This window comes from Apteryx rowi, unplaced genomic scaffold, assembly GCF_003343035.1.
Source record: "Apteryx rowi isolate R43461 unplaced genomic scaffold, aptRow1 scaffold_10, whole genome shotgun sequence".
NCBI classification, from domain to species: domain Eukaryota; kingdom Metazoa; phylum Chordata; class Aves; order Apterygiformes; family Apterygidae; genus Apteryx; species Apteryx rowi.
The window spans coordinates 5,558,155-5,630,243 of NW_020447197.1; the positions used below are offsets into that span (position 1 = coordinate 5,558,155).

The window sequence follows — 72,089 nt, forward strand, 5'->3', positions numbered from 1 at the left end:
TTCTTCATGACCCAAATATAGGTCCTGGGTGGCTGATTTAAAAAAAAGGAAAAAGAAAAGTTTGAATATCTCTGGAGATATTCAAAACCTGCCTGGATGCGATCCTGTGCAACGTGCTCTAGGTGACCCTGCTTGAGCAGGGGGGCTGGACTAGATGATCTCCAGAGGTCCCTTCCAACCTCAACCATTCTGTGAATCTGTGATTCTGTAATACTGGACCAGAGAGATGAAACTACTGTGTTTAGTGGGATTTTGAAAAAAAGACCCTTGTTATAACCCTGAATTGCATGGGGATGGGAATGCTAAATATACAGCATCCTTCTGATATGAGAAAGAAAAGAATCCAGCATGCAGTTTCCGGACTCCATATGTCTTTGCTATTCAAGACAACTTATCCACACGGGAACTCACCAGTGAATTTGCATGCAGATGAGCTTGAGCTGTCTGAGACTGTTGATACTTTGAAGCACTATTACTACTGAAAATTCCTTTTTAATGAAAGGAAAGGAGTCTTAAAAATGTGTTATCAGTTCTTCTTTAAAATTTTCCCTTTAAAACTTAAATATGTGGAAGAAAAAGATGTGGTCCTTTCATGAATAGCACCCCTTAACCAACACCTGTGAAATGGTCTTTGAAAGAGAAAGTATTGGATCCCTGAGGAAGCAATTCATACACTGGCTGTCCTGAAGTCACAGGCCTGAGAAGTTTTGAGGCCTGGGCAAACATGGTCATGGAGAAAGGCAGATGAACAGGCAGAAATCTGGAGGACTTCCATCTGTCTGTATGGCATTTTGATTTAAGCAGAACTTTGCAGAACTTTTTGAGAAAATCAGTACATTCTGATAAGAATAGTTATCAGAATTTTTTTCTAAATAGCTGTACTCTAAGTGCTACACAGAGATTAGCCTACATGCAGTCATTGCACAGAATAACGTTTCTACATGGACAGTTTTAAATCTGTATGTATCTGCTGCATTTTATGTGGGTCTTTGAGATTCCACAAGGTTTGAAGGCAGGTTCCCTGGATCTCTTTTGTAGTCTGTGATGATTTGATGGGGAGACAGTTCCCTGCAACCTTTCTTCCTGAGACATTTCTCTTCAGTATTTTCTCACAGGAAGGGATTTTCTGGCCTATAAACTGGTTAAGGAGGAAAAGTGTATCTTGCAGTTATTATTCTGCATCCATTTTATACAGAAGTGTTCAATTTCAAGAGAAGTCATTCTGGCACTTTTCATAAACACTGCATTTATTTTTAAAGAGGGATTTTCATTAGGAAAAAGTACAGTGTTTTAAATTCTGTTTAATACTAGAGGCAAACTGAAATTGCTGTTGGCAACAGCAGGAAGTCATAAAAAGGTCAGACCACAAAGGAATTGGCTCCTAAAGCAAAATAAAAAGTCCATAATAACAGTAAACTTTTCCAAAATATGTTTGGCTCATTTGTGATTGGTAGTTCAAGCTACGTGAGTTGCCAGCAACTAATAGGTAAAAGAAGATACAAATAAGGAACAAACTCTAAAAACATCTAACATAATGATGAAACTGTATACCAAAGACTATTTCTTTCAAGCAGCCTAAAGCAATATTGTGTTCTGTTCAGTTCTCTAGCTCAGGTTCATTTCTGCTTTTAGCAATCGGGAAACACTATTTATAAAAAACTAAGACAAACCGCCACAATGAGTTTGGGATATTTACTCTTTTTGGCAAAACACTGTGCTCTATGAGACTCCTGACTGTTCACTTTGCTCTATTACATTGAGCATTGGACTTTTGCCTCTATTTACGCATGGCAATAACAGTAACCAACAGAAACAGGCTTTTGCACGCTTTATTGTAATATGACGGAGTCTGGAAGATGTTCAGGCTAGATAAATGTTCTGCCAGGTTGGAAAATTTTAACTGTTTCTGCTTTGTAGTTTGGGTTTTTTTGTACTTTATAAAGAACAGCTCTAGACTTCCAATGCTATTGTGAGACAGTAACTTTGGTTATTTGTGAAAAATGGAAAGGAAGAATGAGAGCAAAGTTTCTCTGAGAACGCAGGCTGCTTATCCCTTCTGAATGAGCGGTACTAACATTAGGAACGAATGACTGCTATTTTTGCATACAGGGCCCTTACCGATAGACAAATTCCTCCATGAAATATGGCAGCAACATGCTCAACACGTAAAACAAAAACCCACAAAACCAAGGAAATGATAATATTTGTACATTCAACCAGTAACACACAGTAATTTAACATCAGAAAGTTTGCTTTTTCAGTAACAACCTTACATCTGCTAAATATAACAAGTTATACACCGGAGACAATACTCTCCTCTCCTCTCCTCTCCTCTCCTCTCCTCTCCTCTCCTCTCNTCCTCTCCTCTCCTCTCCTCTCCTCTCCTCTCCTCTCCTCTCCTCCCTTCTGTTCTCATCTGTCCCAATGACCCCAGACTGATAACCGTAAATCTTTGTTGTAGGTGTTGCTTGCCCAGGAAGAGTGAAGGAAAGGCTGACATTCATAGAGGGACAGAAGTAACCCAATTATTTTCCTAGTCTTTTGTGCTTATTTTCTACGTTTCTTTTCTATTTACCTGAAGGAAGAGTATAGAAATGTACCCTCAACAGACAATATTCTAGCTATCAACATCTGCATGATTTTTGTGTCAATGGCCGTGCATTCATCCTTTTCTGTATGATAAAGAAGGGCTGAAATTAAGCTTTTGACAAGGAAACACGTTGACATACTTCTGGATGCTCTACCACCTAGGTTCAGTGGTCACTTTTGGGCTCATAGTGGCCACACTTTCAGTTAAAAGTCAAAAATATTAGCTTAATTTCAAGTGTTGTCTTATGGAGAAATTACCTGCTGCAAGCTTAGTCTATGTAATGCTTTTTTGAAAAGGACTGGTCAACACTGAACATAAAAACTGCTGCGGACAAACTTCTACTAGATATCCAGACCAAAGGCAATTCTACTAAAAAGAAAAAAAAAACAGGAATCAAAACAAAAATGTCAGGAAAAAATGAAATAATTAAAAAAGCTAAAACTGTGAAAAATTCTGGCTGGTAAGCCAGCTTCATAAAGAGAAAATTAGATTTTTTTTCTATTTTAAACCCTCTGAATGCACAGAATCCTTTGAATTTGCTACTGCATGTGATGATAATAAATCACTAGTACACAGGAAAAAAATTCATCAAGGTAAACTTACAGATACCATACTGCAAGGGTGCTGAAAATCTTATACAAAATACACACCTTACAGCTGAAAGCTATGTAGCTTGACTATAATACATATTATATGTTTAGAAGTTCTTGCTCAAATAAATAATAAGGGAGGTAAGGTCAGTTTAACTGGTAAAGAAAATAGAATTTTTAATGTTCTGTGATGTTACATTTCACTGTGATGGTTTCATAGTGATGGTTACCATTAAGTCAGCTTTCCTTTCCTTTGAACATTTAGGTTTCATATCTTTTTGGGAAGGCTGAAAATACCCAATAGATCACAAAGGGGAAGAGATATGGAATAACTGCATGAAGATAAAAAGACAGAATTTTGTTAATCATTATTAGACAAATGCTGTTTTTATGTATTGAGTGTTAAAATGAATTTTGAATTTCAGAATAAGAATTCTATTTCTTTAGCAGCTTGTTTTTCGTCCATGCAATAACTGTCTGCTTGTTCATCTTAACATAGCTAACAAGAAGATGTGTTTGAAATCTGTATTGAATTGAACTGAACAGTGATTCAATATATAAATCTTTCTTTTCTCAGCTGTCTGAAATTGAAAGAACAGGTCTGATCTTATTCCTCTGCTGCTATATGAATTTTCCAACAATGAGATCTTCACTTGTATTTACTTGGAGGATTAATGTTTTAGTCTGTCTGTAACTCTGGCATGCCAAGAGAGATGATTATTGCTTTTGGGACAAAAAAGGACTCCACTGGAGCTCTTCTACAGTGAAGTTTTTTCTTTTTTTCTTTTTTTTGTTAATACCACAGCTGTTTTGTGCTTGTTTACTTGATGATTTTTTGAGAGACAACTTGAATCATTTTCTTCTTAATTTGTAATATTGTCAGCAATTTCCTGATAGAGATTCTGTCTTTTATCAGTAATGATCCAATAATTAGACAACAAAATTTATACTATAAAGGCATCTATGTTTGTAGCCAAATATCTGTGATAATTGCCTGGTATAAAATACTAGTGGAGCCTAGACCAAGGTTGTTATTTTTACATAGATATGGCTAGCAGTCAGCCCTATGTATTGACCTTATGTAGCTATAATGAGACAGTAAGTACCTGTTTGTTGGCTCTATTAAGATTTTAATCTGAGAAACAACACATTTGTAGGGCATCAGCCTTTACAGTGATTATGTTCTATTATCATTGTATTCTGTAAATAGTTTTCTGTGAAAAGCAACAGAACTGAGAAACCAGTCCAGTGAAGGCCTTTGTCATATAAAGCAGCATCTAGGTACAACGGAGACACCTAAGTTCAAAATAACAATTTTAAAAAACTCTGAAAAGGAATCGTTGACCTTGATACTAAAGTCCTGTAAACATTATAGTTTAACTTCTGCTCAGAGGTGACCCAGTCTGATTAGCTTCCTGTTCATATTCAGGCTAACATAACTGGGATCCCAAAACTATCTATTTCTTATTGAAGTTCATGGAAGAATTTAATCTATTATTCATTATCAAAGCAAGCACAGGTAGAAAAACTTAAAGGTGGTCACCTAAAAAGAGGTAAACAATGACAGTTCAATACAAAGTACAGAAACAGAGCCTGAAGCAGACAGGGAAAAACCCACTCGGCAAAAGGAGAGTGCAGGCTTTTTCTATCCAAATTGGTCCTTGGGAGATGAGAAATGTTGAGACCTCTTTGGCTCTCTAGTCTTTCTGAATTTAGAAAGCCTGCTGCGAACAGTTTATTGCAGAATTGGAAGAGTTGCAAGGCTCTTTTATAACGGAATGTTTCCCAGCAACTTAAACATAGGACTCAGGCCAGCCCTGCCTTTAACGTAACAAAGACTTTGAGAATGCACAAATCAGTTACCCAATGCAAAGATTTTGCTCCATCACCTTGTCTGACTCGTCTAGCATCAGCAGCAAGGCCAGTGACTCCGGTAACATTTGTCAGTTGATCATGGTGCTTTCTGTACAGCTTGTTAAAAGTTATTCAGCAAGTTGGAAATGAGAACAATACAACCTAAGATACATATGTTTCTAAGAGCCCATGTTCCTGCAAGCCCAGAAAAACAAGATCTGAATTTTCCATCTTTCCATCTCAGTATGTCATTGCAGTGGTTTAGCAATGAAAGGTTTTTAATATAGGCAGACCAAACCATCCTTATCGGCATTTTGCACACTCTACTAAACACAAAGGAGCTGTAATAAGTGAATAGTAAGAGTCTTAGCAAAAGTTTGCAAGACTACATTTTCCTACTGATTATATTGAAAACCTTCTTTCCTAGAGAAGCATCTCTCACTTTCTCCTACAGACCTGCTAAATAAGCAATATTTTCTCATAGTTGTAAGCGCTTCCAGTGAAAGCTCTTTAAAAAATATGTTGGAGTTTTGGCCATAAAAGCCTACCGTGAATTTTTTGTGTCTTATTCTTTTGCTTCTTTTATATGTATGAAATAGTTGAACAATTTCTACTAGGACTAAGGGAAATGATTTGGTACTGCTATTAGGGCTAATCATTATTCACATATGAACTGCCCATTTACTGTTTCTCTTCTCCAATTTTTGAAGAAAATATTGATGAAGACATAGAAATACCTCGGCAAAGCTTTGAAGAGGCGCTACAAAGCTACTTTAGAAATAACTTGCAAAATACAATGGTGCATTCACAGTGCCAAGTGAATGTCAGAATAGTTGAAGTTCAGTTGAAGATGTCTTAGTTTGAATCCTTCTAGGAAGTTAGTGCATGTTACTGTAACAACTTGGATCTACAGAAATCATCTGAGACAAGCTATCTCCTGATATCTGTTTTTCCTCATTCCACAGCTGGGAAAAACTGAGATACAGCAGTCATAAAATTTGAAGGAAAAGGTTATTAACCACTTCAGAGATCAGAATAGCTCAATTCAGTTTAGGTAAACACTGCCCTAAAAAAACACTGCCTTTAATGGAGCACAAAAACCTCTCTTTACAATAGCTTCTGAGGCCCTCTGCTAAAATTGCGTTGGTATCAGGCTATGGAAATTTGGTTTGGAGAGTGGGCTATGACACTGCCTTCAACTTGTGATGTGGACCTACATTAAAGACAAGCCATGGAGAAGCAACAGCAGTCTTATAAATGGCTATGAGAAAAGCAGTGGTCAGAGTCTGGGGATATTAGGTAAGATTAGGTGCTGTGAGTCTGAGGAGAAGGGGGATGGATGCAAGGGGAGTTTGGGCTCACATCTGGGTAACCTTGGGCATTTAAAAATGTGTATTCATAAATCAATAAATGGGATAAAAAGATGGGGGAAGGAGAGAACCAACTTCACCCTGTCCTTCCTTCAAAACCCAACTGCCAGTTTCCTTCTCTGGTGAGAAAACTGTTCCCACCTGTTCGAACAGACTTCTGAAATGGTAATCGTCAGGCTTGACGACTACATCTCATGATACACACACCTACAAAATGCTATTATTGATACTAAACATGATAGCAAAACCTGCTTAACAACTTTTATCACTGAGCTTATCTTGACATCCTGCTTTTCACATGGATTTTCCACTGAAAAGCCTCAAGGAAACACCTTTCATATCCAAGCTCCTCTGAAGTTTGGGTCTAAGAGATCATTTTCCTTTGTGAGTGTGAAGTTTTCAAGCAAAAGGGAAGGGCTGTGATCCTACGCAGATGGAGAAATTTCAGGGACCTAAAATATGGAATGCCTTCAAGGTAGCAAATGCCAACTGGCCTCACTGTGTGTTCAGCAATAACTCTATCCTCCCACTATAATATCTGCATGCACACAAAAAGTTATGTTTCCTCTCCCCTAAAATTTGGAAGAAAATTGCTATTTTTATTTTTAATACTTGAATACTCCTGAATATTTTAATACTGTTATATGAAAAGTGAAGATTTGTCTAAACGCCCAGATAAGTAAGTGATTAGACAGACAAAGGAAAATGGTTGTTGTTTCCTTTGGCTATGAAACAGCAACTAAATGGTTAAATCCCTATAATTTCTTAAGCCATTTTAGTGCATCTATAACTTAATTTGCCTTGTAAAGAAATTAGCAAGGCTACTGTTCTCTTTCTTCTGATCTTGTATTTTCTTTTATTTTCTTAGGGCTTTGCCATGAAAGCTACTTTGTAGATAAATCTTTGTGGCTAAATCTTCAGGTCTGCGGATTTTTTTTTCTCTTAATATTTCAGCTATCTTGAGTCCTTCCATTTCATCACGTTTAAATATTTCAGGCAATTCAAAGCAGTAATTATAAATGGATATGATTAAGATTAGGCCCTAATAAGTGCTAATCTTTCCTTCCAACCAAGGAGATAAAGCCTGTCTTAAATGTGACTGGCTTAAAACAAGTTCCTTTTTTTTTAATCCTTACAAAGTGAACAAATAAAACACTACCCAGCAGCTGTATTCACAGGATGCACTGAAGATAATCACTTCCATTTGTTACTGCAAAGCGCCTTTCTTTGTAGGTATCGGCCTGCTTTACTTTGAGGTGTGTAGGCCACAGATTATAGAGTTGCCTGAAACTTGGTAATGAAACCCGAAACTCACCTGGTCTCACAACAGACCTGAAACTTGGCTCCATTTTTTGATGCTTTTGATTGAATTTTAGGTGAACCAGGGCCAATTATAGTACTAGAGTTCTTTCTTCAAGGCACTTTCAAGCACGAACTAATTAGCCAGTCTCTGCAACACTCCTCAAGGTGAATGATATCTTTCTCTTTGTCAGGTAAACTGTGATACTTTGATGTTCATACCCCTGTGCAGTTCTTTATTTCTGCATGTGTTTAGCTGAGCCCAAGGTTGAGCCCAAGGTTTTTAATCAAACAAATAGCTCTTGTTGAGCAAAGAAGTCCTAATTTATGAAGAATGCTAAAAAACTACTGAACGTGACAACGTAGCCCTAGAGTTCACAGAAGCCTGAAAGACAAGTTTTGATAGAAAACCAAACCTGTAATAGAGACTTTGATCTCAGGGTTTTTATTTCATGAGTGATGAGCTGAAATGCTGGAATGATTATTTTATGGTATGGAATATGAGCTTCAGCACACTGGCCCCAAGAGACATGTAAGCTCCCTGGACAACTGACATGTTTTCCCTAACTTTTCTGAATGCACACCCTGCTAGGGTTTGTCTTCCTAGCAGTCTTAACCAGCCCTCTCCTATCAAGGAAAGGGGATTATGCTGTTTTGGGGTTGCCCTACATTTAAATAGCTTTAATACTTCAGACTATCTTAAATGGGATCTGATGTGACTAGAAATGTAACATGCTTCATAGCTGATTGATTGGTAGCTGTCATTGCATATGCATGTGCTGCAGTCAAAAATGTTGGAGGAGGGGGGAAATAAGGTTCTTGTGCAGCAAAGTGGAGCAAGTAATTCACAACTAATAACTTAGTCTCCTCTTGACGATTGCTAATAATACTCTGYTTTGTTATTGAAGTTGTATTAGCAGTGTGTGGTCAGGTAAGTAAAATGGTATTATTTCCACTTTTTGGCTGATCATAAGCATGAGCTTTTCCAGAGCAAATTTAAAGTTCATTTCCTGCAAATACTGGTATATGAGATTTTAAAACTGGCTTTGGGTGAATGTTCACCAAGTGAAGCAAAGTCCACCAAAAGTGGAATTTTAACTCCCTGGATGTTTGCAGAAAGTGAACAAAGGGAGCTTGAGAAAAAACAAAATGATATTTTCTGTTCTGCCTCCTTCATTTTCAGTATTAACCTAATTCATAGCTCTCAATCCCCAGAAACTATGAAATCTTGGGTCTGGAACCTTTCCTTCACAGGCAGCAGTGTTTCCCTATCGTTGTATCAATTTCTGTTGTAGGCACACTTGTGCTACAGCCCACCACAGAAACAGGAAGGATGGGGAGAGTGACTTTTCCTAAGAGGCGCCACCTCTCCTCCTCTTAGCAGCTTTTCCCACAGTCCAGCTCTCAGTAACCCATCTTCTCTGGGAAAGGCAGGAGCTCGAAGGAAATAAAACTGGCCAAATCAAGCCTGAGGGCCACAGACCGGATGATGCTCCTCTATCTCTAGGGCTGAGTTTGGTTGAGTCACAGTTTGGTTATGTGATCAGAGAAGGCGAAGCAGCGAGTTGGCTAAGGCCCCAAAAAACTGATCTTCACAAATTTGTGAAGTGCCCAGTTCTGAACTGGACAGACTTTCTTGCTTTCCCATGCATCTTTCAGCTCTTCCTGTCTCTTCAACAAGGAGGTTAAGACCTATGTACCTCACCTAAAGCTACAGAGGGAATCCATTTAAAAAGTCCAAACCACTTAAGTTGGTACAAAACCTTACAAGACAGTCCTGCTAAGGTGTAGACTACACTAGGTGTAAAACTACAGTTCTAAGAATAGTTTTAAAATAGAATTTCCAAAACACCTTTTCAAAATATTTTAATACAGACTGAAAAGACAAAACCAGAAAGTTAACAAATCTGATTTCACTTGTCACAAATAGTATAGGAACAAAAGTAGATAACGGCAACAGGAAGAGCCTTAAGAGGCACAGAAGGTTTATAACTTATAGCACAACTCCACCAGATGGATTTTAGTTGAATTTCAGTTGTTTCTTTTCCTTCTAAACTTTACATTTACTTTCAAGAGAAGTGACTCCAGGAGAAATTAGGTATTTGCTTATTTATTTAATGTCTTCTACATTTGTGGAAGTTGACTGCAAAAATATGAAATGATGTTTGCTTATGAAAACCAGATTTAAATAAATGAAAAAAAAATAGAACTGAACACCAGAGAAGATACACAAAATGACTGAAACTTAAATAATATCAGTACAGATACGGTGACATGTAGAATGCCAGCGTCAAATTCCACATTACTTCATCTCCCATCTATGTAAATCTAATTGTCCCAAACTTGTACCACATAGGCTTTTGGTACTCTTCCAGCTAGAGAACTTGATCTAAGCCCACAAAGTCAGTATGAATCATTTAAGTGCTGGCAGATGAATGCTAATTTTTCTGCAGAAAACTGTCTTACATACAAACTGAAAGTTCTGCATTTTTCCTAGTGGAAGCTTTGTAATAAAAAGTAGTCTTGAGCACAGCACCAATGACTGGGACATAATTCATCATCAATAACACACTACTGTACTTTTATATTCATTAAAGATAACAGATAAGTTTCCCATATACATGTTGCTGAAAGGCATTATCATAGAACACATGATATGAAGAATTTTATTTATGTGGTTCTCCTATTTCGTATGGGAAAGAACATGCATATATGCTATAAAATGATGCTGTTGGCCTGAAGGCACATTGGCTGTATCACCAACGGCACAGTTCACACAGAATATTCTCCTCAGTCATAACAAAAACAGGACAAAAAGTGTGGGCACCAGGTGTTTAGGAGAATAGAGCTTCCTCTGTATTCAGATATTGGTTGTTTTTAAAGGTGAGTTTTGGTTAAATATCTCCTCAAAAGAATATTTTTTCTGATGCTCAGGTCGCTTATTAGCCTGAAGTATTCATTTATTCCTAAGTAATTGAGCCTAAACTGGTTACTGTTTGCATGGTCATTGGAATTATTTTGTTAAAGTAGATAATTTGTTTATGCTTTTTCACCAAAACATCTCGTTGAACAGAAAACAACTCCAAATTTGTTTAGAAAGAGAGAGTATTAGGACGTATTTTTAAATTCATACACATTATGCAAACTACAGTTCCTTCTAAAGATCAAAAAAATCCATATGTGTTTCCATCAACTCTCAACACAAATTGTCTGTCAGGGTAAAATTTTGAAAGCTGTACTGTAACCAGAATGATGAAGGAAAATTACTGCCAGACAGATTATATAGTCAAGAAAAAACTGTGTAACTTATTTTGTGCCTCCTAGCTTGAATACATATGGGACAAATGCAAATTTTCCAAATGAAGTACAGCTCACAGTGCATAAATTTCAAACAGATAGTAATTTGCACATATTAAAGCTTGGCTTGGATCATAAACAGAGAACTTTTTCCTGAAATGCCAGCTTTTCTGTAAAGCTTTTTTTTTTCCTAAAGGAACATCAATTATAAGTAATGGTCTAGCCAACAAAATTGGAAGAGCTAAACTTGAGGCAAATAAACTGAAAAATATGATTGATTAAAAAATGATTATCCTGCCATGCATTGTAGGTATCATTTGAGGGAATGGTTTGGGGCTTATTGGCAGTTATATAAATTCCAATCTGAAATTTTCAAGAAGTAATGTTGGCACAACTGGATTTCTGTGTGCACCCACAGGGTGCGCAGATAGAGCTTTTCAGAAAAGTTAAATGTCACAAGCGAGTCCTTTAGCTCTCTGGGTCCTGAGGCCCTTATAAGGTTAATGTTAGCAGTGGGTAACGGGATAACTTGTACGAAAAGCTATTAAAGCCTCCTTGCAGTCTGCTAAGTTGATTTAGATTTAGCTGCTTAAAGCATAGAACTAAATCAGGAGTATATTGGTTCCTCCAGAGATTATAAGTTCCAAATAAATACTAACTTAGAATGAAAACATTGAAAAGCTCAAATACGAAGAGACATGTTTTGCTGCGGTTCAGAAAATAAAGGCTGAAATGAGGTGGGACGACTTGCAGCAGAAACAGCATGCATATTGGGGACCGGGTAACAGCTACCTTTCAGGGCACAGCTATGTACCGACTCGGTGTATTTACTGAGACGACAGATCCAAGCTAACAGCAATCCAGCCGTTACCCACCGGGTGCGCCTCAGCTACAGGAGCACTGTTCTTGACCAAGGGAAAAACTCCATTAATTTGAGACAACTCCGCTGCTGTCAGGATTTTCAGGGCATCCCCTACCCCTTCCACTTGGCGTAGGGCACTTAATACAAGGATAGCGTTGCCAATACTATTTTGGGATTTTGCCACCAACTGTATGATTCTTATCTGTATTTAGATAGATAACAGATATGCCGCATGCAACAGCATAAAGACACTACCCACAGATTTTTGTTTCCACTGAATAAAAGCTTTTGCGCTTACTGTGGGGAGCCCTGCGAAGGAAGCCCCAGGAGGCGTCAGAGGATCAGTCAAAATGGCGCTTCACCACCTGGAGGCCGCCCGCACGCGGCAGCCGCGGAGAAGGGGCGGGACGGCGGCCGCCAGGGCCCGCAAAGCTCCGTCAAGCGGCAGCGACAGATACAGCGGCTCTTGGTTCCGGCGGGCGGGTGAGCGGGCAGGGGGGGACACGCCGCCCCCCGCGGGGCGGAATAGACTCTCTCCTCCCCCCTCCTCCGCGGCGTCAAATGGACTCGCCTGCTCCCCACATGCTCCTTCCCGCCGCCCGCACCGCGTGCGCGTGACGCAGCGCGGCGCCGCCGTTGCCATGGGAACAGGGAGCTGCGGCGGCGGCTGAGGAGCGCGGCCCGGGTCGCGTCGAGTCGCGTCGCGTCCAGGGGGGCCGCGGCGGCGGCGGTGAGGGCAGGCGAGGGGGTGTCGGGCCCGGTGGGGCCGCGGGAGCGGGGGAGGCCCAGGGCTGGGGGGCGCCGCCGCGGCCCCCCCCGGGGCGAAGGCTCGCGCTTAGGCCGGCGGTTGCCTCGGGGGAGGCGGGAGGCGCAAGCGGCCTGGGGGCGCCTGGCCGGGTGCCCGCACGGTTTGCGTTTGTGGTCTCCCTCTATGCTTTTTTTTTTTTCTTCTTTTTTTTTTTTTTCTTTCTGATTTTAGGCTGTTTTCTTCCTTCCCTGGCCTTCCTATACCTTTCATGAGCCTTTTTGAAAAGCAGAGCCACCTGTAACTTAAAAAAAGAGGGGGAGAAAAAGAAAAAGGGGGGGGGGAAAGGAGGCGTCCACTACACCGATAGTAGTTTTTCCTCTTTTTAATACATCCTTTGTCTTCCCTTACGGTCTTGTGCCTTTCTAGAGCTGTCTTTTGGGCTGATTAGAGTCTGTAAGCCTGGCTTAGCTGAGACCGGAGTTTGATACAAGCACTGACGGCAAGTAGTGACTTTGTTCCTTTCCCCCATCCCCTTCTTCAGCTGCAGCGCTCCTTTCTGCGGGAGTTTGCGGGGGGAACGCTGCAGCTGCGTAATGCTCGTGCTGAGGCACCTGCCTCGCGCCACCTGCTTGGGAACTTGTGATTTTTTGAGTAGACTGCACGGAGAGAAAGACCATTCTGTCTTTGTTGTTTGAAGTTACTTCTTGAAACACGGCTGAAATCATAGGGTTTGGTTAAACAATTAATGTACGCAGCTGATGGAAATCCGTGCTGGCTTGTCAGAATCAGTGACAACATGTCCTTCTAACGTGCGACAAAATTGCTGCCTATGGGGAAATAACTTAGGAAAAATATCATTTAGATGTTTTAGTACATATTTTCATGATCTTATTTTGCATATGTTTTACAGTGTCAGACAGTTAAAGTGATAACTTGTATTCCCCCAAAAAAGTGAAAGTTGAAGCAAGTGGCATCATTGATATTAAGGCATGGGGAATATGAGCTGGTCCTGAACGACTAAGATTATGTTGCTATACCTGTCTGTTGGATTTATGAGATAATCAAATTTTGTTTTGTTTTTTAACTTCACTTAAAAAAACAAAAAACTAATTAGTGAAGTGGTAAAAAGCATTATGGGAGAACCAAAAGTCTCAGTTGATACAGTTATAATTAACAGCAAAAGGCTGGTTTGAGGAGCAATGTTATGCACATTCTTTCTTAATTACACTAAGAATTCTTCTTCAAAGTAAATGAAGAGTAGTTTGGTTTGAAGTAATGCTAAGTGGCTAGGGACTCAGTTTAGCGTAAAATCTATGTTCATGGTTATGATAATTGAATGCAAGTTATTATATATACTGTTGTTTCCCTTTGGATTTTATGGGTTTGTTGATGTGAGAAAGCGTAGGAATTTGGTCTGCTTTTAGTTAAATTACTGTAGTTTGAAATAAACTACAGCCATCTCTAGCTGTCCTTATGTTATAAGGCTGTCTTTAAATTGACTAGGAATAAATGTGAGCTAACCTGAGATAGATGGTAGATGAGATTTGTGGTCATTTAACTATGCTGATTTAAAATTTAAATTGACTTACATTTCAATTAACAGAAACGCTGCTGCTTGTTCACTTGCCCTATATATCCACCAGCAGCACAGTGGAATCCACTAGAATGGTCAAGTTTGACTTCATCAAGTTGGGCACAAAACAGCAGGTGGAAATGATGTGGATAATTAATGCTTGATTTTATTTATTTATTTAATGTTGATGAAGCTGTTCTGCTCTTTGCCTCACTGGAAAAGCATCATATATAATAGAAAAGAAATTTGATCCATAGATAAACAACAAGTGCAGAGAAAAAGAGAACTCTCATCTGTATTTATGTAACAACCCTGCTTACAGGTAGTGAATTTGTTTTGGGGAAATCAGAAGCTGGCTTTGCCACACTAGTACTTACTTTTGGCAGGCTTTTTCAGCAGTCTTGACAATCTCTCTCATGATTGCTCAAGGCCTGCGTACAAGCTTTGCAAGCCCAGGGTGTGTATTTCCCCAAATTGTGTACACTTACCTTTGAATATTACAGTCTCATTGTTGGTTTACTTAACAGCTGTTCTAATAAAAATCAGGATTATGCTTGCTATTACAATCAACTATAATGTTTGGTTCTTAATAAATGAATTCATATATTTTCTCAGAACAATTTAGACTTTTGATCACCTGCTACCTATTTAAATAACTTAATGTTTCTCACCATGTACCAAACAGCCATACAACATAGTCTGATGAAGGCCTGCTGTTGTCTTGTCTAAAACTCGCTTCCTAAAGTTAAAGAAAATAGTTTGGAAAGTCTGTGTAAATTATCTGTGGAAATGGTCCCATTGCACTGCAAAGAATTATGTTTTTGCCTTGCATAATTGAGTGGGGATAAAAAGATCTATGTACATACAGTAATGAGTAATTTGTTAGTAGCATTCATAAAAGAAAATAATAAAAGTAGTATGATTCACATATATAATCTCTTTCTTTCTAATATAAGAAAATGGTTGATAATGTATGGCTTGATTAAAAAATCTAATTGAGAACAAACTTTCCTAATTGCATTTAATGAAGTGATAACAGATTTTGAATAAAATCCTGTATTGATTAAATGCTCTGTAACATAACAGTTATGAAACTGAAACAGGTCTATGTGAGAAAAGGGAAAAATATGCACTTATCTTCTATTTACGCAGAAAAAACAAATTTTAGTGTCTTAAATGTATTCATTTGATTCAGTCTGTAAATTTAATTTGCATAGGAGGCTTAGTTTAAAAACAAATTTGAATTCATGTACTAATAAAGGATTTTCTTACCCAGCGTTATATTTTTCTTCCACTTTGTGGGTGGTTTTATCTCAGTTTATACAACCTTCTAAAACTAACATTTTAAATTACTTCTTTAAATGTTTGCTTACAATGGCACATGTTAAAGTTTTAACTCATTTTGATTTAAAAAAAAAAAAAAGCCATTTATATAAGTTATGTATTTTTTTTTCCCCTCCTTGAGCTTGGTAAGTTGGCCTTATTTGTGTCAGTTTCTACTTTTCACCAGTCTTCAGGTTGAATCAAAACCAGAGTGTTATCTTTCTCTGCCTAGATGCTCTAGTCCTGCTAGCACAAACACATTCCCCAACAGAAGAATCTTTGTCTATTCTGAGTTAATAGAATCTTGTTTCATCTTAGAATATGATAAAGAAATAATTGTTTTGAGATAAGGAATGGATTGTTTATTTTTTCCAGCCACAGTAAGAAACATGTTTGTGTATGTATGAGAAATTTCTGTGGGCACTGAAATGTCATTGCTTTTAGGTTCTGCTACGGTAGAAGTTATAAATGAGTTTGTAATATGTTATTGACACACGTTTTGTTTCATGGATAAAGATATTATTTAGATATGTTTTAACTGTACTAATTGTAATTTTCAAGTATATGTGTGACTAGGCAATTCAGCTTTTGCTGTTGAGCTCGGTTATGTGTGTTGAAAATACTAAGCTTGTCCACATCATTTCAGTTAGGGACTGCTCTCAGCTGGAATCTGGTAACTAAGAGTTGAAGAACCATTTCCAAACAGCCCGTCAGCTGTAAGTCTCTGGAATATAATGTTTTTTCTCTTTCGGAAATGCATCTGTACAGCACAAATGAAAGCTCAGCTTTGGCACTGTGCTTGAAATTGAGTGTTGGCATGTTTCTTCCAGCAGTCTGCTGACTCTGTGCTAGTTGTACTGCAAGCATTCTAGCGCAGCGTATGGATAATAAGCTTCAGTTTGAACTCTGTGCTGTATTAACTTGGTTGTTGGAAAAGTATTTTACAACTGGAATGTGAAAAATTGTCTCTAAAATATTTAGATATCTCTAAAATTGTCTCCGAATTTTTGAAAGTGTGGGATAAGCCTGTCTGCTATGAGTTACTGTGTTATATGAATTTGTATATGATGCATGATATTTATCTTCCCAAACCATTCACAATGGTTTTGCTTTGATTTTATAGCATTTGTTATTGAGTATTATTTTATTCTCTGTGCTTTTCCTGGGTCTGGTTCAAGAAAGATACATTTTATTAATATTAAGCAAGTTTCCTTGAACTTGAGGAAATTGCCTAAGTGAAACAGACAGCTAAATCTTTCCCTTGGCATCATAAATGTAATAAAAAGTTTCTTTTCCAGTTGTATTCAATTTAAATTTGCTTTAGCATTTTATTGCTACTTCCTATAAACAATTTCTGCTTTCTGTTTCTCTTTCCACATATTAATATTTTTTTAGCTTTGTAATAAGTTTTTACTGTTTTAATTTCAATCAAATTCCCATTTGAACAGGTTGCTAACTGTAGATTATTCTAATTTTCTTTTTTAGAAGAGATTACTGTAGGAATCATGAACACAAATGACTTTGTAGTACTCCCAGGTTCAAAAACAGGAACCTCAGTAAGATTAAAAGCAAAGTAAGTGCATTTTCTTTGACTATGATAGAGATGTTGTTTCAACATTTTTAATAAGTTTTAATGCAACATTAAGTAGAAGAACTTACTTGCATAAGAGCAAGAGGAGCCATAATGCATTTCTTTTCTAGTATTTTCTCTAAGCTTTTATCCTTAAACCTTTCTTCTTTCTTAGGCTTTGATCTACTTTCTGAGGTAAGTTATAGGCTTTATGACTCTGTATATCTAATTATACTTCGTAAAACAAACTACTAAGGCATTCAGTAGTTTATTTTGATGTAGTTAACCAACAAATCTTTGAGTACTGACACAGTTGCATCAGTTTTCCTTTGGCTGCTCTAAAGCTTCTATTGGAATAGCCATAGCACTGTCCAAAAAACCACCCAAACAAACCATAAATCCAACATACCAGCCTGTGTTTTGCCATACGATCTTTTTGTCCTTAGGGCTGTGTCAGGAGGGTATGCAAGTTGGCAGGCAGCTTAGGCTGCCTGTTAATAGCATGTCCATGTGCTGCTGAGCTGCAGAGGTCCCAGTCAGAACAGGAGCACATCCTTTTTTTTCACCAGAGCCTGTCTTGTTGAAGGGCCTTTTGTCTTTCTCCAGCGGGTGGCCTTCCTCAGGCCTCATATTTTTTATGTTTACTGGGAAGGCTGGAGCAGAGTCTCCAAATCCTCTGAGTACTTATTGGTTCAGCAAACCACTCTGTGAGGTATTCTTGGGTGCGTGGAGGCACCTGACCTGCCTTCCATTTTTTCAGAGCTGTGTTTTCAGCCCTGCTGAGAGATAGAAGGGTGACCAACCTTTAATGACAAATTTCTCAACATTTTTTGTCTTGCTGCTTTAAACCTTTTCAGGTACCTTATTTTCTTTCATGTAATTTCTAATCCGTATTTTACTCCAGAAATGTCAGAGAACTGCGGTTGGAGAAAGTACAGTTAGAACTAGAAAACAAGGAGATGGAGAAGAAATTACAGCAACTACAATCAAACATGAATAGAGAAAAAGAAGAGAGAAAGTATGTGAAACTTCTATTTAAAAAAGTAATTCCATGAGACATGGTGTTCCCCCTTCCCTCCCCCTCAACCCCCCCAAAGTTTAGAATTCAAAGTTATGTTTAGTTTCCTCTCTCCATCTTTCTTCCCTCAGCCTGCTCGATGATAAACTTGCTATTCTGTGGCTTTCTTTTTCTCTTGCACTGTTCCAGTCTAATTTCTGTTTTTGAAGAGGATGCTCATCTTGATAGTGCTTTAATCCTGTTTTGCATGCATCTGTGTAGCTTTTCAGAAAGACTGTTTTCTGCATGATGGGAAAAATGGCTCAGAAAGAAAGTAAGTATAATGTAGTGAAGCAAGTGCTAGGCTGAAAGTTTAGATCTCAGCTCTGCTGCTGGCTTGATCTGTTTATTAGCAAATATCTGCAGTCTCTGCTTCCATTTCTTTATATTTCTGCCTGACATACTTTGTCACTGGAGATAAGTGCTGTTGCATGGTGCCTTGGGTACCTTAGTGCCTTAGCCTTGGTAATGGTAAAGGCCTACCATTTGCAGCTCTGTAATCTTTCACTTGAGCCTCCCCTGCTCCCTGTTTTCCCCCCACCCCCTGCTTTTGGGGGTGTGTGTGTCTCTCTCTTTAAATCCAAAGTAGCTTTCATTGTTAGAGTTAATGGATGGCATGAGCTACGGAGCCTGCTAATCTCCATGCAAGTGTGCTAAGGCTATAACTGACTCTAATCTTTGCTTAGTCTGAAATTCTTCCCTGCTATCTTCCATGTCAATCATAGTAGTCACTATCAAATCTGTTGCTCACTGAAATCTGCACTGTAGGTTTATATGCACCTAGCATGGTAAAAGATAGAAACTGGAGGAAAACCTCCATGCTTTTCCCACTCATGCCTGCAGAAGACATGATTAGTAATATATTTCTTGGTGTTGGTTCACAGGAAATCAAGGGCTTATCACTGGAGATATGGACAGGCAGGACCAATGACCATCCAAGCCAGAATTTTGTCACAAAACCAAAAAAACAATAATAAGGTAAGAAACTATCAGTATATTTGCAGATAAAGCTATTTAAAAACAAGATTTAGAAGACTTGTACTACTGAATATGCCAAACTTAAATACTGTAAAAATAAAAGTATAAGCAAATTCTGAATAAAATTTAAAAGATTGCTTATTTTTTCATGCCAAGCTTATGTTTCCCTTTGAGCTGGAGGAACATCAAGTTCCGATTGGTGATCTGTTGTTTTCTACTTGCAATAGGTAAAAGCAAACTCTTATTGCTTCTGTAAGGTTAGTATGGTAAGTCTAATTTGGTACTGGTTGAAGTCATCAGGAGTCTCTTTCAAATTAATATGACCTTGTCTAATGCCCACTATGGATCTCTATTACCAGGCTTCTTCTGTAGTTTTGAGTACAAGTTTACCATCTTCATAGCTATAACCTATATGAAACACACACCGCATTGAAAAATACTAGACTTCAAATTCCTTCTCTAACTCATCGATGCTTTAACTCAGTCATTGCACGATGGTGTCTGTCTTCACAGTAAAACTCCCATCTCCCTCTGTGGTTTATTCTCTGGCATATGCAGGTTTCTCTTCAGCATTGTGTTTTTCTGCTTCTGCATGTCCAATAATCTTAACTCCTGCTGCTTCTGCATTTCTTTACTCTCAGTAAGAACAGAAGGAGGCTGAGAGCACAAGCACAGTCTCTTGCCATGTGACCCACAGTAGCTGGGAAGGCCTTACCTTCATCCCATGAAGGCTGATGCTGATAGCTCAAGTGCAGGTTAACCAGACCTTTGAAGCATTTTGTTAGACGAATTCCAGCTGAGATTGGATGCCTCTGAGTTTTAAAACATGAATACACAAGACTCTAAAATGTGACTAGAATAAGGCTCACACCTTAGGTTTGGCAATGGACTCTTGTTCTGTAAGGCCCCTTTTTATAAAATAGGGAAGCATGTAGAACTTTACTGGCAAATCATTGAAAGGTTTATTTTCTTGTGTGAAACATGATATTTTCCCACTTATCTTTGGAAATGATTAGGGCAGTTTAGCTGAAACTTTTCAAAAATCTTAAGCACAGGGCAGACTTGAGCTGAGATGTGTAAAAGCTGATCAAATTTTAATTGGGTAAAGGGTGGGCCTTGTAGGGAGCTTTATCACTTCTGACTGTAATAACCTACTCTTAATATTTCATGCTCTGGTAAAGTAAACTCATTATTTTGATAACCTGGGCTTTTGTCCTGGAGGCTTTACACATCATGGATATACCCAGTGTTTGCTTCCATGGATAGGTAATATTCAAAATAGTGGTAACAATAACAGAGTTGACATTATTCATTCTCTAAATGAGTATGAAAAACTGCAGGGGATCCCCAAATCAAAACTAATTCAACTTAGAGATATGTCAATGTCTGCAAAAGGAAAGAGGAAATATCTGGAGATGCATATAGATTGGGCTGAATGGGACATAAGGAGTTTTCTCCTATGATTTTTTTTCTGGAAGCTATGCTATATGTGTTATGTTGAGATGAACTGTTAATTAAGAAAGACTTTGAAACTAGCAGAGATAAAGCTTTTATAAGTCTAAAAGGGGAATCAGACACTGATAACTTCAGACTAAGCTGTGGCTATTGCTGTTTGAACTCTTTTGAAGACACAGCAGTTTGCAAAGGTCTCTTCAGCCAACACACACAACTTCAATAAAATTGCCTACTTGACTGTGAGTAGAAGAAAGAGGGTCAGAATGAAAGTTTTCTTCAAGCTGCCTCTTTCTCTTTCCCCTTCTCTAAGACAAGGTACTTAGAGCTGTTACTACTTCAGAGACTTCAGATTACAGCTGTGATGGCTAAGGAGAAGATGCCTAGGCAGAATTTTCAAGGGGGCAAAATTAAAATGCCTGCAAGAGAAGAAAAGTGAGGTTGCAATGTGGACTCCTATCTGTTTGGAGGGAAAAATTCAGGAGCAAAAATGTTGAAAGTGATCAGTCTTTGGGGGTGCTAGATCCTGGAAGGGTGGTGATAGGAAGCAGAAGCCCAAACACTCACACCCCCTAGGCAGATGTCTGTGCAATGGCTTTTTATTCTGTGCAGTAGACCTCACTGGCTGAACTTAGGTCACTGTGATTATGAAACAGCCCTACATGTCTGTGCTTGAGAAGGTCCTTGCTACCCATCTAGATAGGCAAATAAAGATGGTGTTATTTCATTTGGGGGGGGGGGGTGAATGTCATGGTGGGGGGGTTTTGGTGGGGATGGATGGGTCACGTACTTAATCGCTGTCAGTGCATAGTTTTCTCTTTACAAACCTATCTAGCACTTTCATATAAACACTAGCATTTTAGTGTTTAAAGTTACATGCACTTTCATTACCACCTTAGACTTCTTTTTAATATTCATACTCCAGTAGCTTAGCACTTGTATAAATATTTTTCTGTGTAGGTTTCTTCAGGAAAAGTGAAACTGAACATACTTAAAGAACAGAATCAAGGTAAAGACATCTTTGTTAACTAATTGAAAACTTGCTAACTTCTAATAGAGTATCTGTTTTGGAAGTTGCTATGATTAAGTAATAAAGAAGCCAGTGAGAGACTGGGGTGCCGTTTTCTTTTCCAGAGCCAATGAAACAGTCATTTAAGCGTGAAATGGCAAATGCTGTAGCTTATGAAACTTCTGAAATGAAGGGAATACCAGGTGGACAATGCAAAACTAACAGTGCATTGCTGGTAAGTGGTTAAAAAATTACTATATAGCAATGTAATGTAGTAGTTTTATAATATATAGTCCCATGAATTACTTCATGTTTTTTGAAACTCTAAGCTATGTGTAGCATAGAAAGGCAAGTCATCTGGCCTGGAATTCACTTCATCAACCTTCACCATCAACCTGTTGTGTAGATAATTATTTTTTTATTAATTTTTTTGTCTGAGAATGTTTGAACTGTTTTCTTTGTATTTGGTGTCTAGATTTTTTCCATATGCATGTGTAAATATACACATACACAAACATGTGTATATGTGTAAATATATGCACAGTGCAAGAAAGTTTCCTCCTAGAATTATTGTAACGCATTTAATAAGTGTTACAAACTTAAAGTTTTTCTCATGTGTAATGTTTGACTGTATTTCATAAATGGGTTGTAACAACCCTTTTTGGACAAAATTGCACATATATTTTGGATTTTCTTTTGGAAAAAATCACTATTTTTATCCTCCTAAATTTCTTCCAAGTTTGACTTTTTTCAAAAAATGCCATGTTTTACTTTTTTATCTTTTCAAATATGTATAATTATTCTTGTTTTCACTTTCTTTCATTCCGAGGTTAATTATGGCTGTTTCATGGCTTTATTTAATGAATCCAAGAGAAGCCATATCAGGAATTCTATAAATTATGAAAAAAGTTTAGATTCCTATTTCCCAGTCATTGGAAGGAATAAAAACTACTGCATCATGAGAATGAAAACATCGTAAATATGGAGTGTGTAGATAGTATCTTGAAAGAGTTTAGTCAGTCTAACCATATCAGTTTTACTGTATGAAGTTTTCATGAAGATAAGTTATACTTCTGGATGATGTCTCTCTTAGTGTCATCCTGTCACTGAATATGGCATTCTGTTATCCCTCTAAAATTTATTTGATTATCTCATTCCTGCTTTCCAGAAATAGAATCCTCTTAGTAATGTAGCAAATCAAACCTCTTGGTCTGATAAATATACCCTTGTTGGAGTGATCTTTACTTGTAGAATGATCTTTACTTATAGTATATGAGTTGAAAGATGACATCATTTGATGGAAAAATTGAGGTGAGAATTTAAGGCAGTTACAAAAATACATAGCACGCTGTTGGTAACCAAATGCAAGCAGTACATCTCTTAAGTCCATGTATTTTTATAAAGAATAACTCATTTATCTCATTTTTAGAGGTAAACTATATTGAGATGTTGGAAGCTGATGTGTGGGGATTAGAGGTCAGCAGTTTGGTGCAAAAATACACGGATCTAAACTGAGGGTCATGGAGTGCTGTGCTCATTCCGTTTAAGTCAGGATTCCATCTTAACTATCTTGATACTTTTTTTTTTTTCCTCATCACTTGTCTACTTCCCTCTTCTCTCTAGTTCTACTCTGAAACTAATTTAGTAATGTTGCCTCTATTAATAAAGGCAGCTAACAGAGTGCTGTAAGTAGAGACATGAAAGGTGATCTTTTGCATTTAGAATAGAAAATGGTAGCTATGATTCAATTTTTTTCAAAGGAGGAAAGGATATTGCAGTCATAGTGAGATTATTGAACTGTTAGAGTGGCTATCTATACAGAAGAGCTTCATTAAGCAGAACTGTCAAACTGAACTCCATTAATTAATTACATAGCTTATGCAGAATCTGACGTATCATTTAAACTAATTTATATAACATCTTACCTAAACTGTCCTGTGTCACACCAAATGGAATATTCAGATTACTGAATGTTCACTTACATGGACACTATATAGTGCAGATTAAATTGCACTATTGAAATATTGAAATTAGGTGTTTCTGTTGCCATCACTCTGTTCTCTTGCTTCTGCCACTTTTTTTAATACTTTCGGTGGAAAGTTTGTTTATAATAAATTAATGGTTTCATAATATTTTGTTAACAGACAGAAGCCCATATACCTGTTGGAAAATTGAAAGTTGCCCATCATTTCATCAAAGAAGTAAATCTGGATGAATCAAAAACTCATCTTGAGCAGAAGAAAATAAATACTGGGCATCAGCTCACATCAGAAAAGTCTTCATCTCTGCTAACATCAGTAGGTAGTGCTGAGGTAGCGTACAATTTAGAAACAGACAGACAAAAATTTCTCTTCTGACATTTGTGACATCTTAGGCAGAGTGGCCTTCAGGTTTTCCTGCATTGTGCCAAATGAGGGATCAGGTCGTCAGTCTTGCACGATCAATTGACCCCTATTTATGTCTCTGTGACATAGCTAGAGACGTAGGCTGTGGCTAGTGCTTTCTGCCTATTAAAAACATAAATTAAATGCTTTTAATTCAGACTGCTTATTCAGACTTTTTTGTTTTTTCTTAGTGTACTCTTGAAGGAACATTGCAAATTTAGTCTTTGGCAAGATCACACAAACTGGGTGATTTGATTTCCAGGGTGGCTCAACTAAGCCCAGAAAACAGGGTACCCCATTGCCAGAGTTGATACTAAAAAGGTTGTTACTGTTGTATATAACTGGGAAGAGGACTAAAATCAGAAGTACTGTGTTAATTGTGTTGTGGAACTGTTTTTTAGCCCTCAGAATCAATCTGGACAGGCCTTGACAAACAGGAGAGTGGGTTATTACTACATGGTACATTTAATGAGGAAGAATCTACACAGTCTTTTCAGGAAGCTTTGATGCAGTGGAGAAATGGATATTGTGATCACAGAACTGCACTGAATTCCAGTGAGGTCCTATCAGGTATGAATTTATTTCTGTTTTAATTGCACTTTAAAAACATTAATAGCTATTTTGAGGGGTAATACCCATTCTTAAAAGAAATACCTCAGTTTGTAGAATATTAACAACTTACTATTTTTACTGAAATAGGAATCGCTGACTTTCTAGCCGTACCCCATGCAACTAGGAAGTAAAGCTGTGGTTCCAGCTATATGCTGGCACAGTAGGCTAGATGACTCACCATTCATTATACTACTTTAAGAAGGTAAAAAGTCCAAAGAAACTTTTATTGCAACAAGTTGTAGTTCTATAAGTGACTTTTCAGGTATTATAGTCTAGTCTTATATCAGGGTAAGTATTTCTTTTAATAATGGGCAGGTTGTTGCTTCATCAGAATTCTTGTATTGAACTCTGATCTTGGCTAGCCTGTACCATGTGCATCCCTATCGTTTCATGTGAGAAACAATGACACAGAAGACTTTATACCTTCGCGTTACTATTCACATTAAAGTCTCAGCTTTCAGTTGAGATGAGGAATGTACATGCCTCAAGATTTCACATGTTGTGTCAAAGTACGTTTTCTGTTTGCCTTTCGCAAGCTCTTCATCTTTGTCTGTCCCAGTGAAAAAATACAATCAGTTGAAGTATGCATGAAAAAAATGAGAAAACTCTTGTCTGATTGGATTTCTGCAATATAGTCTGTCCTCTAACCCATGGATGGTGTTCATTCTTTCTGTATTTTTTCAGACACAAAATATACTGATATTTTTTCCTGTGGTATGGTGAGGGTTTATCTTTGGAGTCATGGAATCTATTTTTTCCAGCACGTAGTCTTTCTTTATGTGAGAAGCTGTAATGAATGAGGTTTTACTGGCTATTCCCACTGCTGACTATATTGCTTAAATACTAGTTTTTAGATTTCATACATCCAGGAACCAAGTTTTTAAGAATTAATAGAAATCTTGCCTGGCACAGGTAACATACATCTGATGAATGTGTCTCACATCATTAGATGCAGGACTTACTCATATAAGTTACTGCTTGTCTGTGGAATCTTTACATGAATCTCACAATCTACTGTTTGTTTACTGATGTTTCAGTCATACAGGAGAAGCTGGCTAACCATTAGATATGCAGTCCTGTCTAAATCTAATTAAAGCGTGTTCTCCCCCCCCCCCCACCCCCCAAAAAAGTTCTGGCAGTTTGTCAATTTTTTTTTCCAGCTGAATCCAGTAAATCTGTAGTAGTTCTTAATTTCTTTTCTTACGGTCAAAGCTTCTAGATATATATTTTTGTGTAGCATAATATTGCTGGCATTTTAAATTTTGAAATTATGCAAAGACTTAGCTAGGCATAGGCTAATGTGGCATTCATTCAAAAATAATGTAGTTAATAGCAAGTTTACAAATCTGAATAGCTGCATAAAAGCTTTGTTTATTATTTTATTAGAGTCTGTAGGAGTTTGTGAGGTACAGACCCGCCTTACTTTTACGAAAGAACCTATCCAAATTGAATTCAAGGAGGACAGCCTGAGCTACATGGAAAAACTCTTGCTTAAGAAGTACAGAAGGTATTGTTGAAGTTGCTGGTACTAATAGAAGAAGTCAGAAATACTTAAACATTAACTCCTGATATTATATCTAATATTAAAAAAGTTTCAGTGACATTTTGTTAATTAAGATGCTTGTATACAGGGTATTTTATTTTAATTAACGTAATCATTGAAACCAGATTTGGTGACTTAATATTTCAGAATTATTCCAGAGGGAGTAATTGGAAGGGTTCTCTTTGCTCTGTTTGTTGTAGCATTTGAAGTACTAATGATGATATTTGACAGCTTGTTTTAGGGGCATTTGCTACAGAAGGAGTTTCACAGAGGAAAGGAAGTATGATCTTCAGGATACTTAAATATAATGGAAATATGTTGTTAATCCCTGAAGCGCGGGGTGACATTGAAATTAGGAGAAGTTGCTGCTTGTTAGTGGTAGTAAATACTGAAGCTGAGATATTACATATAAAATACTGATGACTTTAAATTGGTTTCTTTTTCTTTTTTAGAACTCCCATTGATCAAGTTTCTAGTAATCAGGTTAATGATTTAAGGCTTGTACAAACACTGAATGAACATCAGGCTGCTGTGACTGGAGGAGATGGAGGTGGAAAAGAAGATGATGAAGATGATGACTTAGCAGGTGTACTGGATTTCTGTTTACTGAATCTAACTATTAAGCATCTTTTCTCAGGGTTCTTTTCCTCTCTGTTTGCTGAACAGTTACATACTTAACTAGTTTCTACCTGAAAAAAAGAATGTAACAGTTGAGGGAGAAATTTGTGATGCTTCATAATAAGCAAAATATTTGAATTTTTGTAGGTGTATCAGGTATCTAAAACCAGAGAAAATGAGTGTGTCAAATAATTTAATTATATTTTGTAGTTGAAGATATGAAGAGATATTGGGCAGCTGTTTTTAGAGAGAAAGTACCCAACACTGTTTCTGAGAGTAGAGAGTCCTCTCTGAAAATTGAGGTCCTTGATGATGTAAGTATATAATGAATGACTTTATCTTTACAGTGATCCTAAATGATTTGGTTTAAAAGTCCTGTTCTCTTTAATCAGGTTGACGTGTTAAAAATCTAAATTAGCAACAACTAAATCTCTAATAAGAAAATTATTTGGTGTGTTGTTGATCTTTTCAATACGTAAGTGGAAAAAGTAGCTTACGAAAGGTTCCCTGTGATTCTTTCCTGTTGTGTCCAGTGACCCAAATAGTTTAGAAACTGTGCAAAAAAAAATCTGCAGGCTTTTATTCACTTGAGTTAATGTTTTTGGAATATTAATCTTTGCTGAATATGTATTTATTTTTTTAATTAGTCTTATGGCAAGGACTTGGACGAATCATCTAACTTTTTGGTGATGGAAGCTGGGGCTATAGGAATGAATAAGCAAAGAAAAACTGAACCACTCGAGCAGTTTGGAAGGTATCAAAAATGCAGAGATTGTTTGGAAGAGAAAAGGGAGTAATCCTATTTTGCTTCTGAAATAGTTACATTCCTAAATAACAAGCTCGTCTCTTTGCAGACAGTCATCTCCTTCATATTTCCTGTGAATCTTGGGGAATCCTTGACTGTAAATTGTTTTAAGGCATGGTTAGGAAATTAATCTTCTCATCCTTATCACAAGACATAGTCTGTGTTAATGTTATGACACTGTCAGTTGAGTTCTTTCCCTTCCTTTGCATTTCTTCCAAGATTCTGTCTGTGATTGCTCTTTGTCATCTTTGAAAGTTTTCATTTGGTGAATGACCTGACGATTTAACGAATGTTTTATAAGAAGCTCTAAAAACAGTTTGGCAGTTAACAGACATATGAAGCACTAACCATTAAAGTTAGTGAATAGTAAGTTTGTGTCCTCGACTATGTTGGTGAGCCACCGAGGAATGCTAACTGTCTGTAGTTAGAGATGTCACTTTGGAATTTCTTTGTTTGGTTTGCTTTATCGCTTCAAATGTTTAAATCATGTAAGATGCATTTCTTTATATGTGTAAGTCTTGAATTACAGGTGAAATTTCTCTTTTGCATGTTCTTATCCCAGTAGGAGCAGGGACTTGCATACAGACAAGTCTGTAGTTTGTCAGTGTTGTACTGTGTACTTTAAAGATACTCTCGCATGATTAATCTTGTAATTGCAGGCAAACTAAGAGTCCTAATAAATGTACATGTGCAACTCCTCTGATCTCCTAAAATTTACCTGTGGTTAGATGTGATTGGCCTTGCTATATTTTATTCTTCTGGTCTTTCCTGTTCCCTCCTTCTCAAAGTGGTGCAGCAACTGCAGATCGGAGGAGCACAGTACCAGACCTTTTGCCAACAGAAATTGTAGGCATAATGGGAAAGTCATCTTGTCATTTGACTTCTACAGCTGACACTCAATATCTCTTACCTTTTCCTCTTGATAGAAATCCTGTTTCTTCTAAAGAAATTTCTCAAGGTAAGTCTTGAAGGTCACTTCTGCACTCTACAGAATTGTTTTATATACGGTTTTGTCATTCTCATATAGGATGTGGTAATCGACTGTGATAGTTGTCTGAAAAAATATTTTAATGATCTTTTTTTAAATGATAAGTATTATCAAGATCTAATGTATTCATAGGCAACAATGTACAGAAATGGACACACTGGATGTAGAACAGGTACTACTACCCAGTAAGTCTACTCTGTTGGCATCTCGAAGATGCTGGAAGTTGGTCATTTTTCTTCTTTGTCTTATGCCTAGGGCTAGCTTTAATGGAGAGTTCTTATTTTAAATTCATGAACAACAACACTGTAGGCTTGCAAGTTTTAATTAATATAAATTTCCATTAAATGTTCCTATGTTCAATATTTTATTTGTGCTTTTACAGAAAAAATGGTTTTCTGCAGTCATCTTGAAAGGAATGCAGTGCAAAAGGAGAGCATTAAAATAAAGACTATGGGAAGAAGGCTTAGCTCTTGTAAACTATCTGAGAAGTTATCTAACCCTACTAAACCAGTAAGCAGCAAATATCTCTTCAAGACGCAATTATGGGAAGACAAAGATCCATGAGAATTGGACAGTGCCTGCAATAGCCAGAGTTTGGCTTTGCCTGTAATTGCAAAGTCTTTAGTGGTAAAATATTATGTCTTTAGTTGCTAAATATATAAACTATGTTGCCTATCTACTTTCCAACTTCAGCATGTGCCAACATAACATGTTTCTGAATCAGCTGAGATGCTAGCAACTGCGTCGGTACTATAAAGCACTGTACTTCCCCCCTCCCCCCAAAAAAAAAAAAAAAAAAAAAACAACAAACAGTCAAGAATATAGTTCTACTCAGAGGATTGTCACCATATCACACATTTCGTCTCGGGAGGATATAAAGGCTTTCATTCATTCCACTCAGTATTGTCAGTCTTCTGTTGGTAGTTGTTCCAAAAAGTAAAAGAAAAAACAGGCTAGTCTCAGACAGGGGAAAGAAAGAAAACAAAAACCAAAGCAAACCACCCTGCTCTTCACATTTTAGTATCAAGGCCACTTCCTCTCAGTTGGATACCACAAATTATAGATACTCTTATCAAATCTAAAACATTTAAATGTTCTCTTGTTGAAAAGAAGAATGGAAGTGAATAGTAATGGTGAAGACTGGGACATTAGATTTGATGTCATTGTGAGGTAGTATTACTTTTCTTGATATACACAAAGATAAGTAAAAGCAAGCAAACAAAAGCTGCTTCTCACTGCTACATTCAATCAGTGGAAGAAGAGACTCTGAAAACTCTGGCTGCATTAGCAACAGAAGTCTCTAGGATTTGAAAGCATGTGTCATGTAAAGCCGTCAACCTTATGGAAAAATACATCAATTATAACAGGCAATTAGAATCATTCCAGGTTTTATGAAATGATAGTTTATATTAATATAAACTTAAATTTCCCTTGCAAGTTTATATTAATTATGTAGCCTTTTCCTTTTGTAATTTTTTTGTTTTTTCAAGTTGTTACAGGAAGTAGCTCACAGAGAGAAACCTGTTTCTACATGGTATTGGGGACTTGAAGGTTTCTTTGTTTTAGGTGTAAGCCCTAAACAAGTAATGCTCAAAGCATGTTCTTCACTGCGTGCTGACTCCAATGCTGCAAAAAATAGTATTTCCATTTCAGGTAATGGCGTATGATTAAAACCCTTAAACACTGTACATATTGAGTACTGCCTCTGTAACACATTCTTCTCTTCATGTAACTGCCTTACCTGGATCTAGCTTATTTTTAAAAGTCATTGTGGGGTAACTGTCATGCCAACAGATGCAACCAGTAGTGTGGAGAGATAAAATAAATTCAGTACCTTGAGGTAAATTACATTAATATATCATCCAAGATTTATATCCTTTTTGTATCCCCTGAAAATTTGGTTTCAGTATGAATTTCTGCTTTTCTCTCTGTAATACACATCACCAAGTAAAAAGGTATCATTATGCTGTTGCTTTTAATGGTGTATATGAAACAACATGCAAAGTGTTTGAACATGAATATTAATTTGATCAAGTATATCACTTGATTTTAAGCTAGTTAGTGTGCTATGTGAATTTTTTCACATAACGTGCAAAAAACTTGCTTACGTTACTACTTTTAATTGTACGTATATTCAATGTAGCAATTATAGTAACAGTAGATACAAACACAAAACATGCAAATATTTCTCTAATGCTTTTTAATTTCAGGAGATGGAAAGTGGGTTATTGACAGAAGCTTAAGTGAATATGCTGATGACTCCCTAGTTCATGATGTCTTAGAAGATCAATTGAACAGACCTTCAAATGGTTTGGAAAGACAAAACTCTCCAAATAGAATGTCTCCCCTGATGGTAGTGTACCCAGGTAAGGATAGCAACAGTTTTGAGGTTCTACTTTACTGGTTATTTTTATCTTACTATTTTTAAGCATGTTTGTAATCTTGATACCTTTAACCAAAGCACACAGTTTAGTAACTTGCTCAGTTTGGATCCCTAGGTTTGTAAGATGCAAGCTGTAGTGCTGGTTTCTTCTCTTCTGGGATTTTAATACTTTTTTCTGAGAAAAGTATTTTTAGAATCTGTCCATTTTTAATTTGCCTTTTAAATGGTATACTTGAGTTACAGCAACTGATGCATCTTTCTGTGATAAGGAAGAGTGTAGCCCAGCATCTCTAGCTTAAATGCATCCTTTCAGAGGAAATGACATTACCAATCTGTAAACCGGACTATGACTGTCAAGGTGGATTCCACCAAGTGCAAAAGCATTTAGCAGATATGGCTGTGGTCAGACCTGGTAAACACTGTAACTTCCCAGAGGTGAAGTGAGATATCCAAAGACTTGCTTTCTTCAGTTGTGTTGTTTGATAATTGTATTATTATCAGATCTGTGACTTGTACTGAAAAGAGCTTGTGTCTTCCTTTTCATTACATACCATGAAGTCTGTGATACCTGTGGTGGTCATACCCCCCTCAGTGTTGTGTTATAAAATTCATACTGAAGTTCTTTGAAGATTTATAACTGACTCCTCAGTAGGACTTCAGCCTTTGTAAAAGTTTTTGTAAAAGAAGTCTTTGTACCAATGATTTAATTGTCAAAGGTTCATCTCCTCAGTATTTTGCTTGTATACCAAATATACAGAAAACAAACCTCACAATACTCCTCTAAGATATAAAGCAAGTTGATAGTGGATTAATAGAAATACTAGGAAAAATAACTAGGAAAAATAACTGAGAAATTTTCTTCCCCCTGTTTTTGTGTTTAGAGATATAAAACTAGAAAACTTTGTGGGTTTTTTGTTTTTTGTTTTTTTGCTTTTACTCAGCATTTTTAACACAATCTTGCAAACATTCTGCAGTTTTGACAGATATTTAAAATCCCAGGATGCTTTTAGCTAGTTATATGAAGAAAATAACTGATACTTAGCTTTTGTCATTTGAGAATGTTCTTTACACTTTACACTTTTGGATTGCTGTAAATGAGCTGAATACTGAAAGATCACAGAAATATCAGTCTGACTTTTGTTTCTGTATAATAAATATGATGATACAGGAACAGTTAGGCTTGAGAGCAATATAGTCTGAGATTGTTCTACACGAGTTGTAACTGTTCCTAACCACCATCTTCCCTTTCTTCTGACAGTATAAATCATATTCATTCATTAAAAATACTTTTATATAAACATAATGACGTATTTTTGTAACATTAAAAGTTTGTATGGCTTCTGGTATGTCTATGGCTTCTGGTATGTCTACAGCATAACCACCAGTTACACACAAGGCACATTTACAATGCATCATAATGAAAGTTGTCTTTTGCAGTGACAGTATGCATATCTGAATCCCTTTGAGCTTTTGAAAATGTCAGTAAAAAAACACTGCTTGGAATATTATAGGCGAAGTATAAGGCCTCATTATTTTTAACTGTTTGAGTTTCCTGTTCTTTAAAATACATGAAAATATTGTAAGAATTTAAGCAGCGTTTGCACTGCAGTGCTTAATTTTTCCTTTTGAAAGATTTTTGAAAATTTTCTTGACCTGCCAAGATGTCAAGCAAATGTGATCTACTTCTAAAAAAAAAAAAAAAAAAAAAAGTAGAAGTACCCTCTGTTGTGAGTTTGTTGAATTTAGGGATTATTTTTATATCTTCATCCATGTATTTGTATTTTGGGTAAGATGCTTTGAATACATAGTGTTTTTTTTTCAAAAGAATTGGCTTTTGAGTTAAGAATTATCTCTTACTGTAATAATTCCTTTTATTGTGCTTGGTGTCTACTCCTGCCCCTACCTCCTTATATCTAAGCTTTGGATATTTTGTCTAGGACAAGATTATGTATTACTATGAGTTTTGCAGCAACTAGTACAATTTGATTTTGATCTAATAAGATTTATTCATGATACTGCAATAATTACTATTACATAAACTTAAAAAACCAAGGAAACAAGTAATGCATCACTGCATCTGCACTTTCCAGTTACTTTTCTCAATTTCAGCTGTCTCTGTCTGAAGGAAAGTAGCTTACATTTTTCTCATCTTAAGCAACCAATTTGGCATTTTCATTTTAAAAATGCTATGTGTGAAATTGTGACTGTCAATTTTGAATTCCAGAAAAAAAAATTGGAAGTATCAATATTTTATTCATGTTCCCCTAAATTAAAAATGACAGAACAAAAGTTTTAAGCTTTCCACAAACCTTAGTCCTTAGCTTCTCTTCTCCTCTCCTCCAAAAGTTATGCCATCGTACATAGTCTTTAACCTGAATATTTTTTCAGAAAGGTGCCCCTGAAGTGTGAGAGGCTACTTCCCATTATGATTTTAATGTTTTTATTAACACTTATCAATTCAGCTTTACCTAATATTAATAAACAATTTGGATCAATTGATAATTTGAACTAAAATTAATGTCATCAGTGAGCTGAGATGAAATTCTCTTTATACATACAATCTTGAATTTGTTAGGAGTTGTGACCTTTTGTGTTATGTCAGGGAAGGGCTCTAGAAGACCGTGGTCGACAAATATGCTATACTATAAATTGGCCGGAAATTGTCCAACAAACACTCAGCCAAGACCAAGGAGTTCACCTATGCATCCGTTAAGAGTTGTTACTGAGATATCAAAAGACAAGTGCCTTGATGCAACTGAGCAGGATGAGGATTTTTGGAGATATAGTGCTGACCAAGAAGCCCTGCTTACTCTGGAAAGAGAATTACAAAGTTATACAAGTAAGTGGCAATGCTACTTTTTCTTTCATATTTACAAGAAGCACACTGCAAAACAAGTAGTTATTTCATTTGTCTTCTGAGCTCTAATTGGCTTTGGTGCAAAAATGTACTAATCCTTTTGAGATATGAAAGACTGTTTTTGTGGTTGAACAGAGTGATTTATCTCCACTGGATTGTATTTTAACCCTCTGTTAATTTAGTTAAGCAAACTACAGCATGCAGGTTTATGAATCTTTTATCCCCTGTATTTTTGTTCCAGAAATCTGCTGGATGTGCTGGGTACTCTTTCAGATCATGAGTTTCTTTTGAATAGGTATCCTTTCTTTGGATATGTAATAATGAACACATCAGATGTTCATCGAGAGCTGGATTTGTTTTGATGTAAAAGTAGTGGGGAAGGTGGAGTGGAAATCTTATAGAACTGTCCTGAGGAGAACTGCTGCTGATAAGACACAACAAAATATGATGTTTTAGGAGAACTGTCCCTTTTTTTATAAGTTCTCAGCAAACCCATGTCTCTGCAAGAGTTTCTCTTGGTGGTTGAAGAATGAAGATCCATGCTGCCTATGCACAGAGGAGAATAGGGAGGGAACTTGTTACTGTAAGACTACCCTGTTCTTCCTCTAAGTCTTCATTCAGATTTTCCTGGAATATTTTTCACTTATTTAGAGGCTTCTATTGGAAACTTACAACTATATGAAACTGAAAATAATAGTATACTTACATGTGTGTTCTAAAGAAGCATAGACTGTGACCCCAGTTGATCACCTTTTTGGATTGATGGAGCTGTTAGAATATATCCTGTTAGTCTCTTTTGGAGTACCTCTTTTGGGTAATGTATACCATTAGTCGGCTACCTGACTTCTATCTTTGCTATGGTATTTTGAGGGTGCATAGGAGTTAGTGGACCCTACATACAAAATTTGATACTGCACTGGCATAAAAGTCTTAGAAGCAAACCCTCTACACCCCTTCTAGTGATACAGGAACCATATAATACAAAGTCATAACTTATTTGAGGGCTTGTAGTGACATCCTAAACCAGCTAGAGTGGTTATTTTTTTTTATTTGGTTTATATGCAAAAGACATATATCTTTTGTTTATATGTGGTACTAAAATGACCTAAAATATTTCAGGTCTTCAGGAAAAACTTTGCAGCTTAACTTCTGAAGATTTCTGTAGTACAGATTTCCACAAAAATCTGGAACTAAAAGACCACGGTGGAGCTGATACTTTAAGGCAAGTTAAACCTTCTGGTTATAGTTTTATGATATTGTGGAATACTCAATACCCCAAGCATCTTGCCAGAACCTAAGTGAAAAGTCTTGACTTTCTGATTAATGATTACAAATGTCAGCATGATATTTTATATTTTGGTGTTCTAAGTCAGTACTCCTCAGCATTTCAAATTAAATGATGTATTTTATTGTTGAGACCCCAGATTATAAATGCTGGGGTTACAGTTTTTAATACATTAGCTTGGTTAATATACAGCACTGAGACTTATAAATGTGTCTGTTAAAAATCATCTGAGTTCTTTGGTTGAAAGGTACCTTTAACAACAGTAGCTGTGAGCAGGTGAGCCAATAACATTTAAATCACCATAGGCTATGTCTGTTTTATTGCCTCAGAGACTAAGAAGGTGACTGAAAAGGAGTTTCCCCAAAATTTTGTCTAGCATTGGGCTTTGTACTATGATCTTACAACTAGTAAAGATAAGTGAGAGACAGTGAGGTTGACTGTATATGGAGTGGAAACAGTGATTCTGTATTCTGCACTGTGCTTTTAAAATGTTTTTTTTTTTCTTAGTTTACCTGTTTTAGGATGTGGGGTTTCTCTAAGGCATAATAGTGACAATATTGTTTACCTCTCACTTGGTTAAGAGTTGAAAATGTATGTGGTAAAAGCTGAGGGGAAAAAATGAATATAGTTGCCTATATTTTATGTATATATGCAATACATACAGTCAAAGTTATGTTTGTGGCTTTATTATGCATGTGTGAACATATATCACTAAGGCTGCAAGTAGAGTAGCTTGAGGAATTTTTGCTGCTGATGATCACTGTGGTATCTTTCTTTTAAGGGGCTGGGATGAAAGCCAAATGGATGATGAGGAAGAAATTCTGAAGGATAAGCAACAGGTTCTTGCGTTACAGTGAACATGCAGAGAACTTAATGCAATTGTTATTCTTTACATAAGCTGCAAAAACAAGAAGCAGATGGAGAGGTGTCTTGAGTGCTGCTGATGTTATTTATAAGGATTATTTTGTAAGTCTGTGAATAAAAATGCTTAATCACCTGGTTTTGACTTTTTTCTTAGTGTGAATGTAATAAGAAATAACAGAATAAAAGAAAACTTAAAAGTCTTACTGTACTATTATTTTTTAGGTTTTTTTATTCTTTAGTTATTAATATAAGGTTACTTGCCTGAGAATTGAATTTCATCTCCAAATGCATTTTTATGTTGCTAAGGTCACAGGTAATGTGCAAGAAGGTTTTAATGTAGTGTTCTTACGTTGGGGGAGTATCTTAATGTGGCCACACTTGTATGGAGAGATGCGTAGTAGAAAGTGTAATAGGGCTAGTATACTTCACTATTCTTATTGTATATGGTGCCATTAGGGGATTTTCACCTTGCAGAATAAAAATATACTAAGTTTTACATAGGAGATTAGCAGGACAAGTAAAATATAGTTTCTTCTTTATTTCAGCAGGTGACATATAGTAGCGGTAAACTTGTCTCCCTCTGCTGAGCATGAGAGGGGAAGTTAATTCTCTTTCCACAGTTCTTCTACTTCTGTTTCATTTGCCAGTTTGGAGCGATCCATTCCCAGCTTGCCAAATTCTCCTGATGTAGGCTGCTGTGTTACAAGCCTCTTCAGATGAGGAGAACAAAGAGGAAATACAGTGATTTTGATTTCACCAAACCATTTTAATTTCTCTATCTGATCATGACAAAGCCTCAGAGATTATCGCTGAATTTACTGAATTTGTGTTGTATAAAAAGGTTTAGGGTATTCAGGTAAGGATCAAATCAACTGAACTCCATACCCTTTTCTATGCTGAAACAAATTGTCTTTGAGGTGGAAAACCAAAACCCAACAGCGTTTAAAAGATACTATTAAAGCAGAATTTTGAGCAGAATTAAAAAGCTGAAAATTCTGCTATTTCTGTGTGTTGAGGAGTAGTGATAAAAGAGCTGATTTGTGACTTTTCCTCCTCTTCATTCCTTCCTCTTCCCTTCCCAATTAATATATGAGTAAATGCAATTAACAAAACTTCAGTAAAAGGTCATATGGCTGCTACATGCTGACACAACACTTTAAAAAGGGTTTGGTGGTTTTCTGTTCTTTTTGAACAGATGCTTAACTGTAGCTAGTAGTGACTTCATTGCTGGGGAGGTGGTAGGGAATGAAAGCTTTGGAGTGATCTACCTGCTAGCTTTAAGATGCTCAGACAGCAGTGTGTTCCAGTTTTCTTAAAGTTTTCTTCACCTATTTGTATGTGGTGAACACTTTCAGTTTTCAGTGTAATGTTACTTTCCTGCACTGTGATTTTTTTAAGATACTTTTGAAAGCATGGATATTTTTCCTCCACTTTTGATCAAAAAGTGCAACTATTAAATCACAGTTGCAAAATTAAAGTTTTTGTATCATGTAAATTCATGTCAGACTTCAGTCTGATTGTGTTGGGAGATTTTGAAAGTGAGAATAGCTAAAAGTTTTTGTTCTTATCCGTTTACAGGTAAATCACCTGACGTGATTCTAAAATGAATGGTAACTGCTGTTCAGAGAAACTCATATAGGAATAGAAACTTCACAACCTGCTTTGTATCTGGCATCCGTTGTCCACAGTTCTCACGTAACTGCTTGAATGGGGAGGTTGTATAAGATGTAATTCTGAGAGCAATGCCAGACTTGCTTGGTTTTGTCCATTTTGTGTTTAATGAAAGGATTGGGTGACTAATGACTGAAGTGTAGAGACCACAGCAACATTAAGTTAACAGTGATCAATGAGTAATGAAACTTCGTGTTGAAGCCTTTTATTAAAGGTCATGACTTCCGTCAAAGCTGACTTTGTTCATAGTCTCAAATGTTTTAAAAACTGATGTTGAGTGCTCGTATCAACAGTCTTGTGATTTTTATGGTCACAGGTGATAAGTGACCTTCACCAGTGTATCAGTGGAAATATTGCAATGTACCATTTAGGTCCTGACAATTAAACCTATGCTTGTTTGTATTCTCCTTAGGTCTTAAAATAACGAATGGAACTCTGGTGTGTTAGGCTAGGCTTTCAACTCCTATGCTTTAATTTTATAGCACAACCTGTAGAAAAACTACTCCAACTCTTCTATGATTCAAATTCAGATTATATTAAGTAGCTCTAATCCCACAGAGATTTTTGGTTTTATTTGTGTTTTTTTTGTTTCTTTCCTTCCCCATCAATTTTTCCACTAATAAACATAAGCAGTAATCACTTCAACAATTTCTTTTACAGGAAAAAGTACTTCAGTAACCCTAATTCATAAAACTAGGGTTATCAGACCGAACAGACCATTGATTTTGACTTCCTGCCTCATTTCTAGTATTCAAGGTGAGGACATACTTTTCATTTCATTTTCTTAGAGTGCACCATATATTGATATCTTATTACAGTAATTCTTTGCCAAAAATTCTAAGAATAAAGTACTCAGAAGGCTGTTTTTCTGCTTTGTAGATTAGAGCCAATGCTTTTTTTCTTATGAATGTTACCTTTTCTTTCCTTTTGGGTTACTTTTCCAAATATTCCTCTTATACTCATTGCCTTTACGCAGGTAGGCTGATGGCTTCCAGGCTGCTGCCAGCCCTGGTTAACTAGAGAAGCGGTGAAGCAGGTGCTGCCGTAAGCGAGTGCCTAGACCCCTCCATAGGCAGGTGGAGACACTGGCTGTTTTCAGCATCTGCTCTTTACAGTTATTGTCCATTCCATCTCTTCTTTCTGAAACAAAAAACTCCTTCTGATAGTACCTCTAACAGACTAAAAATAAGTTTGCTTCAATGTAATAGTAGTCTCTTCGATCAGTCAGATGGTTTACCTGTATCTTAGCTTTACCTTCTTAGAAAACCTATTTTCAGGGGTTTAACATGCTTCATAATGTTTTTGTTGTGTGTTTTTTGGGGGTGAGGGGCTTTTTCTTCCAAGACATAGTGGTGGAACTGATATCTTGACCAGAAGATCTTATTTTAGCACTGATACAATTCTGTAAGAGATATTCCCTGTTTTTCTGTTGCAAATAGAACGGACCTAGTCTTAAAAGCTTGCTGCTTGTGGTTATGGATGTGGTTTGATCTACTTCTCTGCATTTTTTTTTCTTGATACAAATATAATGTGCGTATGATTATGTTTTTTTTCTACTGCCCCTGTTGTAGGGATGCCTAGAGCTGAACCCAAGTGATGAGGGATTTACAGAGAAAATTGATCTTTTCTCTCCAATTAGAGAAAAAGAAAAGAAGGAAAAAATTTACAGACCAGTTTGTTTGGGTTTTTTGAACTTCTAGGGTGAGTCTACATGACATTTTGTGTACATTAACTTTTTTACATTTAAATTGACCTGTTCTTACACAATACAAATCTTGCAAGTTAACTTGACAATTTGTTTTTTGTAATCTACTTTGAAAGAGGATTATATTCATTATATGTTAAATTATTCTAGCATTCATGCAGACACATCTAATTTTTAGTAACCTGGCAGTTCTCCAGCTGCTGTCCTTTTCTGTTTTTGCAGCCTGTCAGGATGTCCTTTGTGTTTGCTTGTATGTCCTCCATTTTTCCTGTAATTCAACCAAAACCTTGAAAATACCCATATGGAAACGCAAATTCTTAATACTCTGGAAGGTATCTCAGTAGTGATTGTTGTCTTGTTTACATTAAATTAAACATTAATTTTAAACAATAACTTAAACAGTAAGTTTAGCTGAGTTAATCTCACTGGCTTTTCTGAATTATAACTAATTTGAATATTTGAGGTTCAATGAGTCAGTTTGTACAAGTGTAATTTTGGAGTCTTCCTGAGTCATCAGTTAGCAAGGGAAAGTCTGGTACCAGCCTGACTAAAGTGGTGGCTGTGGCCGTGGCCGTGAGCTGCATACTGTATCCTCGCAGAGAATGGAATAATTTGGGAAGCRTGAAAATCCAGAAGAAATCTACTTAAAGCGGGAAGAAGCTTTGTGACCTGTACCAAGAGCAATGTACGCAGGCAGTTTATGTGCCGGAGYGCTACTGAGCTGAGCAGTGAGGGTTAGCATATGGCAATAATCAGATGTCTCCAGATGCTCAGAGGAAGTCTTGTGCTTCAGAGATCTACTATACCTCTCTGAGGAGCTCTACCCATATATTAAGACTTTGAACTTTATTAGCCCCAATTCATTGCAAAATTTTTTCCTACCAGCCAGTATTTTTTTTTTCTTATACCTCAAACTGATGGTGCGTCAAGTAGAGCTACTATAAGAAGAGTCCATCAAGACTCATACCTCCTTCTCTTCTGAAACCACCTTTCCTAGTGGACCTACCAGACTGCCTGGCACCAGTGGATGACTTCTACAGGCAAATCTAGCTAGTAGTAAGATATTAAACATTTTTCAGCCAGTCTGTTTTATTTTGGTATTTTAAGTAGCAGTGCTTCCCCCAGCCTGCCAGAAGAGAAATATTTGGTATAGTGATAAAGGAATCCTGTGAAGTTTTTGACTTTTGTCATAGTTTTTGACTATGGTTCCAAGACTTCTCTTCCCTCCTTGCCTTCCACTAGGTACCTTAGTGCGTTTCAGGAAAGTCACAGAATTATTGSTAAAGTAGCATCAGACTGGCACTATCCATCCAGGGTGCTGTGCTGTTATGCCAGATTCTGGTGTGTGTATATGTAATTGTTTAAGATGAAACAACCATGTTTCTGTGACCAATAATGAACAAACTTGCAGTGTAAAATGTATGTGCCTGGCTCTCCAAATAGAGATAAACTTAACAGTTGTTAACTGAAGTTGAATCCTTATTTCTAAAGCACTTACCTGGGAGTACTTAGCCTCTGAAGTATTGTAATTGGCTGCCATATGGCTGGCTGCCTGATAATGCTTGTTTTTATATTTATATATATAAATATATAATATATATATAAAAATATATATAAAAATTGTGGGTGTATGGGCATAAAAGGGGTACCCCTCCAGGTAGCTGAGTTACAGAAATAACATGAAGTGCTGCCTACTTCTGCTGATGCATGAATGTGCCAGAATATATTGGTAAAATTGGAAATAGAGACTTTTGTGTTCATGTTTCATTTTAACCAGCTCTGGTAATGAATCAATGACACTGAAAACACTGTTTATTACTCTTGTGCTGATACTGTAACAGTCTCTTGTATATAAACTAAGATTCTTCCTATAACTCTGTTAGCTCTGTATTAGCTCTGTTTTAATATGTTTGATTCCAACCTCCAATGTACTCGAAGATGCTGCAATTTCTTGCAGCTTACTTATAAAAGCCAAGAGTTGTTCTTTCCTCCGTCATAATACAGCTTACATGCATCTCATTTAATTGTCAGAAACACAAAAGCAATTAGTTTTAATCTGTCCAGCCCCCTTCAATCAGGAAAAAAAAAATCTGTCTTTTTTCRTCTGATAGCTTGTAATTAGCAGAATTCATTTATCAGCGCAAGGGCATTTCTGAATTATTTTGGTTGAGAGAAGTGTTCCGTGACTTTATATTTAACAAGAATTAATTAGGTTGTTGAAAGTGCTTATGCTCCTTGTAAGGGAGGGAAACATGATAATAAGCTGCTTTATATTAATATTACTGATCACTTGACATGCACAAGAAATGCAAACCTCAAAAAAAGCAAACTTTATTGCATATATTGAGGAGCATAAGGACCCTCAAAGAAAAGAAATATTTTATTTCAGTAAGTCAGGTGGATTTCACACACTGAGTTCCAAAAGAAGTAAAATAAAGGTGTTATGGTATAAATATTCAGTAGGATGTCTTTTCCAGAACCTTTGTTTTACTTCACTCAAAAAATGGCAATTGCATAGACTTTTTGAGAAGCAGAGGCCAGGGTTTTTGGAGTCTTAATGAACTGGTCATTTTAGGTTTTCTTCTGAGTAGTAGCTAATAGAGAACACAAACTCTGCAAAGCTGCCAGTGTAAAACCTTGGTACATGAAAATTACCTTCTATATACTGGTTTCACTAAAAACTTTGAAAAACAGCAAATCCTTCATGAATATCTACACAAAATAGTAGTACAGGACTTGGGCCCAATGTGTACATAAAGCATTGCTCTGAACCTAATACAACAATATTTTAAATGAATAAAAATATTATCTCAATCTAATGTTATACTAAAGAGAATAAAAATTATTTAGTAATAACTTATTAAAAAATACAAAGATCAATTTTTCAGGTTTTTAGCCAAGCATTCAAGCTGTACTGCTTCTACCAATTTTTTAAAGGATTTTGGAATAGAAGTAGGAAAAATCCATAAACTTGTTTCCTCCTCCTTTGTCTGGTATGAGTCTCATATATTACATTTACTACGGATTTGTTGAAAAATAAAATGCTTGCTAAAGGAATTCCTTGTGACACCTTCCATGATTTTGTGCTGTAGTACTTTTCTTTTTATACCATAAAATAATGACAATGGATGCAGGAACTCTTTCTTTTCAATAAGCGGTTTCATAAAGATGTAAAGATGACCATTGTGACAACTTGGGAATTATGTTTGTATCTACTTAAGATTCTGTTTATCACTGTAAACAGCTGTAAATTGGGCAAACCATTCTGCAGGAGGAGCTTGATGCGATAAAGCAGTAACTGAGACAGTGGGATCAAGAACTAACTATGCTGAATGCTCCTGTGCTCAGCAGCGGGGCTCATGCCAGCGCAGCTTCTTACTTTGCAGTTTCTTTTCCTAGAAAACAATCTAGAGAGACARAAGAGCGCGCAGCATTTCTCCAGGTGCACTGCTGGGACGGCTTCAGTTTCTCAACCAACTAGAAGACTCGCTGACTATATTTTCAAGGAAGCTGCATGTACAGTTTGGAAGCCCATCTGAATGAGGGGAAAAAAAGCTGGAGGAAGTGTAGGACAAGTCTTGCTGAAGGAGTTGAGCAAAATCGGCCCAAGTATGTGTTTGGGGAGAAGTATTTATTCCTTAAATGGTTCTCTTGGAGTCTAAAGCTCTGTTTTGTTAAAGTGAAGTCTGTGTGCTGAGGAATTCCTCTGCAGATTCTGTATTTCCTTGCTTTCCACCTGTGCTCCCTGCAGCCCTGTGATCACGTTTCCCACAGCAAGGTGAAACTAGGGGAACTTACAGTGTCTAAGCAGACGTGGTCTCGGGAGCATGAGATGCTCCTTCCACCGTGCAGGAGCCTGGAAGGAAATCAGTTGCCGACTCTGGGTCTGCCTGTGCCACTGTGGACTGGGAATGGTACAGATGTATTATTCGGGCTCGGAGAGCTCATCTGYGGTGACCTGTGACTGTAACGGACAGTATCCACTGGGACAGATCCTGAACCAGTCTGTGACTGTTATGACCTCTTGAAATCCGAGGCTGCTGTTTTGAAGGATTGGGCTAGCAGGTGAGATGGCTTTTCAGAACCTGCATTCAACTAGTTATCCTTTGTTTTTCCCTCCCCTCCCTTCATTTTGCTCTATTTCCGAAATTAATACATTCTGAGTATCTCATATCAAAATGTAGTTTTTTAATTAAAGATTATCTATGTGTTTTTAAAATAATTGGATAGTCAACCCCAGTTGACAAAAGTTTCTGTAGCTGTTGGTGATATTGGTGATATTTTTTTTCCTCTGAGACAAATGCACCTGTATGATTCACAACTGATTTAGTCTTAAAGTTGGTTCAGGTAACTATTACAGGGCAATTTAAACAAATGGACGTGTAATTTGCAGTCTGGTGCATTTTGGTGTCCCTCAGCACTGTCATTAAAAAGATAAAATGGCGTGGCTAATAGGATAAATGGAAAGTTTTCCATTCACTCCAATTTGTACTGCAGGCAATCCTTCTTTGAAGAAGTTACTGATGTTTCTTTTTAATTAGTCTTTGCTGTATGTCTCCTTTTCTGTGTAAGGGAAGGTTGTCTTGGAGTTGACAGAACTAAGACATGGCTTTAATTTATTCTCAGCTGGGTTTTTTTGTGTAGCGGTTTGAGTAACAGTCACTTAAATATGCCTTTGTTTGCAACTAGCAGCTGTATTTGTGATTGAAGAAGAATACGTAGTTCCCCTGTTCTCATTTACCGAAGAAAATGAGACAAGAAAGTGTGAGATGCATCAGAGGTTATTTAGCAAGAGAACCCAAAATGCAACTCCAGTATCCTGATCTGTAGGTCTTTAATAAATTAGCGTGTACCAAAATGCTGAGTGTTCTTTCCCCTGTGGAAAGATATGGAAGGACATGGAGGATGTAGAAGTTAGGGTGCTTGGGCCAGCTGCATTTCTCGGCAAGAAAGCTTCAATTAGCGCRGCTGCCTCTCTGTAATTATGAGCTGAAGTATTTGACTAGCTGATTTAAGTGTCATCCGGGACATCAGTGATTTCTCAGTCTCATTGTTTAAAAAGATGTTTTAGATAAATGTCCCACCACTCAGTATATCTGAGTAGTTTGAACACTTTAACATAGGAAATTCTGCATTTTCTAGGTGGTATCTGAAATACACTGGTCCGTGGTGGGCTGCACACCAGCTATTTCTGCCAGTGCTGTTTCTGTATCCTAGCCCTGGCAAAGCATTGTATTTTTATTTTTTTTATTTTAAGTTTGAATCACTTCTAGTGGGAAACGTAAAGAAAAGTTAATTGAAAGTGGCTTTGTAAGAAAACTATGAATGTTTTTCTTAAAGTGCTATGAATATGTAGCCCTGAAAAAATTAATGCTCAGCTGCTTCATTTCTGTCTGGCTGCTGCAGTTTGCTAAATACATACGTATTCTGTAGTATGTTTCATTCTTCTGTTTACTGCAGTACATTAGAATTACTGTTAAATTATCAATTAGAGCTATGTATTGCTTAACGCAAAGCTGCTGTTCTTGACATTATTTGCATTTTTCTGTTCAAGTGCTGTAAAAGATAACTTTTATGATCACTAATAGAGCACTGACTACATAATAGAACAGAGCTTAAAAAAAAAAATCTTGGAAACTTTTGAGGCAAAACAGCTACCATATCATCTATCCTCTTTAATTCCAGTCATTAAGCTTTCCCAGATCATTTCTTTCTTGGCTAAGCTGTCCTTACCCACGCCTCACCCCTCCCCCCCCCCCCGCAACGTTGTTAGTATTTCTATGAGAGCAATATTAAAATGCCCTAATCAAGGTTAGGACCTCGTTCTGCTAGACGACGTTCTTTGTAGGTGAGATGGCCCATGCTTCAGAAAAGTTAAATCTAATGAAAGACAAGCTGTAAGTGGAAATGTTTTGATCGGCTCAGAGGAGGGCACAGCCAGGGCCTGCCGGAATCTGCTGTAGGGCCCTTGAAGTCGGCCTTGAACACAGTGTTGAAATGTTGCTTTTCTCTTTCGCGAAGTCGGTCAGAATYGGCTTTCAATTGCTCAGTACGCTGTTAAGTGCTGTGAAAGCAAAAATGCCATCGGTAGTCAAGAGCGGGTAGCTGGAACTCAGGAGGAGGCCAGAAAGGAGTGAGGAAAGAGGATTGCGACAACAGTTTTTCGAATGATAGTGTCTACAGATATGGTTACAACCCTTCCTCCCCTGCCCCGCACCCCTTTCTTCTTACCTTCTCATTTCTCTGTTTTTAAAGGTGACTTTGAACACTTGTGTTAATTTAAAAGATGCTAAGTTGGTTTTATTTATTTTTATTTTTATTTTTTTTTTGAGAAAGTGGAAATAGGAAATAACTTTTTACTGCCATAGGTAAAAAGAAGAAAGTATTCTGGCCTCCCTTTTAGCATATACTTTGCAAATGGTTTAATTTTGAAAGATTAATTCTTAAACATCCAGGGACAGCCTATCTGTTCTTAATAAAGCCTGTGGGAGTCTTGCCAGTGAAAAAGCACATAATGTGCTTAGTCRCATTTTTGTTTTTACTGTTTAAATGACTTTGGAATCCATTTAATAAAGTGTACAGTATAACGCAATATTTTTCTCCATCGTTGTAATGGACTCCATTGCCTGCATTAGCTACTGCATACTGGAGTTCATCTGCTTTCAAACCTAAAGTACACAATTGCTCAGAAACAGGGATTTGGGGAGAAGTACTCCTATGCACTGCTTGTTAGGAAGAAAACTCCTGGAAATAATTTCCAGAGTCTTTGAACCCCTATGAACTCTCAAATGTAGGAGACAAGGTTAAAGCTTATAAACTGTCTGGCAAATATATAGGTAAGGACATAAAAATTACCAAAAAAAAGTTCTAGTGCAGAACATGTATTTTGTGCCAGGCATGATCTGGTGACTGGCTTGATTTCTTCTATAAGCCAACTATTAAAACTTCTTTAGATTACCCGTGATAAGTTTTACAAACCCCTGTTCATCCTTTTGATTTAAAGTTGTTATTACATGACTTCTAAAATCATTCCCTAGACATGCAAAATTTCATCAGCAATGTGTATTGTTATAGTAAATGCTAATAGCAACAGAAAAGTTCTCGCATCCTGCTGTCTAAATTTCTTGTGCTTATTTGCAGTGCTTGGAAGACTAATGTGGAAGAAAATAAAATCCTCATTTTGGTTGTAGGTAGACTGGCATTTCCTGTGCAGGAAGGTATAGTATTTAATGAGAACTTGGTTTATAAATTAGTCTTTCTTCCTTGTGATGTAGTTGAGAGTAGGAAAACTAGTGCTGGATGTGAACAATTCTAAATGGTGTCCACATGGCTCCAGTTCAATATTTTTCAACATACTTTCTATTGAGCATTTAGAAATTTCAGGCCTTGTATGGATTTCTGAGAATGGAATGGGAAAACCTCATTTCCATTCTGATGGGGTATAACAGTAAAATTTCATTTTGATTAAGAGATTAAATAAGGTAATTAGATTTTTTTTTTTCTCATGTTGTTTCTAGCTGAAAAGCAACATGGTAGATATGGAAGGACACTGCTAAATTAAATATATTAGAATTTGCTCTATTTGTAGGAAATGCAGTTCAGCTAGAAACAGCAACCTGCTCTGTATAGAATATTTCTACTCATTTGTATTTTTTAACAGAGAGATATTTTAAGTAACTGTAGGCATTTTCTGATGTTTAAGAACTGATTAAATCATGACATTATTAGCTAGGCCAGAGTTAAGATAGTGTAACCAGCAAGCATTGTAAATAACATTCATAATTATGAATACTATTGTTGTTGAATCAGCTTTAATTTTACCAGGAACTTCTTAGGCCTTACTGGCAAGAACATGTGTCCACTGAGGAATTTTGAAATTAACAATATAACTTATATTTAAAGGGTACTGGAAATAGTGCTGGTGTTTTACAAACCACTTAGAATAAGGAGATTACTGTCCTGAGGTGTTTACAGTTTAAAATACTGTTCACTTCATCAAAAACTATTACACAAATGTCATGATTAGCCTTTATTTTTTCCTATATTGCATTGGGCATGTGCAGTACCTTTTGATAATTTAAGACATTCATAAGTTACAAGACTTCAAAAGAGCATTTTGTATTCATATATAATTCCATTCTGCTTTGCAAATTAAAATTTGCTTAACTGTCATGGATAAGCATCACCAAGTTGCATTTCTTATGCTGCATGAGATGGCTCTGTTTTGAAAGTCAAAATTGCTTTCCTAGAGCATATTTTGCATTTTAATTTTTCTACCTGAATATATTTGGCAATGTAATTCTGAGAAGGTTTGAGTTTACTTATGACTTAAGTGTGTAACACTTGAATATACTAATAATCTTACAGTAAGACATTTTCCTTCTAGCTTCCTGGCAGCATTTTGTACTGAAACTTTAAACAGACTGAATGTCTTGAATTTTTTGACGTGGATGTGAAGTAAATACCTGTGTCATTCGCCCTAATAACCCAAACAGAATTGTATACAGTTTCTCAAAAAAGCATCTGTTCCTATCACTTTCTTTGCCAACAAGGTTTTTCTGCTCTTCTAAATCTAATGATAATTTTTTTTATTTCCTAGTTTGTGAGGCTTTTGGGCTGTGGAACAATAGTGGACTGTGTTTCAACTCAAGGCACTAGGTTTCTGTCACCTCACTTGGTGGTCAAGTTTATTTTTTGTACTTTTTTTGTGCAGTAGCATGTTATATTGTTCTTCCCTTCTCTTTGTGTTGGGGAACAGGTATCCTGAACCACTGAAATCTCTCTGAATCTGGCCCCTCTTTCATGACACTATTCTGCAGAAATTCAGATATGGCAGGACTGTTACCTGAACACTACCTCACCTTTCAGCTAGTGAGAAAGTTCTGAGCTTTAACTGAGGAACCTCAAAACATAGATTGTGTTTCTCCTGCATTTAGCCTTTGTCCCTCACTTCTGTCATTCAGTGCTAACTTGTTGAGAGTAAGTGAGAAGACATGTAGTTACCCAATATTTTCATTACTTCCTGATTCTTCTCATGATAGCTAAAAATGCCAGCTAAATTATAAAAAGCGGTTTCCGCTCCTCAGCCGAACTCAATAACCAACTGTAACTATTTGCTGTTCTGATAAATAACCATAACACAATTTTTTCTGGAAGACTTGGATTTGTTGACATAAAGCTAATTAGCATGTGATAAAACACTTATCTTAGAAATGTATCAGTAACTGGCCATTGCTGTTAAGACTGTTTTCAAAAAACCTTTTTGGTTGGGCTCAGGTGCTGAAGGTTCCAGGAACCTTCATCTGTTAAAATGGATCACTGATGTTAAACCATCCAGGATGAATGGAGGAGGCTCTAATGCAAACTGTGATAGTTCATGAAATAAGTGTCTTGGACTTCAGCATTAAGGAGCCATCGAACACTTCTCTCCTGCATATAACACTTGGTTAATTACATAGGTACTGGGCTGAAAGAGGGATTTTGGCAACTGAAAGTAAGTTTGGATAGTGTTAGCGATACTTATAGGAGGAAAAAATAGTTGGAAATGTAAAACTGAACACAGTGCAAGGATGTAATCTGTGTTTCTTTGTACAGGTGTCCTTTAAAGTATGTTTGTAGTAGATAATACTTAAAAAGAGAACATGTATACTTGGTCTTGTAGCTTTGTATAACTTTCAGTTATACACTAAGATTTTAAATGAATTCTGTTTTGAGATGCGACRTACTATACAACTCTACTGGAACTGTCAAAAGGTGTTTATGCAAACCTGTGGGAACCAAGGTCAAACCTTCCAGTTAGTGAAAACTGGTGTTAAAATAGTAGAAACACGAACGCGCAGTGCGTGAGAAGGACCTGGCTCAAAGACTCTGCAGTCCCTTTCAGCGGAGCAAGCTGGGATGTTCAGCTTCTGCATCAGTGTCTCTTGTATTGGGTTGTTCCTACAGAGTGAAGCTGCAGAAATGGGAATTGCGCAGCAGTAGTAGGACTATGGAGTATGATGCAATATGTAGAGGATGATGTGAAAAGATCATACTACGCAAGCTATTTCACAACAGTGGGGTTTGTCTTGGCCTTACAGGACTTGGTCTGTCTGCAGGGTGTTTTTCGTTACTCCTTTGTACAGCATCCACGTTTAACAGGGCAGGTGAAAAATGATTATTTTTTTTCTTACTGAAAACTTTTACGCAAAATAGAACATTTACAGCTAAACAAAAGCTTTTTTTATTTAGCCAAATATCAGAAAAATAAATAACTTTGGAGTTTTGTTAATTGCAGATAACTCTTGCCCAGACAGTTGTACTCTCAGTATGTTGCCAAAATAACACCATGTCTCAGAAACCAATGCAGCCTAGGAAGCTAATCAGTTTAAAAACACATGACAAAAGTTATGGGCCACTCCAAGGTAATAACAGTGTTAAGTAGTCTGCCAAGGCGTAATATCACTTTCAGAGTAAGACAGTATTTCTCCTGCTTGGTATTAAGACTGTCACCTCTTTCTGCGGTGAATTCTGTAAAGCAAGAGTAAAGGCTTAGAAAGACATTCAGTAAGGGAAGACGACTAGGGCCAGATGTTTTTCTGTCTAGGAGAAATCTATTGGGAAGAGGAAGAGCTCCACTGGATAAACCTCTAAAGCCCTTCCGAAGGAAACTTGTTTGCATTCTTCCTTCCAAAGACGTATCCTCGTGATGCTGAGAGAGAGCTGGAAGAGACAAGCAGGTCTGCAGCTCTGCTGTAGGGTGTCCCCAGTCCTATTATTACTGGGTTGCTAATGCCAATTTTGATATGTGACTTTGTGCCCTGTGAGCCTATCAGTTTCCACAGTGGTTAACAGGCCTGGAAATTAAGTTAATGGTGCCTTTTTTTTCCCCTTTCTTTTTTTTTTTTTTTAATGTTGTACGATCATCTGAAAATATCTGATTTGTCAATTATGAGTGACTTTCAAAAGCACAGGAAGTTTTTTCTCATTACTAGACAACAGAATTTGAGTCAAAATGAGGAGTTAAATATAGATACAAAGTTATGAAATGAAATCAAATGAACTGAAACACTTTATGAAAACTGTCTGAAAGAAATAGTGTAGCAAGGCAGTGTGTATGTTGCTGGCCGCATTTGTTTTTTGTAACTGTGGGGGTAAATTGCACATCATTGAATCCTCTATTGACAGCTTTTATGTCCTCAAGTAAGTAAACAGCTCTTGGGTAAACATTCTCAGTTCCTTCCCTATTCCCTTTATATACTTTTATATAAGAGGCATCAATTGCTTGTACCTGGAGCTTGGCTTCTTGTCCATAACATCTTCTTTTCCTTCCTTTTATAGCTGGTAACGATCAAATGGAGGGGAGAGAGAACAAGAGAGAGAACAAAAAGATGTGGTTGATTGGACAACGGAAGTGGTCTTCAGTGGTAAGTTTTCTGTTTGGTGCACTTGCGAAAGCAAGRAGCACCTCAACAAACTTCCCGTCTGTCAGGGCTTCAGGAGTCACATATCCAGGCCTCTCCCTCCCCTCAGCCCTGCTGAAGTCAGGGGAATCTTCTCCCGTTTTTCTTGATTCCCCACTGTTAGCCAGTGCCTYGACCCCTGTTCCTCAGCAGGCGCCCTGGCCCCAGCCTTTGTTTTGTTCATCAGCGTTCCTCTTCGCTGGGCAGCCCGCAGCAGGGATGTTGCTGGTACTACTTAAACACTTCACATAGACCTCAGTTCGGGAAAATAAAAACAACTGATTGCCATTCTTTCATGTGTACAATGGTCAGGAACTAAAACTTCCCACCACAAGATGCATGTGTGAGTCTTCCGTTACAAATTATACCTTTGAAAGATGTGTGCATTTTCCTCAAATGAGAACATTTCACTTATTTGGGGTTATTAGAAATGTAGCATCCAGTAAACAAAACTCTACTAAAATCAGCATGGGTCCTTGGTTTATCTTTTAGGAGATGAAGGGAGTAGACAAAACATTTGGGGAAGGGTGGAAAGAAAGATAGGTTTAATTGTATAGGTGCATATGGTATGTGTATGTTACAATGGAATGGAGGAATTGTTTCATATTTTCACATGGAGGAACTAGATCTACGATGGGGAGACTGCTCATTGCGAGAGCAACAACATTAATCTATTTTRTTAATATAACACTCCTATTAATATATTTTCAGAGTGAGTGTGTGTGCGTGTATACAAAAGCAGTGTGAATGGTATAATAAAGGCAAATCACTTGCCAGCAAGAGCCTGGAATATGTAGCAGCTTTAGTATTACGACCTTGGTCAGATTCTCTTATGATATTTGCCTCACTTAACCCGGCTGGGAAAATGGCTAAATAGCTACATCTTTATAGATCTTGTAGAAAAACAGGTGCCACATCTATAGTTGAGTAGTTCTAGGTAAATTGTGTTGCAAAATGAGTTTTCTGTAGGGTCTGTTGAGCTGGATTGACCTTTGTAATAGCACAGCTCTACTCTTTTTAGYAGTACTCTTCCTTTAAAACAAATCAATAAATTGAGCAATAACAAATCACTAAGACCAGATGGTCTTCACCCAGGACTTCTGAGAGAATTCAAATGTGAAATTATCAGACTACTCCTGTGGTGTATCACTTAAATCTGCCTCAGTGCAGAAAGAATAGCAGGAAGTAACTATGCCACTAGTCTTTAAAAAGCTTTTCAAAGGGAGGCTGAGTTCAAAGACCACAGCAAGTAAGTCTGACTTATTAGTACAGATCAAGAAAAAAGTAGGGCAACCTGGGGAAATAGATAAATATATTTTGGAGAATCATCACCATAGCTTTTATAAAGACTTCATACCAGCAGATACGAGTTCCTTGGAGAAGTTAATAAGCATGTTAATATGGGTGACGTGGTTTATGTATTGTGTTTAGATTTCCATAAAGTCTCTTAAAAATTATAAAAATCTTTTCAAGAAATTGAGCAATCATTGGATTAAAGCACAGGCCTTTTATGCGTTCATAATTTACTATAAAAAAAATGGGAACTGAAGGACAGGAGTGTGTGTTTGCATGTGGTGGAAGATTGCAAGACCTGGACCATACAACAGGTATGGTYTGGAAAAGGTGGTAAATAATAAGGTGACAATTTGCTGCTGACAGAAAATACTTAAGAATATTCTAATTAAATCTGACTGTGGAAGCTTACAGAAATAATTGAATGACAGAGGAAATYGAATATCCATAAATGAAGTCTTGTCTGTGGATGCGAAGGAAGCTCAAAGTCATAGATGGCTTCTAAACTGGCTAGTTGGGAAATAATCGTTGAGTACAGTTCTCTGAAAATGTTAGCTGCATGGCAATCAGGCTGCCGTGTTGGTAATTCTGTATCCGGATGCTAGTTAGGCTACGCTGTTCAGCGTACAGTGGGACTGCTGATGTCCTGATAGAAGGAGGATTAAAACTCCCTGACTGCTCTGGGAAAAAAATCTCGTCAGTAGAGGCCCTGGAAGAGGAGGTCCCATGTCAGCAAGTCTAGTCCTTTGTTTTGCAGGCAGCAAACACGCGACCTCTTTCTTAAGGTTAGGGGTACTTTTTGTTTGTTTTTTGCTGTTGATGCCATGTTTGGGAGGCTCATCCAGAACCTTGCTGCTCTAAGAGTCAAGTTGCAACCTTTAACTCGCTTCCAAACTACCTTTAATTTTATTTGTTTACTTATTTGGCCTGAAAGGTATGTTTTGTATTAGCATTTTTAGTTTAAAAAGATCTTCTCTGTCCATTAGTGCTTTTCTTTTAATTCCCTCCGTCTAATGAAAGACAGCAATTAAATCCCAAAGGCAGTACTTTGCTCAACTGACCAAAGAAAACTTTTTTTATGAGATCCCCCATGGTTTTTATAATAGCACACAACTGATTGACATTTTATGAATGCAGCTATGTTTGGTTTAAAAGATATGCTAGACACATTAGTTATGTAGTTAATGGAATAGAACAAGTTTTTTAGTCATCCACATGGTTTCCACATGGTAGAGAAAATGACTTTTGGGACTGTCTGTGAAGACTGAGTGTATAATGCTCATTATAAAATCCCTTATTTGTTGCATAAATAAGTCTGGCATTTGGCAGAACTAGAAGAAGAAAAATTGAATGCTTTTGATCAAAGGTAGTTATGGAAAATTATACAGCAAAGTGTCAAGTAAGTGACAAGCATATGAAATGACAAAGTTTAAGAAGGTATGAAGCTGTCATCACCAGAAGCTGGTACATTTTGGGGACATTTTTGCTGTGTAACTTAGTTTCTTATTCCTCCAATGAAACTGGACATTTGCCTGTAACATATTAAAATAAGATGCTTTAAATAATGGGTTTTTAAGACTAAAAGATGCATGCCCTAAAGCCCAAGTTTATCTAAAATTAAGAAAAATTAGTTACGGAAGAATGGTCTTCAATGGCAGATGAGAAAAGATTTAGTAAGTTACTAAGTAGAAGCTAGATAATCTCCCCACCATCCAGAGTTCAATGTTATGCAAGGATAAATAAACTTTTTTCCAGCATTTAAGTGGAAACACTCAATGTCTGCGCTAAAGTGGTGGTTTAGCTTACATTGCTTTTTGAGGTCTGTATGATTTTGGAAATCGAAGGGTATTCAATAAATAATAAGGAACTTACTTATTTTTCAGGGATGTGATTTCTGCAATTTCCTAAGCAAACATAACGATGGAGAGAACCTTCTTCTCCCATTGATTATAGAAAAGTTAATTTTCCAGTTGACAGTTCTGTAATCTGATTTATATCAAGCTTATTGCTGGCCACCTGCAAACAATTTTTTTTTAATCTTGAGAGCGCTCATGTCTGGAGTGAAGAATGGTTCCTTTGGACTGGCTCGGGATCTTGAGCCTATGACATCAGCTGGGTGCTTAATTCAGGCGTTTGAGGTTACTGAATCTTGTTTTTTTGGTAGGGTTTGTGGAATGATGACTGCCCTCTGGTTGAGGAGTATTGAGTAGAGTATTTGAGTATAGAGAGGGGATTTGTATGTGTGTTTTCTTTTGATCAGTGCTGTAGTTTTAAGTCTATTTTGAATATTGAGATGGGACTTGGGGCTCTGATTTGTGAAAGAAAATGAAGTAAAGGAAAGAACACAAGCTGAATTAAACCCATTCCTGTCTTGAGTGATAAAGAGCAGGAACTGAATGAAATGCTGTTCTGACATGAAAACCCACCCCAGTCAAAGTGAAACCTGAAAGTCCTGTTACCAACCTGAATGCCCTGTTACTGCTGTGAAATCAGCAGCAAATCCACCAAGATGATTTGCTTTGGGGAAGGTGGAACGATGTTGATGCCCTGGGGAGCCAGCAGAAACTTTGAGAGCTGAGCCACAAAGCAGGGCCACGGAGCTGCCTCAAGGCAGCCCTGCCATTTGATGCAAAATCAGTCGCAGCTCTTCAGATACTGAAGTAAATAAAAGATTCGCTGTTGGAGACGATATTGATTGAAATGTGATGGACGCCTAGTGTCATCAGTGTTTTAAATCTTGAACACATCCTCACCCATGCCTTTACAGAAGCATCCATTCACACCACTGACTGCATTAACAGCAGTGATACAGCTCTTTGGAAATCCTGTAACACAACGCCACCAAGGTGTATGGCCAGATTGATGATACAAGGCTTTGAAATATGGGGGGGAAAGCAGAGGAGCACTGGCAGGTGGCTCGAGGAGGAGGAGGAGGAGCCCTTTCATTCCTTGTGTTAGGAGGGCAAGTGCCTGCCCTGTCGTGCCACCAACTCCAAAAGCTGCCTCTGCTGCCCCAGGGAACGCAGAGGTAATCAGCACACGAGCACTAAATGAGAGCTATCTCTCTAGGTGATCCTATGAGGATTCCACAAAAACACAAGTCTGCATGACTTGATTGTCTTCAATGTCTTAGAGAATTATTAAAATGAACTATACTGAACAAACTTTGGGATGCCTAGGGCAACACTCAGCTTTTTAATATTTTAGCTACAGTGTGTCTGTAATATGCAAAAGGAATCCTTTCTTTCTAAACYGGATGTTTTATACACTTGCTGATATCAGAAATACCTCTGCTTCTGTAGTGCTACCTCCACTGGTACTGATGTTATTTGGTTTTCACTTGCCCTGCTCCAGTAAGTGATTATTGCTTAAGGGTTTGAAAGAGATAATTACTTGGTGGAAACTCCAGGACCACCTTAGCATAGGTAGTATGTGATAGGCTTTCTAAGGAAGGAAATAATGAAGTTGGTTTTAAGACTTAACAGCAAAAATCTCTTGCCTGTCCCTCACAGGCTGTCTGCCTCTGTCAAAAATGTCTTTATGCATCTTCTTGCTCATTTATCCCACTTTTTCCATTGCAGTTTAGGTAGGGAGTGAGGTAGAAATGACCTCTAGATCTTTTTATAGGGGCTGCTGCATTCTTTCTTCCTTACTGTTCTTTTCATTTATCCTTTCCTTTGGAAAGGAGAGCCATCTGTGAGTTTGAATAAACATTTAAGAGCAGGAAGTAATAAAACAGTGTTTTATAGATGGTAACTTTTTTGTGACTTTAATGTTTATTCAGAGGCCCACAGAGAACCCTCCAGAGGCGTTGCGCTGTCGGCCTGGAACAAGCACAGTCCTAAGGACCGGTACCAAGCACCGCTGAGAATCCTATGGGCCACTCGTGTTAATGGGGGTAGCTGCTCTGTGACAATATGCTGTCTGTACGATTTAGCAAATCCATATGCAAAGACAGGCACAGCTTGAGATCGAGTTAATTCAAATTAACTCCAGTAAAAACATTTTACTCTAAGGGATTAGAGAGGAAAACATTAAATGAGTAGGGGTGAATTAAAGCAACTGCAAGAGCGGTTTATTTTGTTATATTTAGATCCAGAGCCAGGTATCCAGTACTGTGCTTCTGTTATAGCCAGATGTTGAATATAGGGGAGAAGGAGCTTTGGACAGTCTTTCCCTCCCTGGCTGTGGAGCTGTTATTGCCTAAGAAGTAAAGTATCCTTCTGAAGCCCAGGATGTCTCTATTAGCTAAGGATGCTGGAAAAATCAATGAAACGGTAGATTCCTTGATCTGTCATACCTCTAGAGTGTGGAAACTCACTATAATCCCTTCTCATGAGAGAGCCTGAGCACATGCAAGCACTCTGTATTGCTGAGGTTAGCTATCACTAACATCTGTTTCAGAATAGCAGAATCTGTTTGCATACGCAGAAATTGTTTAACTGCTTTTCTGTTTCTCATGATTTCATCCACTCGGAGAAACGGGTATTGTAGTGCCTAAAAATGCAGAAGTATTCTGGATGATGTGTGTTGTACCCCAGAAAGCTTAGTAATACCTTCAGTAGTGAATTTCCTTCTCAAGAAAAAGATATTTACTTGCAATTTTATACTGGAAAATGAAATGAAGGCTTTTTTTTTTTAAAATTCATTCAAGACTTTCCACCAAATTCTTTGAAGGAGTCCTGTTCATAGATGCCTTTGTCATGCTGCCATTTAATTCTTCATGAACTGTAAATACCTAAAAGTGTCGAAGCCCATTAGGAAAAGGAAACAGAAAGAAAAGGAGGTTGTGCTGGCCAGAGCATGAAGCCTGGGGCATTGCAGGGAAGAACCTGAGTCTCCACATGCCTCAAGATTTTTAGTTGAAAATAGTGCCTTAGGTAGCAAAATGTTTAAAATGCCAGGTCTGAGTGTCCAAGAATGTGATATTTAATGAGTTAGCGCTGCAAGTGGTTTCTGATGCTGAAAAAATCTCAACAATCTCAATAGATGTGGCATAGCTTCCTAGACTGGTCATTTTGAGTTCCTGAAGGGAAGGAGGCCTAGAAAAAAAAAGATTATTTCTGCCTTCTGGRAAAGCAAAATCTTGAGTCCATTTTTGAGAGGAAACATTGTACGACATTGCAATAATACAGAGTCAATAAGATTTTCTGAAGATGCTCTTTTTTATAAATTCAGCAGTCTGCAGGAGAAAGGCACCGATCCTTTGAAAACTGTAACATTTAGTGCCTCTGAAGAAGTGTCAGCAAAGTATATTCGGCAATTATTATAAGCAACTTTGCTTGGAAACTTGCTATTAGCATGCTTTTTCTGACATGACTACAATGAAAACACTTTTAATCTCTTGGGACCTAATTTATCCTACAGTATTCAAGTTTCCTTGTTTGATTTAAAACAATACCTATTGCATACATAAACAAGTGTGATTAGGCAGCTCTTAGAAATTATTTTTTAATCTTGTTCCTTCCCGAGTCCCCCATTTTTAACTAACTTTTTCTGTAGGTGTCACTATAGCATAGCAGATAGAAAACATTTCCCTTAATGAAAATGTAGAATACACAGGCAGATCAGAAGAAGCTGTAATCTGGTTTACTGTGCCATGGTTGTCATATCAACAGTAAGGTTTCCCAGCAACTAACAGAATAAATTATTTTATAGATTTATTTACTTATCCTTTCTAATAGTGAACTGATGCTAGAGATTTTTTCCCTTTATGATTATTTGGCAATTGAGAGGCTTCCCAAATCATTTACGCTTTGTCTTCATGTTAATACTGACAGTTAAAATGAATCTTGTTAATATAATTGAAGCTGATAGAATTAATGAAGATTTTCCACTGGCACAAAATGTAGCCRTTTTATGCTGCAACACTTTCCATAYTTCTACTTAACTGATTGCTGTGAGAGGAATAAATTATTAACTTACATTAAATTGGTGTTGGTTTTCACAGCTATTTAGGATATAAAGTTTGATTGGCTCCCCTGTACTTGTATTTCTCTCTCTCTCTCTCTCTCTCTCTGCTTCTCAGAGTATGCACTTTATTTCTTTAAGTAGTGTTGAACAGGGCTGACTGTTTTTAAAACATGGTTGAAGGGGGAGCCTTGAACCTGTCTCTGATAGCCTAATGACTTAGAGCATTCCTTGGGATGTGGGAAACCCAGGTTTAATACGTATGTTAGCCTCCAAAGCAATTAATTGCTGTTATTGGGCGTTATTTCTTCCACCTCTGTGGAGCTTTGCTACTGCAAGTACGAGCTGGTAGCTGGTGGTTAAGGCACAGCTGTGGAGAGAGGGTGTCCTGGCTTTTGGAAAGAATCGTTCTCCATGTGAGCTCTTTCCTTCTCAGTCCAATCCTTGTTCAGCATCAAATGTATGAACAGCGATGAGAGCCGACCCGGGGTTGCCATTCCCCCTTCTGCCGGAGCGTCGTAATCACAAGGCCACGGTGTCACTGTCGCTTTTACACCCTTCCTCACAGCACATCAGCTCTGCGCGATTGCGCATCGGTCTAGCTTTAGCGGAGGGGTTCGCCTTGCCCTGGTTCTTCCACGGGCTGCTCGCTGGGGGACCGTCAGCAGCCGCGAGCACTGCGGGCCTGAATCCTCTCAGGCGGAGGATTGTATTGACCTGCTTCATTTCCCCCGTGGGCTGTTCTAATTATTAAGCTGTTAGGCGATAAAGTAGCAGCGATACCCTGGCAATCATTTAAAACCAATGAAGTTGCTCTTGTGTGTTGTGCTTGGCGCATACTCAATGGATCAGGGTCTCAAGGGTATTAAGAGCCTCTCTGCTTAATTAGAGACTTGGGATTTACATACGTGGCTCCGAAGGTCTTCATCCCTCCGGACGCAACTTAAAGAGCTTTCAGGCAAAAAGGGAGGTGTTTGAGTTTCTCACCTAGGAAACCGGTAAGAAGGTGTTTTTTGTATGGTTGTTTCTGTCTTAAGCTCTAAAAAAATCTGTACAAAGCCTCTGGGAACTGGCTTTTGTGTGTATATCTAATGGATCAAATTACTAAAGAGACTGAGGTATCGCAGTGCCGTAAAGTCTTAAGTTTAAGAGCTGGACTAGTTCTGGCCTTTAGTTTCTTAAGCAATACATGTGTTAAAGACTTATTACACACAAACTGTTTTGGATTTCCACTTTATTCAAATTACAGTGTAATTTATACTGCACCTCTAATAAAACTGTCTGCTTCCGTGGAGAATACAGCACTTGAAGGTAATTAAATAGAGAAGCTATGTGAAGCTCAGAAGAAACTAGAACAGCGCTGATCGTCTGACTGTAGGAGCTCATCCCAAGCAGGCAACTGGGCACTTGCTAGCAAACTGGGAAATTATATGTAAAGTACCAGGGATTGTAAATGCTGTGCAAAATCCAAGGAAAGATCTTTGTCTACTTTTGTGAGGAAAAAAGTGTTCAGCGAGCAACTCAAAAGAAATTTAATTTATTTAGTAGAAATAAATTTACTAGGCCAATTTGGGTATAAAAGCTGAGCTTTTATTTGCGTAGGACAGAGTGCCTTCTAAATGCAATGGCACTGGGTCTACCTGTTTATAATCTTCTGAAAATATTCCATTTCAAAACAATGTGGCAGTCATTTTTGGGAATAGAGGTCTCTGTGTTTGTGTGTTGGAGCTGTCTTCCAGCCTTTCTGTAGCTATTGTGTTCTACTGTGTTTGAAGGAAGTGGAATTAGAATTATCCTTGTGTAATCATTTGGCTAGACTGCACAGATACCCTGGTAAGAACAGGCCTGTAAAGCTATAGACAACCTCCCTACAGTTCTGTGTGTGGTCAGCTGAGAAGATAGCATAAGTTTCAACTACTTCAAGCTGCTCCAGGCAGTAATACTTTGATAACTCTGAATTTTTTTAGTATAAGGAAATTTCCTCTTTACTATTGCATTATGTTCTGGCATTGTTCGTTTTTTGGGCTGACAGGTTTGGTGGGTTGTTTTCTGCTCTGCATGTAAGTTTTAACATTCAGTTCTCATGTGTCTAATGTTGTTTAGAGTGTGAGGTCTTCAGAGCTTCAACTGCCTGTTTACTTCCCATGGCCTCTCATTGAATCTTGAGCACTATCACAATAAATTGATCAACAGGTTTTGATTATTGATTTTGTCACTCTTCGTCACTCTTGGAACCTGTCCAAGATTTAGTATCTGTGGTGTGTGTGTGTTTTTTTTTTTTTTTTTAAATCTGACTTTTTGGCATTTGTGCATTTTAGTTGCTGCATTGCTTGCTAGTGACATTCCAAGACTCCTCTCAGTGTGTAGCCTCTAAGTCATCGTTCCTTCATGCTGGGGCTCTTTCTTCTTAAGAGAAGAGTCCTAGAATATAAATGATTATAAATCCCCAGAAAGAACAGGACGCAACAGTCTTTGTAGTGGGAGAGAAGAGAAGATGTTCAAGTCTAAGTACTAATTATTAACTTTAGGCACCTTCTGATAAGTTCAGGGAACCAAGATATGTTTCTGAGTAATTCAGCTCAGCATCTCCTTCTGGGGAGTTGTGTGACCACTTTCTATAAAGTATAACCTTTAAAATAGATATTTGATAGATATGAACATTTTTAAAAGACTAATAAGTGGCGTTAATATTTACAAAAATTGTTCAGCTGCTTATTTTGTGCTAAAGCTTCACTATTTCTGATTGTCTTTGTAATAAATGGTACATGAAGGAAACATGTTTTTGAGTCTGTTTTACTTAGCCAAAAGCAACACAGTCATTTATTGTTGGCTAAGACTATTTTATCTCTGTTTGTCCTAATAAGGCTCTAAATCACTGCTGGAATAAATTCATTTATCATGAATAGAAGAATAGAGTCTTCTGTTTCACTTGCTGGGATAAAATTATCAAACTAAAATTATCAGGCTTCAGGATATAGACAGATCATTAGATAGGGTCAGTGATTTTTCTTCCTATGCTAGCCAGATCCTGTATACTTTTTTGCCAATTCTAGATATTTTACTTGAAACACTTGATATCAGCCAATGCTGCAGGCAACTTAAAGCTACTAGACCTTTTTTTTGAATCTTCACCCTTCCAGGGCTGTTTCGTTGATGTCTGAATCCTCCCTCCCTCATTCTTTTTACTCCATCCTACCACCAAAGTAAAAGAAAGAAATTGAAAGGGAGGTAGAGGAGTAGGGATGAAATCTTGTACAGTGCATTGAAATTACAGGCAGCATTCTATATAGCACTTAATTTGCTATACTTGTTTGCTGGAAAAGTGTGGTAAATCTGAAGTAAGGATTTTGTTATATTAATATTCTATATCCTGTATAATACAGCAAGAGGAGAAAAAACTTAAAAAAAAAAAAAAAAGAGAAAGGAGATGAATAATTTAGAAGAAAACACTCTACTTCAACTCATTAAAATGGCCTGACAGTTGTGGAAACTTAAGATTTTTCTTGTTCAAGATGAAAGTAGAACACATGCAAATGGACTTCTTAAACTAAGCAAATGAAACTTTTTTCTCCCCTCTTTAACTCTTTAGAAAAAGAAAAATGTTACTCAGTAAGTTATTCCAGATTGAAGATCTTTACTGTTTTCTACAATGATATTGAAACTCCTGTGAACAGGTCATTATTCAGAACTAAAACTGCAGTTTAAAAAAAATGACCTCACATTTCGATTTCCTGTAACAGGTAAGCAAATAATCACAAAACAATGACAGTTTTTTTCTTCTGTTTAACAGATTTGAATTTTTTTCCTCTCTCCTCAGATGGATCCTATCTGAAAAAGCCACCTAATATGTTTGCAGGGCTCAGAGAAAAACAAATCTGAAACTTTCTATCTAAATTTACAAAAACTGGGGAATTTTACAAGGCATTCCTTACTTATAGAAAGTGATTCCTTGTCTGCATGATTTTCAGTTGTTCATCATAAAAAACAAAAACTTGAAACCAAACTTTTTTCAACTATACTTTTTTTCTCCAAACTTTTGAAGTGTCAGAAAGTTTCTTTGATATGGAAAACTTTTAAAGGATGGGGAGATATAACAGGAAGAGTATAATTTCCCATTTTCCAATTCTAAATCAATTAAATGAGGATACAATGCTGAATTTAAAACAGAGGGAATATATTCAAATTAACATTTAAAAATATCAAGGGACACAGAGTCGTGGCTGTTTCTCTGAAGTAACTCATCCTAGCAGTTTCAACAGCAGTGCATTAAAATGAGAATTCATTACGAGTACTTTCCTTTCAGCAAAGACTTTCTCTGCACGCAGGAAATGCAGTGCATCACACCACCATCTAGTGTCAGCTGGGTGAACTTCTGCATGGTCTATGAACAAGTTATTGTTTACAGATTGTGGAAAGTGTCAGGAGCAGAACAAAGTGTGGTGCAGGGAGGCACAGTGGTAACCAGATTATCTGGTGTGCTCTGGTTTTGCAGGCAAAGAAAGCAAGGTAACGTGTTCTATGAAGGACCAGTGTCTAACGTGTGATCTTGAAGGAGCACAGTTTAAGGCAGTTTGAGATTTCTGGGTTTTTGTTCCAAAGCAGTATTTCATTTTGTATCTCAGATTTCTGATGGGTGAGAAGTTTGGATTTTTAATTCTTAAAATATCCCATGCATGCATTTTTGATACTAATTATATACTTGACCTTAACTTCACCTTAGTACATTTGTTTTTCTTGGAATATAAAATGCTGTGGTAACATTAATAAGGACTGCCACCCTGCAGTAATGCCAGGCTATTAATCTTTTTGGCTTTTTTGACTGTTATTTTTAATTTTTACAGTACAGGAGGTAACTTTTCCTACTTTTGTTGTTATCATAAGTGCAATGGGAACTGAACTAAAAAAAGTTCTGTTTTGAAAAGACTGCCATCTTCTAGCTCGTTTGATTTATCTTTGTAGTTGTAATTTAGATTTGCATTCAGCTTCTAGTCATCACTTGAATTGGATATTTGTGTAACTGATGTTCTTGTTTTTGCTCTACCCTTAAGCTTGTTTTGGTTTTAATTTTTATTCTTCTGAATGTTGGTCAGAAATGCTCTGGGGAATCATTCTCATCATTCAGATACCACCTTGAAAAGAGTGTCTGTGTCAACTATTTCTGAAACTTGATAGTAGTCAAAAATTTAAGACTGAAGGGCATAACTTTGATCATCCAAATTGTCATCTTAGGTAGCCCGTAAAGTTTTCTCCAGGAAATTTGTGCAGTTGGCCTAGAAAACTCATGTGTGCCAGATTCCTAGTGATGAAGGACTAGCTCCATCCTTTGGCAGATCGTTCCACCAACTAATTTTACTCTCTTGTTTTCTGTTCCTAGTATGAATTCTTTTGTCTAAATTCAACTTCCAGCCAATGAATTTCTCTGGGTTTTTTTGCTTTCTGAATTAGAAAACTTCTTCTATATATTTTTTCCTTTTGTGGGCTCTTTTAAAAAGGTATTGGCTGTACAAAACAAAGGCACAGTCTTGAAAGAGGCTGTAGTTTGCGTCAGTGTAGTTCAGGACACTGAAAAGTAAACATACGTTCAGTATTATGGAAAAATATTTTCATTACTTTAATTGAGAATTTGGTCAGTGATACTATTATTGAACTGTAACTAGATCCTTTAAGGTAGCTGGGACTCAATTATTAAGTGCTCACTTCCTCCTGCTCTGTCCTACCATATCTGTGTAACAAACTCTTAGCTCTAGGTCTCATTTCCTTTATACAGATTTAGCTTTGTCTTGATGCTAACTGAAGCTTCATCCAAGTGTTTTGGCATATGTTCTTTTCTTTTGTTGCCCAGACGCTTTATCTGAGTGGAACTGAGGATATTCTTTGTCTGTCTGGGTGTTGGATATACAGCCAGCTGATCACTCCTAGCTGCCCTGCGGTAGATACGAGTGACCTGCTCAAGTGTGTCCGCCGTACTTACGCGGACTGTCTCGCAGAACCACAGCAATTCTGACAGTTCAGGAAAGCATGAAACTTGTGGTTAATTTGTGCAGATGCAGCAAATCCTATGCATCTCCGAAGTGCTGGATTTACTGCACAGAGCAGAACAGCTGTGCTCTCTTCTGTATATATTGGTGCCCAGGAAATCTCAGACCAGAAACAACAACCTAGAGCTGAAGCTCTTCATTTACACAGTCTCTTAACAACAGAAAATACTTTAAAGCAAAATGGTTTATAAGTGATCACCTTAATTCAGTATACTTCCTTGGCATAACATTTTTAACATTTTGATGTTTTTTCACTTAAAACATAAGTGCTTGGAGAGTGAAACTCTTAACCCTGCACAGTCCCCTTTTCTACTAATTCAGAGAAAAATACGTGCAGGAAAGGGATGATAATTTGAAATGTAAACAGGTTTTTGCCTTGTGACTTTTTTTTTTGACCAGCAATCTGATAATATTAACATTTAAAAGAAAATGATCATAACTGTTGACTTAAATTATAGGAAATCTTATTTAACAGGTGAGCAGGTCATGCATGTGCATGTGGGCACCCACACATACACGTGAGCTGGAACTATTCTTTGCACACTTAGTTGTGCATGGCTAGTTTGATCCAGTTATTTTCCAAGACAAAGGAATATGCTTTAACACTGTCTGTTTAGATGAGGCCTTCAAAACAAATAAAACAGTATCAGTTTAATGTGCAACAATCTATAATGCATACCAAGGCCTTAAATTCCAGCTTGGGACTGGCAGTCTGCTCAGTTTTGTATGAGATGAGATTACAACTGTTGTCCAAAAACTGGACTATGACTGTCTTTGAATATTGGGGCTATGGTTCATTCTAGCTGCATGTTTAGGCAAACCAGCTCTGTAAGCTCAACTCTGTCTTGTGGCATACAACAAAACTGCGGCGTGCGGATTTCACACTTTGCATGCATTGCTAACAAGATACAACGTGATTTTATGTACTTTGTTTTCTTATTGTGTATGTCTTCAACTTGGATTTTGTTAGCTTCCTTAAGAGCAAATGATAATTAATCAAAACCTAAATCCACCTCCACAGTTATTTCAAAGTAAGCTAAAAACAAAGAAACAACAAAAAAACCTCCAAGGTACTCCTTTTCTTTATCCTCTAACACAAGCTGTTTTTATCTTTAACAATGCTGATGTTTGTTCTTTCCCCATTGAAAGTGTTTTGGATAATGCCTTAATGCCTTACATACCCAACCGAACATGTGAGTGGTTGTTTCCCTTTTTATGAAGGCAGTAGGCTACAATTTTAAAGGTGTCATCTACCATATAATCTCCTACTGTTACCTAGGGAACTTATACTAAAAGTTTATCTTTGTAAGAAATGTTTGAGGCCTACTCTGAACTTGTTGTGGTAAATGAAAGGCCCTAGATGTCAGATCAATCCGTGTGGTAGTGCTATATGCATTTATGCATTTTCAGACTAGGAATTCTGAGACTTCTGCTCTTTAAAAATCTTTTGTACATCTTTTATATAAGAACAGTCAGTCATATTTTTTCAGTTGTGTTTCTAAGCCCCATTACGTGCTCTATTCCTGCCTAAGTAAATACCCATAGTTATTACAAACTGTACCACCATTTACAAAGAAGAACCATTTAAATCAAATTAGGAGTTCCTTGTCCAGAACCTCACTGTCTTCAGCAGGGCTCTAGGACACTGAAAGCATTTTCTTAAACAAAAGGGACTATGGAATTAGGGGAGCAGTGACCTAGCTGGAAAAGTTCAGAGTTCGGACTGCATTGATTTCTGACAAGAAAGATSGTAGGTTCACTATTTTGCTGCTGGAGGGCACAGAAGAAATCTTGGGTTGCAGATAGTGCAGAACTGAAAATTTTAGAGTATGTTCCACTAACAGAAGTGGAACACCTCATCAAGGAAGATGCAGAAGCCAGTTCAGAGGGTTGTGGCAATTCTCAGCCTTCCAAGGAGGCAGGATCTCCTTCTGAGGCCTTGTGCTCGCATGATTTGGTAGAGCGCGCTCATACTGCTACAGTTTGTGACTTAAAATCATGCTTTGGCTCCAAAGTGATACCACTTGCAACTTTCTTGTTACTTCATTACTAATATTTTCTTGTGATTCTTCAACAACAAACCTTGTYGTGTCCAACTTTCCATGGCTTTCCTTCATCTTCTATTGTCAGCAATAGCAACGAGAGGTTAATCTCTTGGCTGTTTGCAGCTGTGAACTGACTCAGCACTTGCGTTTTCTGATGATATTCTGATGAAAGTGGAATAAATCATCCTGTTGAGAACTGTGTATAAATACATCTTGACATGTACAGGAGTTTTGGGAAGACTCAAAACAAGATATCCCAGATCTCCCTAGGTATCCTACACTAATTCTTCAGTGTAAACAATTTCTATAAACTAGTTGGTTTTACCACCTACCTATTTTAGTTTCTGCTCTGATTTTTCACGTTTTTGGTGTCATGGGCAGCACTGAATAATGCTCCATGTGGGGTTGTGTCTGTGTATAAGATTCAAATGTTTTAAGTCACAAAACTAGCGGGATTTTGTTTTGCTTGCTTCCCCCTCTAACTCCCCTCAAATGAATGGACAGGCATTACTTTTATTCACAGACTGTGTGTGTGCTTGTATAACACCTTGGTAACTTTCATTTTTCTTGGCTACAGCTCAAGCCCTTGAACTTCTAAAACTGTTTTACCTTGCTGGATCTGTTTCAAGATTAAACTGCAGAGTATGTTAGCTTTTTGACAGCAATAGGCCTCAAGTTTTCGTGAGAAAGCCTGGCAGAAAGATGATTTATCTTCTGCGCTAATTATTTTTCTCCTCAAAATGTTTGTCATCTGAGCAACAGCAGAAAAAAACAAGTGAACAGCCACCCAATATAAATAGCTGAAGCTGAACAGTCAAAACAAATGGTCTCAGACTGAATGTTATAGGCCTCAACAATTTATCAAATACAAATAATGGTTTAAATGTGAAGATCATGAATGTGGAGTTGTGCCCAGTTTGTGAACACAAGGGTAGTCTCACCACCCGTGAGCTCTGGTCTGATGCTTTTCCCTACTCGGAAGTAGGCTGGTTTCTGCCTATGCCACTAGAGCAATTTTAAGTCCCCTTTCTGCTCTTCCTGCTATAGATTTTTGCAAGGGCTGGAAACTCCCCCCAGATAATTTCATTAAAGAATGTCTTGGTTAATGTGGCTGCGTTACTGGCTGCACACAGAGGTCTCTGGCTTATGACCTCAACTACAGCTTGCAGAAGGGTCTTTGGAAGCCTGTCTGCAGGTCTTGTGCCTCTCCCCTTGGTCAAAGATGGGCTTGGAATACATTGAAGTAGGCATTTGTATAATACCAATCCTTTTATCTGGCATAAATTGTTTGGAGGGGTGTGAAAGTTTGTTTTTTTTTCTCAGAAATGACTTGCCTTTCCAACTACATATCCAAGCTGTTGTGGGTTATGCAGGTCAGACTGCCTAAGGGCCCAGCATAGCTGCAGCAGTACTTCAAAGTAAGTATTTGAAAGGGAAATTCGGAGCACTTTGGAATTCCCCTTCCCACGTTTTCTTTTAAATGTAAGTGGCTGTTTTTGCTCTGCTCTGTGTGGAGCTCAGTTACTCACAGTTACACCTATGTTTATAGCACATAGCTGTGTGTTCAGCATAGTTTGAACCTGACCATTCAGCTCCATCCAGGGACTTGGGGAGAATCTGTGAGTTTCATTTGTCTCTGGGGATGGCTTATGTGATAACTAAGTGGTTAGGTGTTTGGACTGAGGARCTTCTAAAGGTGTAGAAGAACCTATATTTATGGTGCTAATGGTGAACTCTGTCACATAATAGAGACCAGTTGATTTTCATGCTTCAAGACCTACATTACACTGGAGAATAGACAGTCCTGTTCTTGCAAGCTGAGGGATGGGATATTGGTCCTTATCTGGAATACAGGTGCGCTGGATCTCAGTGTGTCTTATGATGCCAGAAGTCAGCAGGAATTACGTGTAACGGTATGCCAGCTAGAACTAGAGAATTAGAAGACAACCGATAAAGAACGAACAAAATTGTCTGTGGTAACATCTGGGTTGCCAGTGCTAAAGAAATTCAGGTTAACAACCTCTGCCTGCTGTGTTATCTAATTTTAATCCAAATAACAGTGTTTGGTGACTACACTGAGTTTCACAGTCCCTTCCCCAGGCACTGAAACAGGTTAAGAAACCCCAAGAACATTCTGCTAAATGTATTAGGCCATATTCATTGCTGTGCTCTGGGTACTTTGTGCTCCTCCAGTGATGCAAAGCAGCCATAAACCTGGATTAATGCCCCAGAGCTGTGAGTAGTGARGGTGTTTTTAGCAAGGAAACAGGATGATTGAAATTTGCTATGATATTTGTTTTTTCTGAGACTCCTGTCTAAGCTGAAAATATTGACTAGCTTAATAAAATTATAATTTAATGCAGTTCAATTCTCCCAGAAATCATAAATATAATAAAATTATGATCAGTTGTTTTTCTTTTCCCGGAAAAGGCAGGGACTATATCTAGTGGCAAGTCTTCAGCTGTTGTAACTGGTCATTACTCATAGTCTAAAAGAATCTGCTCTTAACTGTGAAAGATGAAAATGTCTTACTCTGTATCTGCATACTTATGCAGAAACAAGAGGAAAGCAGAGAACCAGAGCAAGACTGAGCATTTGCAACATATCTAGGGAATATAAGGAGTTTTTTTTGTTGTTGTTGTTTAAAAACTTGTATTCATTCATAGTGAAAGAGCATACAGAAAAAAAAGTTAGCTAACAAAGTTTTGAGGTCAACTTTAAGATCTGTGAGCGCTACCTCTGGCTTAACCAGGAAGGTGGTAGGAGTATCTTGTCTTGCAGTATTGGGCTGTCACAGTACCTACCATGAAATAGTGAGCAGCCGACATTAAACAGATACTAAAGTGGAAAGCTTTATTTCTAAACTCTTAAAATTATATATGAACCCATTCTAAGGAGAAAATAGAGTATGCATTGCATGAGAGAGATAAGGCTAGTCTTACTTCTCCCTAGTACAATGCAATGTTTTATACCATCATTTTATCCCTATTATATTTTATTTGCACTCTATTTCAGCATAATGAACTAAATCTTGGGAGACATTAAAAAAAAAAACCCACACAGTTGGTTAATAACCACTTTCTCTTGTTTGAAACCCAACATTATTTTAAGTAAATTGAGATGAAGTAGGTGTTAATATTTTGTTGTCTTGATATGTGTAACTATCAACCCTACAAAAGTAGGATTTTACAATTGTGCACTTTTTTGTCCAAAAAAACATTTAATAAAAGGCAGAACTCAAGAACTTCAACTGTAGAGTAAATGAATGACCACAGTCTCTCTTGTTTCTATTCTTTGCTTGGTTTCCAGTAGAAAATTGGTGGCATCTCAGCTGAAATTTGAGCATTATAATCAAGCCTGCAAAGATGAATTTTGCAGCTTCCCTCATATCACGCTGGAACAAATATATGGGTTCCCATGTGTGCACCCTTCCCCTTTTTATTGAGTTTTTGAGAAATACTGAGTTTTTGAGTTTGCATATCTTACAGGAAATTCACATAGAAATTAAGATTACTGTGTTTCTTATGCTATGTTTGTTCTCCTTGCCTAACTGGGTCAGGGTTGATGCTGAAGTCTTTGAGTTGGTCCTTGAAAAGCTGAGATGTACAATCAAGCAATGGCTGTAGTTCTTATATTCATTCTTTTTGTCTTTGTATCTAAAGCATGGCTTGCTGTAACATTAGGGCTTGTTCGTATGCATTACCGTACCTGTTAAAATTAAGGTGTAATTAAAATCAGTTTTGTTAAACCAGTCCAATAGGCTCTATAGACACCCTTATTTCAGCATAAACTAAGCTTACTTTAGTTCAGTGTAAATCAGCTAAGAAAATGTTGGGCTGAAGTATAATAATCCATTAAATTAGACTAAAATTGGAGAYGTCCTCCCAGGAGTTAGCACTGCTATATACTAATTTAAATTAGCTAGAGCAAATATAGGTGTGGACAAGGAATTATAAATGAAACTGAGCACCTAATGTCATAAATTCCATTAACTGAGACCAATCAAGACCTTCGAGGAAGGAAGAGGAGAAAAGAAGGCAAAGAAAACAGGACCTTTTACTTTGCCAGATCAATGTAAGCAGTTGCATATGTGAGAACTGAATTTTTGGAAGCCCAAGTAGGTGTAATAGCAAGGGCAGCAGTATGTCTGCTGAGCTCTCATGTCATTAACTTGAGAGCTGGAGCCAGGAGGAAAGGATAAGCAGATTTTGCTGTCAAGCTGGTAAATTTTTGATGCTTGATTTTTCACACCTCAGCTCATGTCTTGTTTTCTGTTCTCTGATACAATGGGAAGAGGGGATGGAGAGGGTGAGTAATACTAGGAGTGGGTTTCTGGGCGAGGAAAGGGCTGTGTTTCAGTTTTGTTGCTCTTCTGTAGCATTTTCAGGAGGGAAATACACAGTTGCAAAATGGTAAAAATAACCTATGCTCTGTATCTGGAAAGCTTGTAGCACCATCTGTGCTTTGCCCCAGCTCCCATCAGCAGCAAAATACCCGGCGGCTTCGTTACTACCAGTGACTTCTTTTACTGCATTACCATTTTTCTGAAATCTTTGTAAAATCAGTAATATTTACTAGTTTAGCCATATTGCTAAGGATTCAGTGGAGGAAGGGATTTGGAGAGGGGGCATATTTTTTTCTGCCTAATTTAGCTTCAAATTATTCTTTTACTTTAGCTGAACCTCCACAAAGACTAAAAAAAGAGGGGCAGAAGTAGGGACAGCATCTTTAGTCTATAATTGAGGTTCCAGTAGCTGCTTTGATATTTATGGAGCTCTAAGTAGTGCCCAGCAATAGAGTTGCTTTGGGAACAGTGTCACAGTGATTCCCTCCCCAACAGGCCTGTCCCCAGCCATTTTAACTCCATTCTTTACACTGTGAAATTAGAGGGTGAGAGGAGGAAGGTAACTATACACATCTTCATCTGGCATCAGGCGCTGCCCTCTTAAGAGCAGCAATAAAGACGACCAAAGTAGCTATTACTGCCTTGCGCTTGCAGCAGCTCTTATTGCACCGAACGACAGCAGTCATCATGAGGGCAGCTGTTTGGTGCCATATGGATATTATCCAAGCAGGAGCTAAAGCAAATACTAAATGCTTTGCTTTGTTTTGTTTTCATTTAAAATCTTCATGGTGCTAAGTCAACAGCAGGAAGGACACCAGAACTGCTTTTTTCCCCTGCACCCTTCTCACCCTTTTTTTTTTTCCTCCTGTGTTGGGGAAAAAAGAAGAGGTTTCAGTTGCTCCCACTGCTGATGTGCTGAGTGCGATTTGCATCAGAATAGATATTTCTTCTTATCTATAAGTTCATTTACATAATATTCATCAGCATGCAAGCTGGGGCCTGACTTTCACTGGTGAAAGGAGTGTTGATATGTGAAGAGATACCTCAGATTTCTAGTCTGTTGTTCAGGCAACAGGTATTTGAGAATATAACTTGCCAATTATATAATACACTCCTGTCACTTCCACTACCTTTATTCTATGTAAGAGGGCTTTATTCTATTTGTACTGTGACGGAATATTATTTGGTCTCAGCAACACGGAAGTATTGGAGTAAGAGATTGTTTTTCTTCATACAAAAACAAGCCAGCAACAATTTCAAGATGAAATTAAATCAAAATCCTGGACACACACTCCCAAAGTTTGGGAATACTTGAGTGTGTAAGTCCCTGTCTAGATTTTGTATCTCCCAGCCATCTTAGAAAAACGAGCATTTTCATTGGAATATAAAAGTATGAGTGAAAACATTTCCTATAGAGTAACCGCAGCTTCTAGTAAAGGGAAACCTTGAATTTAGTAGTTTCTGAATTCACGCAGAGTTTGTCTGAGATAGTCAGGGTACTTTCTGAGCATGAAAGCCAATCTGCAAGGACCTGCTGGCTTGATCAGAAAGCAAGCGTGACAAAGGTGGGACACCACAGCGTTCCTCAGACCCGACGTACCTCCTGTGAGCAAAATGGTTGCTGAGAACGGTCAGGTGGGTGTAATATTGCAAAATCATTAAATGCAAAGAAAAGCCAGGTGGCTTTTGTGCTCAAGTTGTCTAAAGAAAAATGATGTGATGTTAGGTAT

At 37.5% G+C, this 72,089-nt stretch overlaps 1 protein-coding gene across 1 annotated transcript; it reads left to right on the forward strand.

Annotated features, from left to right (window-relative positions):
* The first annotated feature begins 17,001 nt into the window (after positions 1-17,001).
* ZBBX (zinc finger B-box domain containing) lies at positions 17,002-35,934 on the forward strand. The gene is given in 19 exon segments (XM_026060757.1): positions 17,002-17,079; positions 17,981-18,094; positions 19,018-19,111; positions 21,524-21,572; positions 21,698-21,807; positions 23,717-23,884; positions 24,358-24,526; positions 25,145-25,149; positions 25,957-26,075; positions 26,564-26,697; positions 26,940-27,043; positions 27,377-27,483; positions 28,323-28,492; positions 28,905-29,146; positions 30,013-30,175; positions 30,733-30,888; positions 33,508-33,744; positions 34,882-34,984; positions 35,829-35,934. Coding segments are annotated over 19 exon segments (2,388 nt in total). The 5' UTR covers positions 17,002-17,011; the 3' UTR covers positions 35,905-35,934.
* The last annotated feature ends 36,155 nt before the right edge of the window (positions 35,935-72,089 follow it).